Source organism: Dermochelys coriacea, chromosome 1, assembly GCF_009764565.3.
Source record: "Dermochelys coriacea isolate rDerCor1 chromosome 1, rDerCor1.pri.v4, whole genome shotgun sequence".
NCBI lineage: Eukaryota > Metazoa > Chordata > Testudines > Dermochelyidae > Dermochelys > Dermochelys coriacea.
The window spans coordinates 213,164,094-213,227,794 of record NC_050068.2 but is presented as its reverse complement, the minus strand read 5'-3'; the positions used below and the strand labels follow the sequence as shown (position 1 = coordinate 213,227,794).

At 46.8% G+C, this 63,701-nt stretch overlaps 1 protein-coding gene across 1 annotated transcript; it reads right to left on the bottom strand.

Annotated features, from left to right (window-relative positions):
- Positions 1 to 14,965: 14,965 nt before the first annotated feature.
- LOC119849838 (T-cell surface glycoprotein CD4-like) lies at positions 14,966 to 45,856 on the bottom strand. Its single transcript, XM_043506095.1, has 6 exons — positions 45,637 to 45,856; positions 25,730 to 25,854; positions 19,920 to 20,075; positions 19,656 to 19,814; positions 19,148 to 19,402; positions 14,966 to 15,084 (listed from the first exon to the last, which is right to left on the bottom strand). Exons 1-6 carry the CDS (start codon positions 45,849 to 45,851, stop codon positions 14,966 to 14,968), a joined length of 1,029 nt encoding a protein of 342 aa, XP_043362030.1. The 5' UTR covers positions 45,852 to 45,856.
- Between the last annotated feature and the right edge of the window lie 17,845 nt (positions 45,857 to 63,701).

The following is a 63,701-nucleotide window of genomic DNA, read 5'->3' as shown; positions in this document are numbered from 1 at the left end:
TTTCCTCTTTTGTTTCATCAAAGACTTTAAAGCATAATATCAGTGAGTAGCCATAATTCCAGTGTTAATGCATACATTTCACAAGGATATTATTTACCAATGTGTAGTCAGATTTCATAGAATACTTTACTCAATGTATTTTAATAGTACAAAAATATCACACACAATCAGTTGATTCAATTGCTTATTCTTTGTGGTTCAGACTCCTTTTCTGCCTCAGCATGTCTCTACACCAGTGGTTCTCAAACTTTTTTTTTTCACGGACCACTTGAAAATTGCTGAGGGTCTCGGTGGACTACTTAATGATCTTTCCAAATGTTGTTTGTGCCGTTAGCTAGCCATTGTAAAGCACTTTGGATAAAAGTGCTATATTAAAAATACCTTAATAATCATTAACATTTTTTTGTGTTACAAATAAAAGCACACAACTCATATTTTAATATCAGTAGTCTTACCTTTTCTAATGTGATGGATATGCCTTCTGTCCCCTGCTGTGGCAGCCACTGAGTTGGGGCTGGGAAGGAGGGCCATCTCTCCCCAGCAGCCACAGCCCTGGAGCTGGGTAAAGTCGCTTCTTTCTCTGGCCTCCACAGCCCTGCAAATCCCAAATTCCCTCCACCCCCTCTTCTCACCCCATTCCCACCTCCCACCTACCCCCTATTCCCCCCCAAGGCCACCACCTCACCTTAAATGTGCTTCTTCTCCAGGGTCCAGGCACCTAGTTAGTGGAGCCACGCCTGCATGGCTCCACTAATTAGCTGGGTGGCCCTTCATACTCTTGTGTGCGGCCGCCCAGGCACATACCTTAGAGGGAACTATCCACTGTGGTGGAAAATTAACCACATGTTGTGTTTGGATCAGAACAAGCCTGAGGCTCCTTTATTGACTGCAAGCGCAGGAGGGTAACAGCTCGAAGTAGCTGTTCCCCAATGCAAAGCACACACAGCCTTTTAAAGCTTAAAACCACAGACAAATTACACATACTTCCATATTAATTACCTTATTTGGAATACATTGCAAAATTAATACTGGTCAAAAGCAAAAACAAGCATCTCCCCCACTAGGCCCCTCTTGTTAGTCACTGTCTGTTCTTTTGCGGTCAGCGACCTTTCTAACACAATTGTTGTGTCTAACAGCTTTTCCTGTTATTGACAGGTTTGTTCTTTTGCAATTAATGATTTTTCCTAATTTTTAGCTGCTATGGTTACATTTCTTAAGTTGTGCTGTTGTAACTGCCCTACAATGGAATTTTCCTCACTCTCTTCTTCTGCTGCATATACACAGTTAGCTTGACCAAAGTTTTAGGCCTATAAGTTTAGGCCTCCTAGATATTTCCTCCACGTTCCCCCCCTTTGGTGCCTTTTTTTGGCACCACTAATAGGGCCTAAACTTCCATAGCCATGAGCCTGTTAATTTCCTCCTTTTTGTTCTCCTGTTCTTCTGCCCAAACTGTGTCATACATCTCATTTACAATCATTAGTGCCACCTGCTTTCTTGAATCGAGGTTGGCAGGTCTGGGGCTGGATAGGCAATAATAAATACATCTATTACAGCAACAATAACGTAATCCTATGCTAAACAGCAGTAAAAGCAACAACATTCCCATGGTGATAATATGATATGGGGGATTGTTGTATAGCTTTAGTCACAAAACACAGGTTTCAGAGTAGCAGCCGTGTTAGTCTGTATTCGCAAAAAGAAAAGGAGTACTGGTGGCACCTTAGAGACTAACAAATTTATTAGAGCATAAGCTTTCGCATCCGATGAAGTGAGCTGTAGCTCACGAAAGCTTATGCTCTAATAAATTTGTTAGTCTCTAAGGTGTCACAAAACACAATATATCAGTCTGGGTACACAAAGTAAACATTCTATAGGCAGTATAAAAGGCATTCTTTTTGGCTTGATATACATTTTGGAGCATGTGAATTTGTTCCTGTAATTCAGAAATTTTCTGAACCTCTAGTAGGCTTGAAAGCAAATTTTGGAATCAGTCAGGTACTTAAGTAGTCCAGTTAAAGGGTATTTGGAACCTAAGGGCTAATTGTAGATTTTTATCTGCAGGCCAATAAATGATATGATTGCCTGAGGCTGTGGTGAGATTAAAATGTACATAATTCAAGGTATTGGTCTCAACATGCACACAACTATTGTTAGCCTGGAAAAGTAGGCGTCCTGTCAGGGTAGTCCCATGTCCCATACCCTCCCAAAAAATGTTGTCATGGATAGTGACAGCCTCTCCTGGTTTTAGTTTATGTACACACTGAAGTTGAGGGGGTTCCAACAGCCAGAGTGTCCATTGGCTTCCAATCCCTACCAAAATGTTGGGCGTTACTCCAGGAGCACTAACTACAAATTGGTTGGACATACCAGGTAGTTTAAGTTCCCAAATGTCTCGGTGAATTATCCAATCCCACTTGCATCCTCCCCACAGACCTGTCAGGATTCGGTAGGTGGGAGTCCATACCCCTCCGACCGGCCTGTATGCTGCGAAGGAGCACTGTGAACATCTACATTTCCACTCAGAAAATTTCCAAGTATGTCTCCATTGCATATGCATTGATGCATCCGATGAAGTGAGCTGTAGCTCACGAAAGCTTATGCTCTAATAAATTTGTTAGTCTCTAAGGTGCCACAAGTACTCCTTTTCTTTTTGCGAATGCAGACTAACACGGCTGCTACTCTGAAACCTAAATACCAAGTAACACCACAGTCCCAAGCAAAGAGTCCACAACTTCCTCCTTGCCAGCGTACAACACTCTGTCTCTTCCGCCAGGGCCAGTTCTCTTTTGTGGTCAGAAATTCTTGTACCTTGGCTCCAGCGAAGCAGTTGTTCCTTTTTCTTTCTTGGAACATCCCTGGTTTAGCAACATACAAGGGAGAAGTTACTGGCGCTGCATAGGGTTCTTCAAAGGGGTCTTTCATTAGTGAACTGCTGGTGGCTTTGTGCATCCAAAAGAACATAACAGTATCATGAAAATTCAGCAATAGTAACAAGAACATAGTTACGCATACGAACCAAACAGAAGGCATCTGCCATTTTTGCATCATGGCTGATTCCTTTATTCTGACCGTGGGGTCGGTCATGGCAGTCAGGTACCAGTGGGCACTAGCTCTCCACTGGACTTCTAAAGGCTTTATTCTGGCCTTTGATCTCCGGAGTCCCCTTTACCAGCAGGCCTGAAGCCTTAGCTGGCTATACAGGCGAATCACTGGAGGTATCACTTTCTCTTCCTGAGGTTGTACCGAGGTTCCCTTTTGGGTCCTGAAGCAAGGTTGCCATCTCGACCACTCTGGTTGTTTTCGGGAATTGGATCTGGTGGCTGAAAATCCTCAGCGTCTGGGTCCAAGGGTGGTGTTATTTTTCTTGCAGTGGGAGGCGTTGATCTAGCTGATGAACCCCTTGCACTTGACTGCTGTATGGGTGATCAATAGGGTATGGTAGGGGCCCTTCCAGCGAGGTTCTAAAGAAGTCTTTCTTTGATATACCTTAATATAAACCCAGTCTCCAGGCTGAAGGGGGTGGCACGGTGTGTCAGCTGGTTCCACCAAGGCACTTTGGACCTGTGAGTGGATAGACCTAACGCAATGAATTAGCATCTGACAGTATGTTATAACAGTATCATCATTTAGTTGCAGGTCCATTTGGCAAGGGAGTGGGGGAGAGGATGCCGGCATACACATGGGTCTGGCCACAAGGATTTCATATGGGGATAGGCCATGTTTGCGTGTAGGTGTGCTCCTCATATACATGAGAGCAAGGGGTAGGGCATCAAGCCATTTAAGGCTGGTTTCAGCACAGATCTTAGAGACTTTGTTCTTTAGTTCCCCATTTTTGCGCTCAACCGCCCCCGCACACTGCGGGTGATGAGCACAATGCAAGTGTTGGGTGACGTTAAGAGCCTTGCAAATCTGTTGCATGAGTTGGCCTGTAAAATGGGTACCTTGGTCACTGTTAATAGAAAGAGGTAGACCAAACCAAGGAATAAAATCCCTTAACAATTTTTTTGCTACAGTGAGGGAATCGACCTTGGCGCAAGGTAGGCTTCTATCCATCCAGAATACATACAGACACAAACAAGAACATATTCATAAGAACAACATTTTGGCATATTGATAATACAAAGGAACACAATTCCACACAAACACAAAAAAGCAGCTTACAAGAAGTGGAAGATTGGACAAATGACCAGGGAAGAGTATAAAAATATTGCTCAGGCATGCAGGAGTGAAATCAGGAAGGCCAAATCACACCTGGAGTTGCACTAGCAAGAGATGTTAAGAGTAACAAGAAGGGTTTCTTCAGGTATGTTAGCAACAAGAAGAAAGTCAAGGAAAGTGTTGGCCCCTTATTGAATGAGGGAGGCAACCGAGTGACAGAGTATGTGGAAAATGCTAATGTACTCCATGCTTTTTTTGCCTCTGTCTTCACGAACAAGGTCAGCTCCCAGACTACTGCACTGGGCAGCACAGCATGGGGAGGAAGTGACCAGCCCTCTGTGGAGAAAAATGTGGTTTGGGACTATTTAGAAAAGCTGGACGAGCACAAGTCCAATGGGGCCGGATGCACTGCATCCGAGAGTGCTAAAGGAGTTGGCGGATGTGATTGCAGAGCCATTGGCCATTATCTTTGAAAACTCATGGCGATCGGGGAGGTCCCGGACAACTGGAAAAAGGCAAATGTAGTGCCCATCTTTAAAAAAGGGAAGAAGGAGGATCCTGGGAACTATAGCCCAGTCAGCCTCACCTCAGTCCCTGGAAAAATCATGGAGCACTCCTCAAGGAATCAATTTTGAAGCACTTAGAGGAGAGAAAAGTGATCAGGACCAGTCAGCATGGATTCACCAAGGGCAAGTCATGCCTGACTAATCTAATTGCCTTTTACAACGAGATAACTGGCTCTGTGGATGAGGGGAAAGCAGTGGATGTGTTGTTCTTGACTTTAGCAAAGCTTTTGACATGGTCTCCCACAGTATTCTTGCCAGCAAGTTAAAGAAGTATGGGGTGGATGAAAGCTGGCTAGATTGTCGGGCTCATCGGGTGGTGATCAATGGCTCCATGTCTAGTTGGCAGCCGGTATCAAACGGAGTGCCCCAAGGGTCGGTGCTCAGGCCGGTTTTGTTCAATATCTTCATTAATGATCTGGAGGATGGCGTGGATTGCACCCTCAGCAAGTTTGCAGATGATACTAAACTGGGAGGTGAGGTAGATATGCTGGAAGGTAGGGATAGGATACAGAGGAACCTAAGCAAATTGGAGGATTGGGCCAAAAGAAATCTGATGAGGTTCAACAAGGACAAGTGCAGAGTCCTGCACTTAGGACAGAAGAATCCCATGCACCGCTTACAGACTAAGGACCGAACAGCTAGGCAGCAGTTCTGCAGAAAAGGACCTAGGGGTTACAGTGGATGAGAAGCTGGATATGAGTCAACAGTGTGCCCTTGTTGCCAAGAAGGCCAATGGCATTTTGGGATGTATAAGTAGGGGCATTGACAGCAGATTGAGGGACGTGATCGTTCCCCTCTATTCAACAATTGGTGAGGCCTCATCTGGAGTACTGTGTCCAGTTTTGGGCCCCACACTACAAGAAGGATGTGGAAAAATTGGAAAATGTCCAGCAGAGGGCAACAAAAATGATTAGGGGACTGGAACACATGACTTATGAGGAGAGGCTGAGGGAACTGGGCTTGTTTAGTCTGCGGAAGAGAAGAATGAGGGGGGATTTGATAGCTGCTTTCAACTACCTGAAAGGGGGTTCCAAAGAGGATGGATCTAGACTGTTCTCAGTGGTAGCAGATGGCAGAACGAGGAGTAATGGTCTCAAGTTGCAGTGGGGGAGATTTAGGTTGGATATTAGGAAAAACTTTTTCACTAGGAGGGTGGTGAAACACTGGAATGGGTTACCTAGGGAAGTGGTGGAATCTCCTTCCTTTGAAGTTTTTAAGGTCAGGCTTGACAAAGCCCTGGCTGGGATGATTTAGTTGGGGATTGGTCCTACTATGAGCAGGGGTTGGGACTAGATGACCTCCTGAGGTCCATTCCAACCTTGATATTCTATGATTCTATGATTGGTGTATATGGTTGGGGTAGGGGTCCCTGGCTAGTGGAGTCAGCCTCCAGATGTAGTGTGGTGGAGGTGTGCAGGGTCTGCTGCCCTTTCCATTTGTTCCGCTCTGAGTAGACGGACCTGCACTCAATTGTCTAGGTGATGTAGGGGCAGCCAGCTGTCTACATATAAGATCTGCGGATGGGGCTGAGGGTTTTTCTGTTATTGACAGGTTTGTTCATTTGCTGCTAACGGGCTTTCCTAATTGCTAGCTGCTATGGTTACATTTCTTAAGCTGTGCTGTTGTAACTGCCCCACAATGGAATTTTCCTCACTCTCTTCTTCTCCTTTATATACACAGTTAACTTGACCAAAGTTTTAGGCCTATAAGTTTAGGACTACTAGATTTTTCCTCCACACTGCGGACCACCTGAAACGAGCTTGTGGACCAGTAGTTGGTCAACGGACCACAGTTTGAGAACCTCTGCTCTAACCTGATTGTCTCACACACCCTGGTTATCTGCCCAAATCTTGGTGTGGAGACTTGAACTCAGGAGTTTCTGGCAAGGGTGCTAACCACTGAGCAACATGTCCTTTATGGGCTGAAGCATTGGAGAAACAACTGGTATTCTGTGCCCTCTTCACTGGAGCTGGTTGGAACAATACCAACACAACATTTTTTCATCAAAATATGCTGTTTTTTCAAAGCCCAAAACATTGCAGAAACATATTGATTTCAACAATGTTTTGATGGGAAGGTTTCTGAGCTCTAGGGTGGACTGTCCAGACACTCCCCAAGAGAGACAGAGGGTATGTCTAGACTGTAATCACAGAATATGATTGCAGTTCATGCAGACATAGCCAAGCTAGCTTTAATCTTGCTAAATCAAGTACTGAACAGTGAAGCCTCAGTAGCAAAACCTTCAGCACAGGCTACCCATGTTATTACCCAGGGTTCCAGGCAGGCCTGGGCTCAGTTGCGTGCTACCATGGCTTCACTGTTCAGGAACCAGAGTTAACTAGTTTAAAGTTAGCTCAAGTATGTCAACTCGAGCTGCAATCACACCCCATGACTACAGTCGAGATGTACAGAGAGAGAGACCCACATCGAAAACTGCACCTTTTCAACCTGAAAATGGTTTCAGAGTAGCAGCCGTGTTAGTCTGTATTCGCAAAAAGAAAAGGAGTACTTGTGGCACCTTAGAGACTAACAAATTTATTAGAGCATAAGCTTTCGTGAGCTACAGCTCACTTCATCGGATGCATTTGGTGGAAAAAACAGAGGAGAGATTTATATACACACACACAGAGAACATGAAACAATGGGTTTATCATACACACTGTAAGGAGAGTGATCACTTAAGATAAGCCATCACCAACAGCACGGGGGGGAAAGGAGGAAAACCTTTCATGGTGACAAGCAGGTAGGCTAATTCCAGCAGTTAACAAGAATATCAGAGGAACAGTGGGGGGTGGGGTGGGGGGGAGAAATACCATGGGGAAATAGTTTTACTTTGTGTAATGACTCATCCATTCCCAGTCTCTATTCAAGCCTAAGTTAATTGTATCCAGTTTGCAAATTAATTCCAATTCAGCAGTCTCTCGTTGGAGTCTGTTTTTGAAGCTTTTTTGTTGAAGTATAGCCACTCTTAGGTCTGTGATCGAGTGACCAGAGAGATTGAAGTGTTCTCCAACTGGTTTTTGAATGTTATAATTCTTGACGTCTGATTTGTGTCCATTCATTCTTTTACGTAGAGACTGTCCAGTTTGGCCAATGTACATGGCAGAGGGGCATTGCTGGCACATGATGGCATATATCACATTGGTAGATGCGCAGGTGAACGAGCCTCTGATAGTGTGGCTGATGTGATTAGGCCCTATGATGGTATCCCCTGAATAGATATGTGGACAGAGTTGGCAACGGGCTTTGTTGCAAGGATAGGTTCCTGGGTTAGTGGTTCTGTTGTGTGGTGTGTGGTTGCTGGTGAGTATTTGCTTCAGATTGGGGGGCTGTCTGTAAGCAAGGACTGGTCTGTCTCCCAAGATCTGAGAGAGCGATGGCTCGTCCTTCAGGATAGGTTGTAGATCCTTGATGATGCGTTTGAGAGGTTTTAGTTGGGGTACAAGATCTCTATCATGCATTCCTACAACTACAATACCCACCTGCTGAAGTGAAGAAACAGATTGACAGAGCCAGAAGAGTACCCAGAAGTCACCTACTACAGGACAGGCCCAACAAAGAAAACAACAGAACGCCACTAGCCATCACCTTCAGCCCCCAACTAAAACCTCTCAAACGCATCATCAAGGAGCTACAACCTATCCTGAAGGACGAGCCATCGCTCTCTCAGATCTTGGGAGACAGACCAGTCCTTGCTTACAGACAGCCCCCCAATCTGAAGCAAATACTCACCAGCAACCACACACCACACAACAGAACCACTAACCCAGGAACCTATCCTTGCAACAAAGCCCGTTGCCAACTCTGTCCACATATCTATTCAGGGGATACCATCATAGGGCCTAATCACATCAGCCACACTATCAGAGGCTCGTTCACCTGCGCATCTACCAATGTGATATATGCCATCATGTGCCAGCAATGCCCCTCTGCCATGTACATTGGCCAAACTGGACAGTCTCTACGTAAAAGAATGAATGGACACAAATCAGACGTCAAGAATTATAACATTCAAAAACCAGTTGGAGAACACTTCAATCTCTCTGGTCACTCGATCACAGACCTAAGAGTGGCTATACTTCAACAAAAAAGCTTCAAAAACAGACTCCAACGAGAGACTGCTGAATTGGAATTAATTTGCAAACTGGATACAATTAACTTAGGCTTGAATAGAGACTGGGAATGGATGAGTCATTACACAAAGTAAAACTATTTCCCCATGGTATTTCTCCCTCCCACCCCACCCCCCACTGTTCCTCTGATATTCTTGTTAACTGCTGGAATTAGCCTACCTGCTTGTCACCATGAAAGGTTTTCCTCCTTCCCCCCCCTGCTGTTGGTGATGGCTTATCTTAAGTGATCACTCTCCTTACAGTGTGTATGATAAACCCATTGTTTCATGTTCTCTGTGTGTGTGTGTATATAAATCTCTCCTCTGTTTTTTCCACCAAATGCATCCGATGAAGTGAGCTGTAGCTCACGAAAGCTTATGCTCTAATAAATTTGTTAGTCTCTAAGGTGCCACAAGTATTCCATACCTTTCAAGCTATGACTTTTGCTAGTTGTGGCCCAGTCTAGGGCCATTTAGCACCTACAAATGCTTTTCTGACTAATTAAATTTTAAAAAGTAATAGTGTCCAACCCCTGTGCTGCTGTTTCTTGCTTTCCCTTGTTGCGATTTTATTTAATGCCAACTCAGCTGGGATCAAATGTGTGTAAGACACTAAAATCAACATGTCAGCCTCCGTAAGCTTACTAGCCAGCCCAATTTCGGGTAACAATCACTACCCATTGAGCCCGACAATCTAGCAGAGCTTTCTATCCACTTTATAGTCCATTCATCCAATCCATATTTTTTTAACTTGCTGGCAAGAATACTGTGGGAGACAGTATCAAAAGCTTTACTAAAGTCAAGATATATCATGTCCACCGCTTTCCCCATATCCACAGAGCCAGTTATCTCATCATAGAAGGCAATCAGGTTAGTCAGGCATGACTTGCCCTTGGTGAATCCATGTTGACTGTTCCTGATCACCTTCCTCTAGCTCTTTTTTCAATATCCAGCACATCCATCAGAGATATTATCCATATGTCTAATAAATCACACCAATAGGAAAAGTAGAGGTTCTGGTGGGAAAGGCAGGGGACTGGGAGTAGGGACTCCTGGGTTCTGTCCTCTAATTTTGTCACCAACTCACTGCATGACCTTGGGCAGTTTAACCTATCTTCATATGCTCTTTTCCTATCTCTGGGCATTGTGAAGTTTCTTTCATGATTCCCTAATATCAAGCTGAAATCTTCTCTCGATTCCATCTCTGGTCAAAAGGTCATAGAACCTGAGATAAATGAAAGGGCGGGGGAGCTCCCTTTTGTGTACACCCAGCCAGCCAGTAGCTATACCCACCCCTCATAGTAGCTGTTCTCTAATTGCTCTACCTGTAAAGGGTTAAAAAGTCTCACTGCTATGCATAGGTAAAAGGAAACGAGTGGGCACCTGGCAAAAAGAAGTGGGAAACATTCCCTGACAGTGAGGTGTGTGTTAGACAGACAATAGTCCCCACAGGGGGAGCAAAGTAACAGAAGGTTACTTACCGTAACTGGAAAAGGAGTACTTGTGGCACCTTAGAGACTCACAAATTTATTTGAGCATAAGCTTTCGTGAGCTACAGCTCACTTCAACGGATGCATTTGGTGGAAAATACAGTGGGGAGATTTTCCACCAAATGCATCCGATGAAGTGAGCTGTAGCTCACGAAAGCTTATGCTCAAATAAATTTGTTAGTCTCTAAGGTGCCACAAGTACTCCTTTTCTTTTTGCGAATACAGACTAACACGGCGGCTACTTTGATTACCGTAACTGGAGGTTCTTTGAGATGTGTGGTCCCTATCTGGATTCCAAACCTGGGTACACATGTGTGCCATGCGCCGGAGCTGGAACTGTTCACAATAGTGTCCGTTGACCCGCATGTGCGTCCTGCATTGACTGTGTGGCACGTCTGAGGCTTTAAGAGGTGGTGTGGGTTGATGCCACTCGAGTTCCTCTTACCAGGCAACAGAGGAGCCCGGAGCAGAGGGGATGAAGGGTGGAATTGGAATCCAGATAGGAACCACACGGTTCCAGTTACGGTAGGTAACCTTTTATTCTTCTTTGAGTGTGGTGGTCCCTATGTGGATTCCAAACACGGGAGAGTAGCGAGCCATGGTCATCATGGAAGCAGGCACGAGGTCTCACCAGAAGCCACTGTCCAAAGGGCAGCCTGACTGACAGCAGCATCTGAAGCCGAGGCGGGGCGATGAGGTAATGGGTGGAAAAGGTGTGAACAGAGGTCCAAGTGACTCCTTCCAAATGTCATTCCAGGGACCACCGATGTTACAGCATATGCCTGGTAGAGTAGGTCATGACTCCAGGAGGGGGGTGACATGGGAGAGTGTATAGCAGTCCACAATGCAATGGGAGATCCACTTGAAGAGTCACTTTGAAGAGAGGGCACGACCCCAGCAGTGCTCCACCATGGCGATGAAGAGAGGAGGAAACACTTGGAAGGTGCAGGTGTGTTGGAAATAAAAGGCCAACACCTGGCGAACACTGAGAGTGTGGAACGCAAGCTCACAGGGGGAGGTGTGCAGTTTAAAAGATCAGGAGGTGCACATAATGGCTGAGGTGAAACAGGGCAGCCACCTTGTAGAGGAACTTGGAGAAACAGGGAGAACTTGTCTTTGTGGAAGATGGTGAATGGGAGGAGGGGTTTCACCATCACGGCCACCAGTTCACTAACACTAACTGGTGGAGGTGATGGCCACCAAGAAGATCACTTTCATGGAGAGGTGGGCAAGGGAGCAGGTTGCCAGGGGTTCAGACTGGCTAAGTGAGGGTGGAGAGGACAAGGTCGAGGTCCCAGAAAGGGGTAAGTTTACGCGCAGTGGGGAAAGCATTCAGAAGGCGATGAAGGAAGCAGGAGGTGGTTGGGTGTATGAAGACAGAGAACCCATCCACTTGGGGGAAGAAAGGCACTAAGAGCTGCCAGGTGCACTCAGACGGAGGTGTGGGCCCGACTGGAGGAGGTGAAGGAGTAGTCTAGGAGAATAGGAATAGAGGCGGAGTCGATGGAGTGATGGTGACGGCATGCCCACAAAATGAAACGATGCCACTTGGCCTGTTAACAGGCCCAAGTGGATGAGTGTCAGCTATGTGTAAGGAGGTCGCAGATGCAGGCAGAGCAGGAGTCATCTACAAGCAAGCTCCATCCAAATACCAGGCTGTGAGATGGAGAAGGCCCAGGTTGAGATGACGCAGGCGGCTGTGCGCTTGCATGAGGAGATCCTGGAGCACCAGAAGATGGACCGTGGGGTGAGTGGAGAGGTGAAGTAGATCTGTGTACCAATACTCGTGAGGCCAGGAAGTGGCTGTGACATTCTGTACCTTGGGGGAGTGCCCTGTGTTAGAGGGCTTATTCCTTCACCCACTTACTTCCCTGGTTCTTCTCGCTTGAACAGAGAGCAACAATACCCGAAGTCCAAAGGTGCAAACAATTCAATGTTTATTGGGGTGAACTTCCAGCAAGCATGATTCCAGTTTCCTTCTTCAGTGTCTCCCTTCCCAGCTCTGACACCACAGAGCCTTACCTGTGTGCCTGTTCCCATTCCCCGCTTAGCAAAACACGATTCCAATTTCCCTACCCCCGTTCCCTGTTCCCATTCCCCCTGGCATTACTTCCTGACTGACTGTAGACTATATAGTAAAACTTGAATTCTGCTTAGTTGTACCTTAACCAATCATTTTACAGAAATTTAACTAACCAATCCTAACATATTGTAACATGATTATTTAACCAATTATATCCCACCACCTTAAATTAGTTTACACCCAGCAAAATTAATTATACAGCAGACAGAAACAATCACAGAACCAGACAGAGATTATACAGACAAACAATAGGGAAATGGGGACTGCAGTGATAGAACAACACAGAAATGTGGATTTCACATCGCAGCTATTGATAAGTGAGTTCTTGCCAGACAGGATGCGATCAAACTAAGTTTCCTTTTACATCTTCTAGGCACTTCCCTTTCTCTGGACATGATACGCATTATCAGGAGAGGATTGTATTCCTAACAGCCCAATGGCACCTTATTTCAATGTGACTAGTTTGGAATGTAAGGATGTGATCGTTTGCTTCCCAGCTTATGGCTGCCTCTGCTGCTTAGCCAAAGGCCTTAGCCTAAGAACAGGGCCTCAGACTGTCACAGTAAGAGAAGGCCTTTACATCAGCAGACAGTGATTTTGATTCTTTCTTTTATACCTCTATAACTAGCTAAGTAATAAGAATACATCTAAATTCTTAGAGTATAGGCCTTTAAAAACAGGCCTGAATATCTATATGCTAACACCTGTAATTCCCATATTCCTCATTTATATATGATTGTGATTCTGCAATATAAAGCATGCCTTGTAAGGTATCAGGGGAAAGGTTATGATCTGTTGAAAGTCATTTCTCTATCCATATATGTATATCATTAACACATATGAAGTTATGTGAATTATGTTGTAGGATTGTCATTAAAACAAACTATAAATTGGGGATTCAGCCAGATATTAGCTTCCCAGAGGCAACAGCAAGGAAACTAACCAATACCCAGGCTGGGTGTCAAACAACCCATCAACAGCCATTGTCCAGCAAAGGAGCTACAATTCAATGACTCACCGATGAAGCCATACTAGGAGAATTGCTCAACCTTGCCTGGAGACTCAGCAACGCCCCCAGACTTGCCTGGGCTTGTGTTTTCCAAGCACATGGACTGAGGGTATGGGCCTTTATCCTTCACCCACCTACGCTGAAAGCAACAAGGACACTCTGAAGACTCCAGCTGAGGGGATTGGCCCACATTTCAAAGGTGAAATCTGTTTATTAAGGACTGCACTATCCAATGGGATGAGAAAAATTGTTTAGTCTAGATGTTGACCAGTCTAATAGGGTTGAGAGTTCAGACTGCGCGCTTATATTTTATTTCTTTTGGTAACTAACTCTGACTTTTTGCCTATCACTTAATATCACTTAAAATCTATCTTTTGTAGTCAATACATTTGTTTTACTGTTTATATTTACCAGCGAATTTGTATGAAGTGTGTGGCAATTCTGCTCAGGTTTGGCAAAGGCTGGTGTATATCCACTTTCCATTGATGAAGTGGTGAACCAATTAATAAATCTGCTTTGCTCATCTTGAGCAGTGCAAGATGATATATTCCTGGGGTACAGTGCTGGGAGCTGGCTGGTGCCTTTTCCTGTGTGATTCATGAGTGGCTCTGGGAGCATTCATGCAATATAGCTGGGTGTGGGGCTCCACATGCTGTTGTGCTGAGTGATAACAGCACCTGGAGGGGTTTGCTGCTGGTCACTAGCAAGGCATTGTGAGAGACAGCCCAGGCTAGAGAGAGTTAAGGGGGCACAGTGGTCCCATGGTCCCAGGCTGCACCCTAGGTATCCCATCACAGGGGCAATTAGAATGAGCATTGTCCGGTCACAGCGGATCTTGCGCAGGACTTGGGGAAGCAAAGGAATGGGGGGAAAGGCATAATGGAGGTTGGTGGTCCATGGGAGAAAAGGGCATTGCCCTGGGAGCCTGGGCCGAGGGTGCCACTGAAGCAAAAGAGGGGAAGCTTGTGGTTCTCTGCAGTCGTGAAGAGGTCCCAGCACAGCATTCCCCAGAAGCAATAGGGAGCAGAGAGTGGGATCACAGAGTTCCCATTTGTGGTTGACATGGAACGAATGGCTGAGCATGTCGGCCAAGGAGTTGCTGGTGCCCAGGGGGTGAATGGCATGCAGGGTGATCCCATGCCGGAGGCACCAAGTCCAGAGGAGGATGGCCTCCTTGTGCAGGGATGGGGATATGGCTCTGCCCTGCTTGTTGATATAGACAACTGCTGTCATGTTGTCAGACAGTAACTGAACATGCTGGAGGAAGGGTAGGACGGCTCAGCAGCCAAGGCGGACAGCATGGAGCTCCAGGATATTGATGTTCATCTGTGCATGACGGAGGTATAGGCCGCCATATGGCCGAGGAGGGAGAGGCACTGACAGACTCAAGTGCATGGATGACAATGGAGCTGTGTGATGAGAGTGGGGAAACAGTCCGAGGGAAGAAAGGCTCAGGCCGCAACAGAGTCCAGGCAAGCCTCTATGAAAGCAAGCATATGGGTAGGGGCGAGGACTGATTTTTTTCGTTGATACAGATCCCTAAGACATCTAAGAGGGTGTATAGGGTCCATATGGTGGTGAGAAGCGGGGATCGGGATGGAGTCTTCTAGGTAGGGAAACACGGAGTGACGCAGGCGATGCATGTGGGCTGTCACAATGTTGAAAACCTTCGTAAATATGTAATGGGCAGTAGCAATCCTGAAGGGAAGGACCTGGAATTGGTAGTGGGAATGGCCCACCATGAAGCGGAGGAATTTGTGATAAGCAGCGTGGATATCTACGTAGAAATATGCATCCTTCATATCGAGAGCCATGAACCAGACTCCAGGGGGTAGTGACTGGATGATGATGGGGAGCATGACCATTTGGAAGCAGAATCTGTAGATAAATGTGTTCAGCAACCAAAGATCCAAAATACGATGGAGATCACCTCCTTTCTTCAGTACAAGGAAGTAAGGGGTTGTTGTGGAAAAATTAACCACGCATTATGTTTGGATCAGAACAAAGCCTGAAGTCCTTTTTATTTAACCATGTGCATAGAGAGAGAGTCAGCCGGAGCTGCTCTGCCGTAAATAGAAAATACAGGAGCTTATATAGCTGAAAACCACAATCTGTTAAGCACACTCTTTTAACAGCATTTTCCTTATTTGGCATACAGTGAAAGCTTCAACAGTAGCTTTGCCTTATTTGGAATATAGCAAAACAAGTTTTACCTATTATTGACAGGTACTTCCTTTGTGGTTAACTGTCTTTTCTAATGTCTAGTGGTTGTGGTTACATTTTTAAGCTGAGCTGTTGCTATTTGCCTCTTAATGGAATTTTCCTTACCCTCTTCTTATGCTTTTTATACACAGTTAGCTTGACCAAAGTTTTAGGCCTATTAGTTTAGGCCTACTAGATTTTCCTCCACAGGGAGTAGAAACCACGGCCATGGTAGTATTGTGGAACAGGTTCTATGGCACCCATGCAGAGGAGGGGGATCTGCTTCCTCTCGGAGAAGATGGTATTGGGAGAGATCTCTTGAAGGTTCCCAAGGAAGATGATAGGGCGGAAAGGAGAATAATTCTATGATGTAGCCCTGATGAACAATGTCCAGCACCCAGCAACCAGAGATAATCACACCCCAGTTGTTGGCAAAAAGGGTGAGGCAACCTGGGTGGTTGTCAGGGGGTTGGAGGGAGGTTCGTGAGTCTCAGAGAAGGAGTCAAAAGGGCTGTTTGGAGGAACATTACAGGACAGAAGAAGTGGCAGGGGCAGTGGGAGAGGAGTAGTGGGGTCACTGTGAGTGCTGACAACACCAAGATGGTTCTTGGGGACGCTGAGGATATGGCTTATAGGTGGCACAAGGGCGGGTTTGGAAGGATAACTCTGCTGCCTGCGGGTTGGGGACAGGGTATATATACCTAACGACGGGAGGGTGGCACAAGAGTCCTTAAGGTAAGGGAGTGTAGGGACGCATCAGTTTTGTTGCTGAACAGTTTATTATCATCAAAGGGGAGGTCCTTGAGCATAGTCTGGATCTTCTTTGGAAAGCCACTAGATTACAGCCAGGAATCATGGTGGAGGACAACTCCCGAGGCCAGAGAGCAGGACGCAGTATCCGCAGCATCAACTGCTGCCTGGAGAACCACTTTGGCGACCAACTTGCTTTCATCCAGAAAGTGCTGGAGGTCCTGCTTCTTCTTGAGAGGGAGGAAGGCTTTGAAATCTGTGAGCCTCGAGTACGAGAGGAAGTCATACTTGGCCAGGATGGCCTGATAGCTGGCAGTGTGGAATTGGAGGCCCACAGAGTAGACCTTGGAGCCCAGGATGTCTAGCTTCTTAGCGGCATGACTGGGGGGAGTATTTTTTAAATGCTGCTGCCAGGTGCATTGAGTTGCCACATGGACCACAAGAGAGTTAGGCGGTGGGTGAGAAAAGAGAAAGTTGGCCGTTTTGGAGGGAATAAAATACTGACATTCTGCCTGCTTGGGAGTAGAGGCACAAGAGGCCAGGGTGTGCCAGACCTTCTGGGCTAGTTATAAAATGGCCTTATGAATAGGCGGGGTGGTGTGGGAAGGCCCAGGGGATTGTACTGTGTCCAGGAACTGGTTCCAGGGGTCCTGTACATCTTCCACAGGTAGGTTGAGGTCTGGAATCATCCAGTGAAGCAGAACTTGGTATTGCAGGTGGTCATCAGAGCGGGGGGGAAGGAGAGGGCATCCTGGTGTATGCTGGACCAGATGTGCAAGTCTGGATGGTCCTGGTGAAGTCGATGGAGCTGGAGGTGACGGCGGTGGACCAATCACTGTAGTTCGTGGTGGGACCAATGGAGCATGGTGCTTTGACTTATGGTCCCCAAATAGGGTTTCTTCGGTGCTGAAGCGTCCAGATCGCCGCGTGACTTTTCTCCCATGGCTTGGGGAAGGAACACTGCATTTGGAGGCTGTCCCCATCAGGGAGTCACCTTTATGCCCATGACCATGATTCTTCTGAGCATGATGGGTCTTCGGCGGTTGTGGCAGTGCCAGTTGGGAAGGACCTGGAAAGGTGTTCACTGCTGGTGCATAGCCGCAGTCCATTGGATCCATTGTCCTCGGATCTGGTTGCACGTCTGGATGCATTGCCTCCTCCATAAGGAACTTGCAGAGGTGAAGTTCTCTGGCCTCTCAAGTCCAAGTTGGAAAGGAGCAGCAACTGCAGCAGCAGGTGGCAATATGAGCTTCGCCCTAGCAGTAGAGCCAACGTTGGTGCTTGTCACTCACAGAGAAGGACTGTGGGCATGAAGCAGTGTTTGAACCTGGTTTGCTTTGGCAGAGTCCCTGGGCTGGAGGAGGAATCCTCACAAGGGGAAAAGTCCAGTGAAGGAGACCTATCTATGAACTAATGGGACAACTATATACAACTACAAAAAACTATGTACAGACAACAAGCAAAGAACAGTTCTCTTAGTGAGCTAAGAGCACCGAGGAACAGAAATTCCGACTCTGGCCATGTGGCGTAAGAAGGAACTAGAGCTGCGTCGAGCCACACAGCCTCTTAAAACCTCAGACATGCCATGCAGTTGATGCATGACGCATGTGCAGGTCAATGGACACTGCTATGAACAGTTCCAGCTCTGGCGCATGGTGTGCATGCACACCCATATTTGGAATCCACATAGCAACCATCACTTGAAGAAGAAATTCCATTTATACCTAGGCTGGTGAGTACATCTCAGGGAATAATCCTGCAGCATCTGGAAAGGGGTTGCATCATTTGAATTATGAAACATGACACAGATGTTCCTCCTTCAAGGAACGAAGGGAGAAGCTGGGGCTGTGACTCACGGTGTCTGTGGGAGGGGACAGGGCAGGGGACTGAGCTAGTGCATGAAACCTGATCTCAGCTCAGCTCCTCACAGCAGTGGGGGGAGGAGGAGTTTTTGTCCAGGGGCTGCACCTGCTTGGCTCAGTATGCGGCTCCAAGTGCAGTAATACAGCCCCGTGTCGTTGGGGAAAAGGCAGTCTTTGCTCAGTGAGAAGTTCTGCTGGGTCGGTCGGGCAGCCCGAAAGTGTCTCTCCGAACTGTCGTCAATCTTATCCTTGCCTCTGGAGAGAAAGAGCATGTGCAGGACTCCACCCTGGGGAGGCTGCCGATACCAGTACATCCAGGGGGTTGAACTGTATCCCTGCAGGTAGCAGTGCAGCTGGACAGAGGAGCCGGGGGGCAGAGAAATGAATTGGGGGGTCTGGTGGAGAGTCTGAGAGCGCCCGTCTGTGAATGAGACACTGAGATGAATGGAGAAAGAAAGAGGAAAGGAGTCCAAAAGAAAGAAGGCAAGTAAATGGCAATGAGAAATATCGCTCAGTGCGGGAGGGTCAGGAGGGTGAGAAGCAGCCACAGCTGCTCCGGCGTCTTCCTGCCCTGCAAACTCAGTGATCGCAGAGCCGGACGCATCGTCTCTCTAAGGCCGGATAGTCTGGCCAGAACATATAAAGTGCTCCCAGCCTGCCTCCAATAAGGAGTTCTTATACTGGCAGGATGCACAAAGTGGCAGCCTTTCTGATCAGGAATCCTGTATAAACCCTTCAAGTGTTGTTGCTTGTGGAAAGGGAGCTTTGTTCCCAGTGTCCTGAGCAATGCAGCACCAGCACCTTTCCCTGAGCATGTGTGTGAGGAGGAGATGGGATCTGTTTAGATTTATCCACCATCTTCTACATTTTCTAGATATCTGCAAAGTTCTGAGACTCAGATCCATGCTTCTCTTACCTATCACCAGCACCGTATAGGGTATGTCCAGCTTAGCGGACAGGGATGTGATGTGGCACCTCCAGGTTCCACTGCCCTCAGCCCGGAGGTTGTGTATCTGCAGACTGTGTCCACCATTCTTCAGTTCTCTTGACTGAGTGGCTGTCACTTTGTCCTTGCGGTTGTCATACCAGGTGATGCTGGCACTTGAGGAACCTTGTATGGTCAGCATGAGATTTTCACCTTGCAGGAGGTAGCCACTCGGAGAACCTGTAACTGTGAAGAGAGAAATCCAGTCCAGTGAGTCATGTCCTCCACCATCTTCCTCAAGGGGAGAGGCTGGGAATTGGTGGGACTGAAGGTGAGCATGGGGACCTCAGCAGAAAGGCAATCTGAGGAGGTAGGGCTCAGCTGGAGGAAAGGGATCTGCGATAGCTCAGGCCAGAGGAGATGGACAAAGGACAGGGACCTCAGCAAAGTGTGTCTCAAAGCTCCTTGCACTCTCATCTCGCTGTTCCAGATCACTCACCTTCAAACACCTGCAGCTGGACCATGAAAGTTCTGGAACCGACTCCACAGATGTATTTGCCAGCATCAGAGTGCCTCAGCTGTGACAGTATCAGGGAGAAGTCTCCCTTGGACATCTCCTGCTTATTTAATTCAGATCGATTGAACAACAGAGTTTTGCCTTTGGGGAGAGTAAAAAGGCAGTGGGTGAAAGTTGCTCCCTTGGAGAGAGGGGATTCCATAGCCCTGTCTGAGGGACAAGGGAGTGGTGAATTTGGAGTTCTACCTCTCAAGAGCTGCTTCTGATACTGGATCACAACTAGGTCATTGTATTTCCAGGTCACCCCATCATTTTGGAATTTGTCAATACAGGGCAGGATCACCTGTTCCCCAACAGTACCAAACACTGTTGTCTCTCCCTCAGCCATAGTGGGGATCAGACCTGAAAGAGACCCCCCAAAATAATGCGGAGAAGGAACAGTCATTACAGTGGCAAAATTAATACCCCCTCTCCATCAAAACAGACCCCAAATCTCCTACTTCCCCACACTCTTCCCTGGAAGTCTCCCCCATTTTTACTTGCTCATTTTTTTCTTGCAGTCTTCCCGAAATCTCTAGTCTCCTCATTCCAACCACCTCAACTCTTTCCATAAAATCTATCTATCTAACAAATGGTGACAGATGTGGTATTTTCCTGCAATATCCATGAAAAACCTTACTGAATTAAGTGTACATATATCTGGATTAAGTTTAAATACATTGAATTAAATGCAAAGGTTATGTATTATTGTGGGCCGGGATTGTATGTAATTGTTCTAGGGGGGAGCTGTGATGTGAACCCTGGGAACTGTTATGAACTTCAGAGGACTGTATTGAACAATCTGCCGGACAAGAATGGACTTTTGGGGACAAACAGTGTCAAGTGGTTTGTCTGGGGACTCTCCAGGGAGAGGTGAATTTGAAAACCCAGCCTTATGAAGCTATGTCCTGAGGAGGGGACCATTTTCTGCTGATCATCTGCCCCTGGAATCTCAAGATAAAAGGCCCAAGGTGTATAAAGAAGAGACTGACCTATTCATGGTTGTTCTGGGTTTGATTCTGGGACAGTTATGAACTTGTAACCACAGGGAAAACCCTGTGTGAGGTTTGAAGGATAAACTCCTACTAGAGCCCTTGTTAGAGGTGGGATGATCACTGCTAAATATTTTTTTTGTTTTTAGCATGCTTTCTCTGTATTGCTTTTGCCTTAGGAATAAATGTATTGGCTTAGAAAGACCTGTGTGGTAACTTCTAACTGCTGGCAATTACCCTGTTCATAACCTCTGGAGAGAAAGCATAGTGCAGACATTAGCCTTGTCGGCAGTCCTTACTAGGGAATTCACAGTGTAGGTAGGGAACTGTGCAGCCTGGAAATACCCTAGTCAGGAGGGAGAGAGACGTGGGTCTTCGTCCAAGAGAGGTGATGGCTGGGGAGCTGGATGCCTAAGTGGGTGTTGCCTAAATCTTAGTATGCTTGTGTTTGTCTCTATTTCTGTGTCTGACACTTTGTGTCCCACCCTGGAGTTACAGCTATCTCTGTCTTTGTCTTTCTCTCTTACCTTTCTTCCCACTCCTGCTGACCTTACTTTCCATTCTCCCATCCCTTGGATTTCCTCCCTTCATTTCTCTCTCCTGTGGCTCTCTCTTCTTTCAGCCCCATTCTTTCCCATTCCTGCACACCCTCCCTACATTGCCTTCTCTCTCTTTCCCTAGCTGACAGAGATTCTGTTCTGTTTTACACATATACACAAACTTCTCCCTGGGCCCGTGTCTCCAGAAGGCTGTAGCATAGCCTTCAAAAATCATGAGTCAGGCCACCAAAAAAATCATGAGAATAAAAATCATGAGATTTTTTAAAAAAAAAAAATCAGTGTTTTCTGTTTTGGCGTTTTCAGGCCACACTCGGGTCAGGTTTTTAAGCTTTTCTCTGTAAACTGGAGAGGCAAAATCTTCTTTTTTCTAATTGAAAGCGGAGAGTCTTGTGCAATCATTTTCCATTCCTGAGCTGGGGCTTTAAGAAAAACATCACATATGGCAAGAACTCCAATCAAATCACAACAATTGGCAAAACTGAGTCTGTCACAGCAAATCCCTTTGTAGGAAACATTGAACTGGCAGCAAGTATCCACCACCACCACAGGGACTGGGGTGGGGTGGTGCAGGGGACAGTATTTTCCCTCCTGCACTTTGTGGTGAGTGGTTGGGATTGGTGCTGTATTTGATGTGATAGTGCCCAAAGGCCAGGTCCCTTACAAACAGTTCCACAAATTTGCAGGTTATTGGGAGCCCTGACCCACAGGACCAGGACTAGTCTTGGCACTCCTGCCCCAGTATCATGACATCTTATCACTTCAGTCAGTGCAAAGTCTCCCTGTTGCAGCACTGCCAACACCATGCATTCCAAACTCCCAACTCAGATCCCCCTCTCCCGCAAATCATGAGATTGGCTTAAAAATTATGATTATTTTTAAATAATAAACCACACTGATTTGCACCTGCATTTTGATTTTTATAGGGAAGTTGCCTAGCCCCAATTTGTATGTTGTCATTTCAGGTTCAATATTCAAACTGAAACATACACACAAAAGTGCAGGAGCTCTCCTGTTTGGCTCCTTGTGGGCAGAGCCCCCTTGCGTCTCCTACTCTTGATGGCAGAGAGCTGATCACTGAATATGTAGGTTTCCACTCATCTAAAATTTTGCAGGACGCTCCTATATTTAGGAATCCGTCCTACTTCCTTGAGCCAGTCCACAGCCTGTACCCTGAGCAGACAGACCCTTCGTACAAAAATACTCTGCAGTCTAGGGGACACCAAGGCTTCATACCTCTACACTATGGGAGTGGCAACTATTATCCCACCCACTTTATAGATAAGGTAATTTCTAGCAGAACTGAGAATAGAACCCAGGCCTCTAACATAGGAGACCCAAATCTCAACCATCCTGCAAAACTGCCTTTCTTTAAATAATAATAATAAAAAAATCTGTCATACCTATGTGTCCGGCCAGCCTGTCAGTAAACACTAGACCACACTCCCCTCCCAGAGCTAGCCACAGATTATCTGGGTAGTTCACTGGCAAAGTGAGTGTCACACCACCCTCTAGTAGTTGGTCCACATAAAGAATCATAAAATCACAGAAGATTAGGGTTGGAAGAGACCTCAGGAGATCATCTAGTCCAACCCCCTACTGAAACAGGACCAATCCCAACTATATCATCCCAGCCAGGGCTTTGTCAAGCTTGGCCTTAAAAACCTCTAAGGATGGAGATTCTATCACCTCCCTAGGTAACCCATTCCAGTGCTTCACCACCCTCAATAATGTTTCCTAATATCCAACCTAGACCTCCCACATTGCAACTTGAGACCATTGCTCCCTGTTCTGTCATCTGCCACTACTGAGAACAGCCTAGCTCCATCCTCTTTGGAACCCCCTTCAGGTAATTGAAGGCTACTATTAAATCCCCCCTCACTCTTCTCTTCTTCAGACTAAATAAGTCCAGTTCCCTCAGTCTCTCCTCATAAGCCATGTGTCCCAGCCCCCTAATCATTTTAAAGTATCAGGGGGTAGCCGTGTTAGTCTGTATCCACAAAAACAACAAGGAGTCCGGTGGCACCTTAAAGACTAACAGATTTATTTGGGCATAAGCTTTCGTGGATGAAAAACAGATCTGAAGAAGTGGGTTTTTTACCCATGAAAGCTTATGCCCAAATAAATCTGTTAGTCTTTAATGGGCCACCGGACTCCTCTAATCATTTTAGTTGCCCTCCGCTGGACTCTCTCCAATTTGTCCACAATCTTTCTGTAGCGGGGGGCCCAAAACTGGATGCAATACACCAGATATGGCCTCACCAGTGCCGAACAAAGGGGAATAATCACTTCCCTCAACCTGTTGGCAATGCTCCTACTAATGCAGCCCAATATGCTATTAGCCTTCTTGGCAACAAGGACACGCTGTTGACTCATATCCTGCTTCTTGTCCACTGTAATCCCAAGGTCCTTTTCTGCAGAGCTGCTGATTAGCATGTCAGTCTCCAGCCTATAGCAGTGCATGGGATTTTTCCGTCCTAAGTGCAGGACTCTGCACTTGTCCTTGTTGAAACTCATCAGATTTCTTTTGGCCCAATCCTCCAATTTGTCTGGGTCACTCTGGACCCTATCCCTATCCTCCAGCATATCTACCTCTCCCCACAGCTTAGTGTCATCCGCGAATTTGTTAAGGGTGCAATGCATCCCATCATCCAGATCATTAATGAAGATGTTGAACAAAACTGGCCCCAGGACAGACCCCTGGGGCACTCCGCTTGACACTGGCTGCCAACTAGACATTGAGCTGTTGATCACTACCCATTGAGCCTTATGATCTAGCCAGCTTTCTATCCACCTTATAGTCCATTCATCCAATCCATACTTCTTTAACTTGCTGGCAAGAATACTGTGGGAGACTGTATCAAAAGCTTTTCTTAAGTCAAGATATATCATGTCCACCACTTTCCCCATATCCACAGTTATCTCAACATAGAAGGCAATCAGCTTGGTCAGGCATGACTTGCCCTTAGTGAATCCATTTTGACTGTTCCTGATCACCTTTCTCTCCTCCAAGTGCTTCAAAAAGGATTCCTTGAGGACCTGCTTCATGATTTTTCCGGGACTGAAGTGAGGCTGACTGGTCTGTAGTTCCCTGGATTTTCCTTCTTCCCGTTTTTAAAGATGGGCACTATATTTGCCTTTTTCCAGTTGTCCGGGACTTCCGCCAGTCGCCACAAGTTTTCAAAGATAATGGCCAATGGCTCTGCAATCACATCAGCCAACTCCCTCAGTACCCTCGGATGCATTAGATTTGGACCCATGGACTTGTGTATGTCCAGCTTACTTCTATTACCAGGTATTCCTTTAGCACAAGGAGATCTGTGTTGTGACTCTGAAAAGCCAAAGGTTCCAGTCCTGCTAAAAAATCCATGTGGAAAAAATACTGTGTGATCATTTTATGAAAGACTGTCTCATAACACACAAGGGCTAGGTACCATAACTAGCATTAGTTCCAGCATCTCCTACTGTTTGACATTAAAACCTCCACATTCTTGTATGTAATATTTACCCTCCTATGGGACCCCCTCTAAGCTAGCATTAATTGAGGGATTGATGCCTCAGGGCATTGCCAATGGGTTACAGAGATGGTCACCATTCTGACTCCAGCACAGCTCAGTTGAGACTGAAGGTTGTTTCCATCTAATGGATCTTCAGTGGTGAATTAAGTCTTCACTGCAGAGTTAACCCAGGCTTTCACCCAGGTGCTGCCTCTTACCCCCTCCTGTCCACTCACAAAACCTTATCACCTGAGTTTAGTGGTGCTTTCAGCGTGGGCTAATTGGCCTGGCTAGGGGTACTGGCTAGTGCCCAAGTAAACCACCCACTTTGCAGGGAGGACACAAGCTAAATCACTCAAGTATTTATAGTCCTCCAGTGCCTTTCCACAATCCTTCCTTACCCCCCACCCCGTGTCCTCCCACAATTCACTGGGAAAGAATTATGAAACAGCTCATCTTACTACAGCATAAAGAACCCGGGATGTGCCCCCAGGAGTCCTAGAGACACCCACGGGTGAATGCAGTGGCAGTGAGGTCACAGTCATACAGGTTATGGTTTTTTAGTATGGCTGCTCACACCCAGGCTACACTAACCCAGGTGCTCAAACATGGGTGCTGTGCAGGGAAGACACACCCTAAGAGGGGCCATCTTCCCTGGTGTGGTGATCCAGCCAGTGTGTTCTTCCTGGAGTTTGATATCGAATTCAGTGTATTTTATGCTGTCCCTAGATTTCCAGTTCTCCTGGGGCTGCAGTTTTTTGTATTATCACATGTAGCTGCATAGTGATCACTTCACTTTTACCTAATAAGGCCATTTTAGGCTTGTGGATTCAGTCCCGTTGTCAGTAATCGGAGATGGCAGCCATTTAAAAAATCGGTAAAACTTGTTTAGTTTGAAGCAGGAAGTCAGGAGATCGTAAATAGCCTAAAAATACCCAAGCTGCTGCACCACGCCCTGCCCAGGGACTCACCGAGCTGCATCACAGAGAAGACAGCAAGGATGGTGTTTGCCCTGATGCTGGATGGGTCCATCCTCTTGGATTGTTCCTTCCCTCCGTGAACTGTGAGCTGGAAATAACGTCCAGGTAAAGGGATCCTAAAGTGGAAAAACCCAAATGAACTATTAATAATGGTTTATTTTCCAAGTCTTGTGGCTCCATGGCTGGGCCTACATACTTGGTCAATGCCCCGGTGTCTGCTGTGCTCCAGCACAGCTAGGTGGAAATTCTATCACAGTCAGGTGAATTCAGTATGACAGCTGCAGCGGCACAGGAGCCAGCAAACAGAGCTGTAAACGGGGGAGTTTGCAAGGGGAGTTTGGGGGGAAAGACCAGGAGAGCCCGGCAAAGGAGCTGACAGGCTAGTGAAGGGAGTGTGTGGTGGTTTGGCAGTGTTGTGGTGCTCGTTGGGGGTTTGTTTTGCTGTGGGGGGTGGTGTTTTGGTGTGGTTTGTGTTTCCCAGACTAACAGGACGTAGGTGGGAAGGTGATGACAGACACAGAGGCAGCAGTGAAAGTGAACCAAGCAGTGGAAGACACAATGAAGATGACGGGATGTGGAAGCTGTGGCATGTATATGATCCGGGAGGGGGGACCTGAAAAGAGTCTCGTCTGCATGAAGTGCCGCCTGATAGAGCTGATGGAAGAAAAGATCCTAGGATTGGAGATGCAGGTGGAGACTCTGGTTGAGTTTAGAAGGGGGTTTGAGCAGACGATGGAGCAAAGACAAGAGGAGGCTGAAGGGAAAAGCTCAGACTTGCAGATGGAAGCAGGACCGAAGAATTCTGAGGGGAGACTGCTGGGTGAGGAAAGTGAACAGTGGAAGCATGTGACTAAGAGAACCAGGCAGAGGAAAAGACGGGCTAGTGAAGGAGAAACAGAGCTCAGGAACAGGTTTGCAGAGTTGGAAAATTAAGAAGGGGCACAGCAGGTGGTCACTGAAGGTAGAAGGGCAAGAAAGAAGAGCAGCTAGTCCTAAAGGAAAAGGGGAAGAGTCAATGGAGATAACAGCAAATATGAGCTCCAGGAGGATACAGGATGGGTTGCAGAGGACTGCAAGGGACAATAGGAATGGAGAGGACTTGCAGCCAGAGGGAACTGGGGATAGACCAGAGAATCGCACCATCGTCAGGAAAAGGCAGATCTACATGACCTGAGGCTGAAGAGGATCCTAATGGGAGGGGGAAAGAATCCACTGATTGTCCTTCATGTGGGAACAAATGATACGGCTAGATTCTCGCTGGAACGTATCAAGGGAGACTATGCCAGGCTGGGGAAGACATTAATGAAATCAAGGCTCAGGTGATCTGCCTGTTCCTAGAGAAGGGCAACAAAGGTGTGACAAGATTATGATGATCAGTAGATGGCTCAGGCAGCGGTGGTATAAGGAGGGCTTTGGGATGTATGGCCACTGGGAGGCATTCATGGACAGAGGACTGTTCTCTCGGGATGGACTTCACCTGAGTAGGGAGGGAAATAGACTTCTAGGATGGAGGCTGGCACAACTGATTAAGAGAGCTTTAAACTAGGAATTTGCTGGAGATGGTTGGGAGATGTCCAGGTAATCTCCATGCTGGACCTACCCTGAGTATAAGAGCTAGAAAAATATGTAGGGTCCTATTCTCCCCCATGCTTGAACATAGTGCAGAGAAGTGGACATTGGAACCGGTTGTGGCTCCCTGATCCTTGGCTGCCTTGTAGCAGTTACTCTAACTTCTACTGCTGGCTCTACCATTTCCGCTCCCACTCTCAACATGCATCAGTCTGTCACCAAAATGGCCCCTCCCCATCTTCAGTGCCTCCATCAGCTTTCCATTGCCAGAGATTCTCTGGGTGTAGGGAAAATTGCCCTGTGGGACTCTGTAAGTTCACCATGCACTGCTTTACACAGTGCAAAATGAACTTTGTGGGCCAGAGAATCTGGCCCTTATTTATATAAATGAACATTCAAGTTCTGGAGCAAGGGGTGGACTCTATGTAAGGCACACTCCATGGCTGCAGAATCACAAAATACAGAAAAGGCCACAGGTGATATAGATGGATCCCGAGAAAGAGGAAGAATGATACAGGGCAGCAGAGCTAGGAAGAGGGAAAGGTTCAGTTATACACTGCAGGGGGGGCTCCCCTCTTCCTGGCCCTGCTTCCTCCACTACCATCCTTCCTCATTCTCTGGATCTGTCTTTCTCACCTGCAGCCCTTGTGTTTTGTAATTCTACAGCCATGGAATGTGGGGGTTGCAAGTCACGGGAGAAAGGAGGGACAGACATGGCTAGGAGAGCCAAGTCCCTCTTGGGTATTCCTGGGATGGTGCAGGTTTGCAGGAAACAGGAGGGATGGGGCTGGAGAATAAAGTCACCCATGTAACCACAGGACAATGGGAGGAAGCAGGACTTGGGGAGAACAGATGGGGCCAGAGAGCAAAGCCCCCTGTGTTTCCCTAACACAAACCCCATACCTCAGGTTGCTTCAGAGATGGTGTTGGAGCCACCATGCTCTGGTATCAGACCGCTCCCTACCCTCCCTCTGGCTCCTTTCATGCCCCCTCACCATTTCCTTGTCTTCTAGCTTCCTCAGTTCCACGGAGCAGGATATCTGTAACCCCTTTAGCGTACTGCAGTGGTCATGGTTAGGGCCAGATACAGAGCAGGAAGAGGAGCTCTGGGGACAGAATGTAAGGGGGTGGCAGGTAATTTGAGTTATTTCTGTTTCTAAATTTAAGCTCTGCTGAATTTCCTCCTCAGGGCAGAAAGCTTGGCTGCCTGGGGTTGGGGTGGGGAAGGGGCATTACAGTCCCACTATTGCCAATCCCAAGCATTGCAAAAATCATGAGATTGGATTAAAGATCATGAGATTTTAAAAAATACTAAATGTTGGTTTCTTTTTATTTGTTTTCTGGTTCGTGGGCCTTTATGGCTCCCATTGTCAAGCATTTCTCTTCAGCCATGAGGGCTAGAAACTTACTCCAGGAGCTGGAGCTTTAAGACAAACACCGACTATCATGAGACTCATGATAAAGTCATGAAAATTGGCGACACTGTTAAGTCCCAGGAGCTCTCCTGTCTCGGATAGAGATCAGGCCTCCTTATGCAGCTAGTATGTTTTCTGCTTCTTTATATCTGTAGCAGGAGGGGTGGGGAAGGTCCTAGGCAGAAGCCCTGCAGACAGGGTCATTCCTAGCTATTCTGGGGCCCTACACAGCCCCCCTGTGGGGGGGGGACTGGCCCCAGGCCTCCGAGGGGGCCGGGGCTGGCTTGCAAGGCAGGGGAGAACCACCCACCAGCACTCACCAGTGGTGCAGCTGAGGCTGGGTCGCTGCACTTCCCGCAGCCTGTGAGTGCAGGCCCAGCCCTGCTGCAGAGCTCAGGGGAGTGGGGGCAGAGCAGGGGTGGGGGCCCTGAGGAAGAGCCGGAGCAGGGGCTGGAGCAGCACGCAGCTGCGCAGGGCACCAGGAAATATGGTGCCCCAAATTTCCTGGTGCCCTACGCAGCTGCGTACTTTGCATATGGGTAAGGACAGCCCTGCCTGCAGTGCAGGTAGGAGAGAAACAGACACAGGAGGACAGTTTAGCTTTAGGGTGTCTCTGCACTTAAAAAACTACAGTGGCGAGGGCCGGATTAACCTTTTGTGGGCCCGGCGCCAAATGTATTTATGGGCTCCCATGGAGGTAATGGAGCATGACGCGGGGTGAGAGGAGGTCGGTCTCTGGAGCGAGGGGCCAGCCAGGGGCATGACATGGCAGGGCGGCCTCGCTTCGCCCAGCCCAGTGCAAGGGCACTATTTACAAACCATCAGTTGCCAGACACACAGTGGCCCACCCAACACTATGCACCCCTCAGGGGTGGTCACACATCCTCCTCCCCTCCCCACCAACACCCCCCGACACCTCACCCAACACCCCCCGGACCCGCTATGCTCAGTGCCCCTCCCAACCCTGCCACAAATGCACAACACCACCCTTGCCCTGTGCCCCCCTGCCCACAGCCCAACCACAACTGCCCAGCACCCCACACAGAACCCCCACTCCCTAGTGCCCCAACACAGAAAAGATCTTTCTCGCCCCCTCACAGCCCAGCACTCCCCCCCCCCAGCACCCCAGAGACCCACTCCCCCACGCCCTGCCTCCCATCCACACTTACCAGCCCTCTGGGAGGCAACTGTGTCTGCCAGCCACTCCCCCAGCCAAGCCGCCCACACTCTCCCCCTCCACCACCTGGCTGAGACTGGCCCAGGCGGCTAACCTCTGGGGATACTGGCGGGGCCCCACAGGTGGTGAGAAACAGAGACTGACTGGAGCCGGAGGTGCACTGGGGTCCAGCCAGGAGGCAGAGAGAAGCTGGCAAGGGGGTAGGGGTCGCTGGCAGGGTCTCAGGGTACAGTGCAAGCAGAGCAGGCCTGGGCCCCTTCTGAGCATGGCGCCATTGTAAACCCAGCACTGACAGCGGCACAGCTGCACCACTTTAGTACTTCAGTGTTGACACTGCATACCTCAATGGGAGGTGTTCTCCTGTCAGCATAGGTAATTCTTTTGTTGATCTAGCACTGTCTACTCAAGGACTTAGGTCAGCTTAACTATGCCACTCAGGGGTGTGGATTTTTTATACCCCTGAGTGATGTAGTTATGCCAACTTAATTTTCTAGTACAGACTGGGCCTTAGAGGTAATACTACTTTCTTTACTCAGATAAAGTTCCTTGTTCAGTGTTAGATGAAAGCAACTTTTTCTGTGATTCTTTACCATTGGCACATGCAGTGGCATCAAAAGCAGTCTGGTTTTGAATCAACACAAATAAGAGGAAAAATAAATGCCAAAGTTCAGCCTGCCTCAAAGACTTTTAGTTTGCTAAGTGCATGAAGTAGCCCAAGTAGAAGGCAAGAGTAGAGGGGAGGGATAGCTCAGTGGTTTGAGCATTGGCCTGCTAAACCCAGGGTTGTGAGTTCAATTCTTGAGGGGGCCATTTAGGGATCTGGGGCAAAAATTGGGGATTGGTCCTGCTTTGAGTATGAGGTTGGACTAAATGACCTCCTGAGGTCCCTTCCAACCCTCATATTCTATGAGAGTGGGGCACCAGAGGTCAGCTCATTAACAGATGCACAGCAGCGTGAAGCTGAAAATACTTTGAAATCATTTGCTTCCACAGAGGAAGAGTGTGAGAATAGCAATTTACATTATTCAAAGAAAATGAGCTGAGCATTAATTCCAAAAGGGGTGTCATACACAAATAGGCATTCTTATACCAGAAGGTGTGGAGGCCTGGTGAAAGTGTGGACTTTTTTTTTATAAGGGCCCCATCTGAAATAGCAGAGCATTGTGACTTTGGTATCAATAAGGCAGACCATACAAGAGATCATCTAATAGCTGGAACTCAAAAGAAAGGGACTTTCCAGAAAATAACAATTGACGTCTGGAACAGGAGATGCAACAATCACACCAGCAGTCTGTGCTAGTGAAAATGAAAGACGCTTTGCAAGAAAGCAATCAGAGCTAGATACAGGAAATAAACAAGGGGAAATTCCCATGGTGAAAAGGGAAGCATCATAAAAATATGCCTCCAAAGAGTATAGTTGCAGGAAATAAAAATGGCAGGTGTGGCAAGAGAGATTAAGTCTGTCCAACCAGCAGAAACGTGCAGAAAACATAAGAAAAAACTGCACTGGGAGTATGTTTTCTGAAACAAAGGAATCTGGCAAGGGTGAGTGCTACTTATTTCCTCAGATCTGCCTCCAAAGACAGCATTTGTGAATTGGATGAATGGACTATAAGGTCGATAGAAAGCTGGCTAGATCGTCGGGATCAACGAGTAGTGATCAATGGCTCCATGTCTAGTTGGCAGCTGGTATCAAGTGGAGTGCCCCAAGGGTTGGTCCTCGGGCCGCTTTTGTTCAATATCTTCATTAATGATCTGGAGAATGGCAAGGATTGCATCCTCAGCAAGTTTGCAGATGACACTAAACTGGGAGGAATAGTAGATACGCTGCAGGGTAGGGATAGGATATAGAGGGACCTAGACAAATTAGAGGATAGAGCCAAAAGAAATCTGATGAGTTTCAACAAGGACAAGTGCAGAGTCCTGCACTTATGATGGAAGAACCCCATGCTACAGACTAGGGACTGAATGGCTAGGCAGCAGTTCTGCAGAAAAGGACCTAGGGGTTACAGTTGGATATGAGTCAACAGTGTGCCCTTGTTGCCAAGAAGGCTAACAGCATTTTGGGCTGTATAAGTAGGAGCATTGCCAGCAGATCAAGGGACATGATCATTCACCTGTATTCGGCATTGGTGAGGCCTCATCTGGAGTACTGTGTTCAGTTTGGGGCCCCACACTACAAAAAGGATGTGGAAAAATTGGAAAGAGTCCAGTGGAGGGCAACAAAAATTATTAGGGGGCTGGAGCACATGATTTATGAGGAGAGGCTGAGGGAACTGGGATTATTTAGTCTGCAGAAGAGAAGAATGAGGGGGGATTTGATAGCTGCTTTCAACTACCTGAAAGGGGGTTCCAAAGAGGATGGATCTAGACTGTTCTCAGTGGTACCTGATGACAGAACAAGGAGTAATGGTCCCAAGTTGCAGTGGCAGAGGTTTAGGTTGGATATTAGGAAAAAAATTTTCACTAGGAGGGTGGTGAAGCACTAGAATGGGTTACCTAGGGAAGTGGTGGAATCTCCTTCCTTAGAAGTTTTTAAGGACAGGCTTGATAAAGCCCTGTCTGGGATGATTTAGTTGGGGATTGGTCCTGCTTTGAGCAGGGGGTTGGACTAGATGACCTCCTGAGGTTCCTTCCAACCCTGATATTCTATGATTCTAAGGGCAGGTCTACATTACCCACCAGATCAGCGGGTAGCCATTGATCTATCAGGGGTCGATTTATCACATCTAGACTAGACGTGATAAATCGATCCCCGAGTGCTCTCCCGTCGACTCCAGTACTCCAGCACTGCAGGAGAGTCAACGGGGGAGTGGCAGCGGTCGACTCACAGCCATGAAGACGCTGAGGTAAGTCGACCTAAGATACGTCGTCTTCAGCTACGCTATTCCAGTAGCTGAAGTTGCGTATCTTAGATCAATCCCCCCGCAGTGTAGACCTGGGCTAACAGACATGGACTGTTAGTTTCAAGATTTGCAAGTCTATGGTTTAATCTAAATTGACTCAGGGTTAAAGGTGACTTTTAAGAAGAGCCCTTGCCCTAAACTGGAGACACCCATAGTGGTGCTCAATAGCCCATGGGATGAAACATTGTCTGGGTGAGTTCAATGCCCATACTAGCTACAGAAGCAAAGAGTATGTGTTTGACATGCCTCTCATTAATGGGGACACCCCAAGTAACTTTCTTGACCAAGCAGAGCCATTAAAATGAACCTTATAAAGAGCATACAGGAAGATGAGACAGTTGTTGGCAAAAGAGGCCCTTTAGAGGGGAACCAGTGGCTATTCTACTGAGAGTGTACTCTGTGCTGGACGGGGACAACCTTGCTGCTTCTGAAAGCGAAGGCAGAACTGAACAGGGTGGTGAATGGCATAACAGAACGTATTACTGAACTGACATGTATGGCACGCTGCTGTGATTCCAGTGATCAGTAAAACCTGTGTCTGTGTAGACCTGTGGAGGCTCCATGAGGCACTAAGGAGGAAAAGGTTGGGGTTTTTTTACAATGGAAGATATAGTACGTGCCAAGAGCTGCTCAGTGCGGAAGCAGAGGAGGTGGGAACAAAAAGAGCTCTTTTTTCACAGATTTTTAAACCCAGAAGGGATCATTAGATCATCTAGTCCGACCTCCTGTACATCATAGGTCTTTACATTTCACCATTATCCCTGCTTTGGACCCAGTAACTTGTGGCTGGCTAAAGTCTATCTTCTAGAAAAGCATCCAACCTTGATTTGAAAACATCAAGAGATGGAGAATCCACCACTGCCTTGGTAGTTTGTTCCAATCTATGCCTTATTTCTAATTTGAATGTGCTTAGATGTACATTGCAAGCATCGGTTCTTGTTCTGTTGTCTCTGCTAGATTAAAAAGCTATTTAGTATCTGGTATTTTCTCCTTGTGAAGGTAATTATACACTATAGTCAAGTCTCCTCTCATGGCTGGTCTACACTAGAAAAGCAGATTGACCCAGTTACATCATTCAGAGGGGTGAAAATTCAACACCCCTGAGCAACTTATAGTTAAGCCAAACTAAGGGCATGTCTACACTTGCCATTTAAAGCGGAAAAAGTCCCTTTTTTGTGCAAAAACTATGGGACTGTTTACACTTGCCAATGACTTTTTGTGGTGAAACTCAGAAGTTTCACCACAAAAAGAAAACCACTTCCACAAGAGGCATACAGCTTTTACTGATGATGCTTTTGTGGTGATGTGCAAGTGAAGACACATTCTTCCTGTTTACAGAGCTTTTAGCCTCCTAAGGATATCCCACAGTGCCTAGGTGACCACTCTGGCCAGCAGCTTTGCTGCTTTGATGCCAGGTAAACAGACATCCACCCTTCCCCCTGTAAAGCCCCGGGAACTTTGAAACTCCCCTTCCTCTTTTCTTGGCAAGTTCTCATTTATCATCTGGCCGGGTGACAATGGCTGCTCCATGGAGCAAACAATTCCCTGCTTGCAGGGCTGGCCTTACCATGAGGCGAACTGAGGCGGCCGCCTCAGGTGCCAGACTGTGGGGGGGCACCACTAGGACCCAGAGTGTAGAAAATTGTGTCTGCTGCTGTTGCATATGTATTCTCTCTGCTCTAGATGCACAGAGATGGTGGAGTGCTGTGCTGGAGGAAGGAGAGCACAAGAGACATAACAGGCAGGCAGGAGAAAAGGTGAGAGAGAATAACAGAAAGCAGCAAGAGCTGCAGGGAGAGAGAAGAGGAGGAGCCTCTTATGTACCTCTCTAGCACCCCCAGGAGCCTGGACTGATTAACACCAGCTTCTCAGGGAGCTTCCTGTTTCCTGCTGCTTCCCTGAACCCACTTGAGGAGAATAGGCTGTCAAATGAAGTAGTAGGAGCCAGTTAGGCCCTTAAGACGCTGATATCTTCCCTCACTCAGGCCCTGCTACCAGCCTGCTTATTTGTCCCCTCCAACTTAGTGTTGAGAGCCACCATAGCTGGCACAGAACAGTGAGTCTGCTGGCACAGAACAGCAGTCGTGAGTGAAAGAAGAAAACATCCCTCTGGGGCAGCATTCAGAAAAAGAAAGAAAGCAAAAGAAGCTTTTCTAGCTAAGCAGGAAGGAGCTCTCCTGAGATACATAGACACAAATGTTCACGGTGAGCCTTCCGACCCCACTGAGGATGTGAGTGGTGAGGAGATGCCTGATCTTCCATTTAGTCAGATGACCTGGCAGCTACTGCAGCATCCATATCTCCATCTCAAATGGATGTAACCATGCACATTCCTGAAGAAAAGCGTAGATCAGAGAAGAATGTGGTAGAGGTGCAAGAAACAGTTACTGCTGAGTTTAGTTCCTTAAGTCTAGATGATCCAGGACCGTGGACCCACTTGAGCAGTAGCCTCAGGGACTTCTTTGTACTGCATGGGCCACAGCAAGTGAAAAACATCATGTTCCCCAAAGACAATGAAAATAGAAGTTTCCATCCAACACATTACTGGCGTGAAATCCCCAATGGTGACAAAGTGGAGAGTCCATGGCTTATGTACTTAAAAACCCAGAATGCTGCATACTGTTTTTGCTGCAAACTCTTCCAGTCTAATGTTCCAGCCACAGGAACAAAGGACTGGAAAAATCTGGCTAGAAATCTGGCATGCTATGAGAAGGCAGCAAATCACCAGAGAGCATTCCATAGGTGGAAAGAGCTTGAGATGAGACTAAGGTTAAAGGCCACCATAGATGATCAGCATTAAGAGAAAATTGCATCAGAGTCTCTTTACTGGCAAAATGTTCCGAAAAGGCTCATTGCCATTGTGAGAATGCTTGCTACCTAAAACCTAGCACTGTGTGGCACTTCAGATCAGCTATATGTGCCAAACAATGGAAACTTCCTTAAAATTTTGGAGCTGATGGCTGAGTTTGATGCTGTACTCCAGGAGCATCTAAGAAGAGTCACCACCCAAGAAATGTACACACACCACTACCTTGGAAAAACAGTGGATTCACCTTGGTAAACTGTTTCAATAGTTAGTAGCCCTCACTGATACAATTTAGGCCTTATTTCCGGTCTGAATTTGTCTAGCTTCAACTTCCAACCCCTGAATCATGTCATATTTTTGTCTGCTAGACTGAAAAGCCTATTATTAAATATTTTCCTATGCACATACTTATAGACTGACATCAGATCACCCCTTAACTTTCTCTTTGTTAAATTAAACAGATTGGGCTCTTTGAATCTATCACTACAAGGCATGATTGCTAATTCATAAATCATTCTCATGCCTTTTCTCTGAACCTTCTCCAATTTATCAACATCCTTTTTGAATTGTAGGCACCAGAACTGGACAAAATATTCCAACAGTGGTCCCATAAGTGCCCAATGTAGAGATAAAATTACCTCTCTGATCATGCTTGAGAGTCCCCTGTTTACGCATCCCAGGATGGCATTTGCTCTTTTGGTCACAGAGTCACACTGAGAGTTTGTGTTCAGCTGATTATCCACCAAATCTTTTTCAGAGACACTGATTCCCGGATAGGGTAAGTGAGGCCTATATTCTTTGCTCCAAGATGTATACATTTACCATAGTAAAATGCCTAGTGTTAGCTTGCACCCAGTTTACCACTATGAATCAGTGACCTGTCCTCTTCATTATTTACCATTCCCCCCATTTTTATGTCATCTGCAACCTTTATCAGTGATGATTTTTTGTTTTCTTCCAGGTAATTGATAAAAATGTTAAATAGCATCAGGCGAAGAACCAATCCATGTAGAACCCCCCTGGTAACACACTTACTCAGTGATGATTCCCCATTTAAAATTACATTTTGAGACCTATCAGTAAGCCAGCTTTAAATCCATTTCATTCGTGCCATGTAATTTTATATCATTCTAGTTTTTTAATCAAAATGTTATGTGGTACCAAGTCAAACACCTTACAAAAGTCTAAGAATATTATGCTTGCACTATTACCTTCATCACCCAAACTTGTAATCTCATAAAAATATAGCAAATTAGTTTGATAGTATCTATTTTCCATAAACATATGTTGATGTGCATTAATTACATTTCCTCTTTTAATTCTTAATTATTTGAGTCCCATATTAGCCATGTCTGGCTGACAGGCCTATTATTATCTGGGTCATCCTGTTTACCCTTTTTAAAAATTGGCACACCATTAATTTTCTTCCAGTCTTCTGGAACTTCCCCAGTGCGCCAAGATTTATGGAAAAATCTACATTAACAGTCCAGCAAGCTCCTAATCAGCTCTTTTAAAACCTTTGGATGCAAATTATCTGGACCTGCTGAGCTAAAAATGTCTATCTTTAGTAGTTTCTATTTAACATTGTCCAGAGATACTAATGGAAAAGTATTATCATTACCATAGGATGAGACTATATTATCTGTTTTTCCTCAAATACAGAACAAAAATATTTATTGAACATGTATGCCTTTTCTGCATAATTATTGATAATTCTGCCATTTCCATCCAATAATGGACCAGTATGATTGTCACAATTCTTTTTGTCCTAATATATTTGAAAATCTCCTTCTTATTATCCTTAACTCTGCCAGCCATAGATTTCGCCTTGTGCCCCTTTGCTTCCCTTATCAATTTTTTACAATTCCTAACTGCTACTTTATATTTAAAGTATTTATAATATAATATAATATATTTATATTATATTGCCACTGAATGACAGAGATGATTCACTCTAAAGTTCACCAGGAAATAAAGTCAAAGTCTAGTTGCGGTGTATCCGGTACTGAAGAGGTGGATCAGCAGTCCCAACCCACACAATTAAGGTTGAATTTCCAGCCGCCTTCCTCTGGAATCTCCCTCTGGTGAGCAGTAGGGAGTTCAGTCTCTGTGGCCCATTCAGTCCTTTGCCTCTGTGCCAGCTGGAAACCATTCAGTGCCAATTCCTCGGACGACTTTTCAGATGACAGCACTTGTCCCACTGGGAATTAAAGAGAGAGAACCTCACCCCCAAAACTCATTTCAAATGTGCCCATTGAAGAGGCTTAACAATCAAGGGAATAACTTTCATTCACTGTCATCCTAGGTAGGACTAGAACCAGTATTGAGAGGTATAAAGAACCATGTACCAGGTCTGATCCTCCTGAGCCGGCCAGTCACCCTCAGCTGGGGGCAGGATTGGAATGGGTGACATTTATTAAATGAATTGTGTGTAACAGGCCCATTCCTATAGGACAGATGCCCTCATTACTCTATCATGGGGGGAAGCAGTAGATGTGGTATATCTTGACTTTAGTAAAACTTTTGATATGGTCTTGCATGGCCTTCTCATAAACAAACTAGGGAAATACAGCCTAGATGGAGCTACTATAAGGTGGGGGCATAACTGGTTGGAAACCATTCCCAGCTGCATATCAAGTGGGGTCCTGCAGGTATTGGTCTTGGATCTGATTCTGTTCAATATCTTCATCAATGATTTAGATAATGGCAGAGAGAGTATACTTATAAAGTTTGCGGACAATACCAAGCTGAGAGCGATTGCAAGTGCTTTGGAGGATAGGATTAAAATTCAAAATGATCTTGACAAACTGGAGTAAAGGTCTGAAGTAAATAGGATGAAATTCAATAAGGACAAATGCAAAGTACTCCACTTAGGAAGGAACAATCAGTTGCACACATACAAAATGGGAAATGACTGCCTAGTAAGGACTACTGAGGAAAGGGATCTGTGGGTTACAGTGGATCACAAGCTAAATATGAGTCAACAGTGTAACACTGTTGCACAAAAAGCAAACATTATTCTGTGATGTATTAGCAGGAGTGTTGTAAGCAAGATACGAGAAGTAATTCTTCCACTCTACTCTGCACTGATTAGGCCTCAGTTGGAGTATTATGTCCAGTTCTGGGCACCATATTTCAGGAAACGTGAACAAACTGGAGAAAGTCCAAAGAAGAGCAACAAAATGATTAAAGGTCTAGAAAACATGACCTATGAGGGAAGATTGAAAAAACTGGGTTTGTTTAGTGTGGAGAAGAGAAGACTGAGGGGGGGCATGATAAGAGTTTTCAAGTACATAAAATGTTGTTACAAGGAGGGGGGAAGTAAGTTGTCCTTAGGATAGGACAAGAAGCAATGGGCTTAAATTGCAGCAAGAGTGGTTAAGCGCTAGAATAAATTGCCTAGGGAGATTGTGGAAGCTCCATCATTGGGGATTTTTAAGAGCAGGTTAGACAAACACCTGTCAGGGACGGTCTAGATAATACTGAGTCCTGCCATGAGTTCGGGGGCTGGAGTAGATGACCTCTCGAGACCCCTTCCAATCCTATGATTCTATGAGCACTGTTGGCTCTAACTGGCCACTTGATGGCAGCCTCAGCAGGGAAACCATGGATTGAATGGGCCAGGAGACTGGAATCCCCTCAGGCGCTCATCAGGGCAGGGTGACGCACAGTAGGCAGGTGCTGTGTTTGTGTCAGAGGGAGTTTGATCTGCTCCTGCCTGGGCTATACACCCTCTGGAGATACAGGAGTTAGTCTCTAGGGGCTGCCAAGCTGCTTCCTCCCCTAGCACTGAGTTCCCTTTTCCTCCCCTCCCCCACAATATCTGGCTGTAGCTTCCATAGCTCACAGAGCAGGTCAAATGCTGCCGAGAAACAATCAGTGGAGAAAAGAGGCCATAGGAAGTGGCAACAGATGCCAAACCATGTCTGCCACCAGCTCTGGTCTGGGACCTTTTCTCACTCTCTCCAGCCTTGGCTGGGGTAGTAACCTTAGCTGCCCCACTGTAGACAGTCTCTGCTCCAGCAGCTGTTGATTAGATCAGCACCAAGTCCTTTAAAGGTTTGATGACATGGCACTGCAAATGGTAATGGCAGATGGTGGCCCATCATGCTAGGGTTCCCAGCACAGCTAGCACTGGAGTTAGTAACAGTGGGAAATCATTAGAAAAGGTCCCTAGTGCAAACAAGACATCTGTGTGTGTGTGTGTGTGTGTGTGTGTTCCTCTTTCTCTCTTTCAGGCTGTGCGGTTTCCTTCTTTTGTTCTCGCTCTTGCTTGTGGCTGTGTTTTTGATCTGGAAGCAACTTGCTTCTTAAGAGATGGCGCAGGCCATCAGTCCTCTGCAGAAAGATTTCCAGCCCCTCCCCAAGCACTGGGTTTCCCCCACGCCTGGCTATTTTGTCCCAGGACAGGATCTGAAGCATCCTACAACTTCTCATTTCTAAACTTCACTTCAGTTTGATTTGAATTTGGGGCTCAGAATGTTTAGCTCCTTCATCAGACTAATCTCTTGTTATCTCTCTCAAATGATCTAGAAAGCTAAAGTAAGGGCTTGTTTACACTTAAAACATTGCAGCAGCACAGCTGCAGCTGCACCACTGTAGTGCTACAGTGAAAACACGACCCATGCCAATAGGAGGGCTTCTCCTACCTGCGTAGAAAATCCACCTTCCTGAGAGGTGGTAGCTAGGTCAACAGGAGAATTCTCCCATCGATTTAGCGCTGTCTACACTGGGGGTTAGGTCAGATTAACTGTGTTACTCAGGGGTGTGGATTTTTCTGATATTGACTTAATTTCCTTGTGTAGACCAGGCCTTAAGCTGAGCTGGCCAGGAAGAAGCTGTTTTATTAATGATAATTGCTTTGAAACTGTCTTTCCATCATAAAAGCAACAAATGTGTACGAATGTAACAATGGGTAAGGGCAGTGTAAGAGGAAGAGACCGAGCAAGACAAAGGAGTCTGACAGAGCCAGAGAGCAAAGAGAGACAGGATTCAGACACATTCAGCATGCCCCTATTATCAGTGGGCCTCAGAGGGCCCAGTTCTTACACCGACACAAGCTACAGGTGCTGACCCTGCTTTGATCTCCCACCATGATGCCTCTGATTGCAACTCCACCACTGAGATGAGTTGTTACCCCACAGAGCTGCTCTGACTTGAATGTCCTCATGGCCAGGATTGAATGGGCCATGGAGACGGAAGCTCCCACTCAGCCACAGATGGGATCCCACAGGAGAGAGTCAGGTATACTGCTGAGGGGTGCTGTGCATTATGTGTGGCAGGGGGAACTCTCTCTGCCTTTGGCAGGCTGGGGTGACACAGAAGGGATGCCAAATAAGTCCCTCAGGTCAGTGCCAAATTCCCTCCAAACAATTTAAAAATATACTTCAAATTGCAGCTATAAAAAGTCCATGAAATCTGAGCTGTAGAAGCCCCTCCAGATCCCATCTCTTTGCCCGACTTGGGGCAGGAGCCTGTCCCACCTCTGCTCCCCCCATCATTTCTGTAGGGCTTCTAACCCCCAGTGTCCTGAGTATTGCAGTCTAGGCCCTTCCCTTGGGGACATGGCTCCCCAAGTTCACAGACACTTCAGCCTGGGGACGGCTCCTGTGTGACTTTCTCTTGGCTCAGACTCAGTCTTTTCTCCTGAATTTTATCCTCCTTGGCTCCCTAAACAATTACCCCTCCCTCCCAGTTTACATTCCTGCCCATTTGCAAACTATGAATACTGAGCTGAAGATATTTGAAGCCAGAGCAAGTAATCGGATATTGCCCTTGTGAAGTACCCTCCAACAACAGACCCGGCCATCCATTCCCACAGTGATGAGTGCATGGTAAAGACAGATGGGTTATTAGACAGACAGCTATGATACCTACAGTAATAAAAAGACTGATGTTCACAAAAAGATCTAAGAAACATACTAGCTGTGGCCAATGCACGAGGTGGTTTCCATTTGACATTTTCTGGGGTTTCAGTATTTATGAACATGAGCTCCCAGTGTGATGCTGTTGCAAAAAGGGCTAATGGGATTTTTGGATGCATAAAGAAGGGAACAGTAAGCTGTCAGGAACAGTATCCCCGATACTGTCACGGCTAACCTGGTGGCTGAACTTTGTGACTTTGTCCTGACACATAACTATTTCACATTTGGTGACAATGTATACCTTCAAATCAGCGGCACTGCGATGGGTACCCGCATGGCCCCACAGTATGCCAACATTTTTATGGCTGACTTAGAACAACGCTTCCTCAGCTCTCGTCCCCTAATGCCCCTACTCTATTTGCGCTACATTGATGACATCTTCATAATCTGGACTCATGGAAAAGAAGCTCTTGAGGAATTCCACCATGATTTCAACAATTTCCATCCCACCATCAACCTCAGCCTGGACCAGTCCACACAAGAGATCCACTTCCTGGACACTACGGTGCTAATAAGCGATGGTCACATAAACACCACCCTATATCGGAAACCTACTGACCGCTATTCCTACCTACATGCCTCTAGCTTTCATCCAGATCATACCACTCGATCCATTGTCTACAGCCAAGCGCTACGATATAACCGCATTTGCTCCAACCCCTCAGACAGAGACAAACACCTACAAGATCTCTATCATGCGTTCCTACAACTACAATACCCACCTGCTGAAGTGAAGAAACAGATTGACAGAGCCAGAAGAGTACCCAGAAGTCACCTACTACAGGACAGGCCCAAAAAAGAAAACAACAGAACGCCACTAGCCATCACCTTCAGCCCCCAGCTAAAACCTCTCCAACGCATCATCAAGGATCTACAACCTATCCTGAAGGACGACCCATCACTCTCACAGATCTTGGGAGACAGACCAGTCCTTGCTTACAGACAGCCCCCCAATCTAAAGCAAATACTCACCAGCAACCACACACCACACAACAGAACCACTAACCCAGGAACCTATCCTTGCAACAAAGCCCGTTGCCAACTCTGTCCACATATCTATTCAGGGGATACCATCATAGGGCCTAATCACATCAGCCACACTATCAGAGGCTCGTTCACCTGCGCATCTACCAATGTGATATATGCCATCATGTGCCAGCAATGCCCCTCTGCCATGTACATTGGCCAAACTGGACAGTCTCTACATAAAAGAATGAATGGACACAAATCAGACATCAAGAATTATAACATTCAAAAACCAGTTGGAGAACACTTCAATCTCTCTGGTCACTCGATCACAGACCTGAGAGTGGCTATACTTCAACAAAAAAGCTTCAGAAACAGACTCCAACGACAGACTGCTGAATTGGAATTAATTTGCAAACTGGATACAATTAACTTAGGCTTGAATAGAGACTGGGAATGGATGAGTCATTACACAAAGTAAAACTATTTCCCCATGGTATTTCTCCCCCCCCCCACTGTTCCTCTGATATTCTTGTTAACTGCTGGAATTAGCCTACCTTGCTTGTCACCATGAAAGGTTTTCCTCCTTTCCCCCCCCCTGCTGCTGGTGATGGCTTATCTTAAGTGATCACTCTCCTTACAGTGTGTATGATAAACCCATTGTTTCATGTTCTCTGTGTGTGTGTATATAAATCTCTCCTCTGCTTTTTCCACCAAATGCATCCGATGAAGTGAGCTGTAGCTCACGAAAGCTTATGCTCTAATAAATTTGTTAGTCTCTAAGGTGCCACGGGTACTCCTTTTCTTTTTATAAAGAAGGGAGTAATGCGTAGAAGCAGGGAGATGATTCTACCTCTGTGTACGGCAATGGTGAGACTGGTACTGGAATACGGTATCCAGTGCTCATGTCAATATTTCTAAAAGGATGTTGAAAAATTGGAGAGGGTTCAGAGAAGGGCTACATAAAATTATTCAAGGTCTGAAAAACCTGCCTTACAGTGAGAGACATAAGGAGCTCAATCTATTTAGGTTATCAAATAGGCAACTTGAACTCAATCTATAACTACCTTATTTGTAGCAGACAAAGACTTAACAAGACCCAGTCGCTGGAAGTTCAAGTGAGAAAAATTCAAACTGGACATAAAATGCAATTTTTTAACAGTGGAACAATTTATCAAAGGATGTGGTAAATTTCCTGTCACTTAGGCATTTTAAAGGAAGACTGGGTGTCTTTCCAAAAGACCTGTACTAGCTCAACCACAAGTTTTGGACTTGTTGTAGAATCACTGAGACCCTCTATGGCATATGTAATACAGGAGGTTAGACTAGATGATCACAATGGTGCCTTCTGGCCTTAAAATTTATGAAACAGACATACAGCACACACACACACACACACATCTGGCTGGGAGCTGCCAACTCATTGTCCTGCACTTTGGTCTGATGATAAAATTCCCGTCCTAGGACCGTGTTTGGGGATGATGACAACAGGTGGCTGGTAACAGGGAGAACCACTGCTCCCCCTCCCCCGACAACTACACATATGCTGCCCTTACTGCCCACTGTAGTATGGAAAAGAGTTCAGGTGTACTATCAAGAGTGAGGGGGAAGTCAATGTCAGGGTCTTGTAGAGGGCTCATCTTGGGACCTCTCAGTGTATCTGGGTTTTACTAGACTTCTTGGTCAATATGGGCTGAGTGTGTATCTCTCCCTCCCTCTCTCATCTTTTGCTTTCTTTCTTTCTTTCTTTACCCCCATGCCCCCGGGTGTCCCTAACTCTTGATAGCTATATAAGAAGAAAGTTCTGTAAACATTCATGGAGAAAAGAGAGATGGATCCAGTGAAAAAACAGGGTGAAAACCAAAGCAAAGACATGTACAAATAGAGAGGGTAAAGAACAGAAAGGGAAAGAGAAAACTTCTAATGAACGAATGCCTCCATTATCGACACTGGCTGCAGTAACACCCTGCTTTGTGACAGCCAAGCTCTGGGGCAGTTCCTGTGCCACTACCCCAGAGCCTGAGCAGTTTTTCTGGGGAGAAAATATTTTTGCTAAAAATAAATGTCTCACCTTTGGTGAGCAGGGCAAAGATGCTTGTTAGCAACAGTTCAGTTCTAAACGCTTTTGCCAGCTTAGAAAATAGCCCATAAGAGCGGCGAAAGCAGCACTTGTCCCTGGCCAGTACCGCATGCTCTTTGGGACAGTAGAATGTTGTCAAGGTTCCTTCCCCACTCTGAACTCTAGGATACAGATGTGGGGACCTGTATGAAAACCTCCTAAGCTTACTTTTACCAGCTTAGGTTAAAACTTCCCCAAGGTACAAACTATTTTACCTTTTGCCCTTGGACTTCCACTGCCACCACCAAACGTCTCACCGGGTTTATTTTTGATAAAGTGTTGTTTGGAAACATCTTTCCCCCCAAAATGCTCACCAAATCCTTGCACCCCCACCCCCCGCCTAGGGAAGTCTTGATAAAAATCCTCACCAATTTGCATAGGTGACCACAGACCCAAATCCTTGGATCTTAAGAACAATGGAAAAGCATTCAATTTCTTACAAGAAGAATTTTAATATAAGAAAAGGTAAAAAGAATCACCTCTGTAAAATCAGGATGGTAAATACCTTACAGGGTAATTAGATTCAAAACATAGAGAATCCCTCTAGGCAAAACCTTAAGTTACAAAAAGACACAAAGACAGGAATATCCATTCTATTCAGCTCAGCTTAATTTTCTCAGCCATTTAAAGAAATCATAATCTAACGCATATCTAGCTAGATTACTTACTAAATTCTAAGACTCCATTCCTGTTCTGTCCCCGACAAAAGTATCACACAGGCAGACACAGACCCTTTGTTTCTCCCTCCCTCCAGATTTGAAAGTATCTTGTCTCCTCATTGGTCATTGTGGTCAGGTGCCAGCGAGGTTATCCTAGCTTCTTAACCCTTTACAGGTGAAAGGGTTTTTCCTCTGGCCAGGAGGGATTTTAAAGGTGTTTACCCTTCCCTTTATTTTTATAACAAATGTCATCAATAAAATGGGCCAAAAAATAAGAAAAGTATAAAAAATAGATGTCCTTGTTCTGGTCAAATGGAAAAAAAGAAAGATCAATATTTAGTAAAATATTTTCCTTACCACTTTTTTTCTCTCTCTCTCTCTCTCTGTCTGCTTCTCTTGTGCGCTGTGTTTGTCACCAGGTGTACATGATCTAAGAGAAACAACAACTGACACAGCAGAGAAAAATGATGATTTTCAGAAAGCTGCTCAGATGTTGGCCTTTCTGTCTCCTCCTTCCATACAACAGTCCCAACAAGGGCTTGATGACAGTTCATGTTCTGCTCAGGGTCCATGCACCGCCTTCTTATATGATTTCCCATAAGCATTTGAACACAATTCTTGGTATCGAGGAAAATGCTGACCATAGAAGAGGGTTATTTAATACGGTGCTTGTCTTAGGGGAAGCGCCTATGCAAAGCTGCGAGGGCCTACTGGCTGTATGTGCATTTATAGGATGCCATGACTGGGCAGGGGCTTGGAAAGGTCAGTGAGTGGAAACCTGCATGGTTTCAGGGTGCGTGTGCATTTATCGGGTTGTGTGGCAGCAAGCCCAGGGGATTCTCTGTGGGTTTGTATATTTGAAATATATCAAGGTTAAGTCGGGGTTAATAATCACAACCTCTGTTCCTGACCTCTACGAACCTTGTGTCCTCCCCCCTCCCTGTCCCAAGAGTGAGTACAGCCTGGGCAGTGGCAGGGCAAGCTTTCTGCAGCAATTCCCCCATGAACTGTCCCCTGCCGATGTGCCCCGACCCAGACACAGGAAACCCTACGGGCTGCGGACACTCCATGGCCCATTCATAAGGCTACAAGTTGGTCACAGAAGTCACAGATTCTGTGACTTACGAGGCCTCTGTGATGTCAGCTCCATGTAGCGGGGATCGAGCTGTCAGTCCTATGCGGCAGGGATTGAGCTGTCAGCCCTGGACGGCGGGGCTCGGGCTTCAGCCCTGGGCAGCGAGGATTGGGCTTCCATGATTTATTGTTTATTGCCCATGTCCTGCCCATGACTTTTACTAAAAATACCTCTGACAAAATCTTAGCCTTCTTGGCTTCACTTATGATGCTGCTAAAGAGGAAGCCAATTATTGCCCATTCTGCTGGTAGGCACAGTTCCTGTCCTACCAGCTAGGAACTGGGCTGAGAAACCACAAACTCATTTCACATAGGTACTGAACAGCTGTCAGATGGAAATGATTTTTGGTCACTAGGCCTAAAGGTTTGGGATAGGGGTGAGCAGGCAGAAGAGGTTCCTGAGCAGGAGGGGATGTAAATCTCTAGGGGGACATGGCAGGGATTGGGGTGAGCAGGGAGAAGAGGGGTACACTTCATGTATTAATGCCCTCAGGATGCTAGGTCGATAAGAGTCTCTGCTGCTGCTGCTGAATTTCGGCAATTTACCCTTGGTTTTTTGTTATTTCCTGTGGTGGTATGAAGCCACCGTAGCGCAGCATGGTCGGTTTGCAGGTGGAAACACCGTCCCCAAACATATGGGCTTAGCTTTTCCATAGTGTAGACAATGGCATAACATTCTTTTCCAATGACTGACCAGTTACTTTCCCTCTCAGACAGTTTTTTCTGAGAAACACTACAGGGTGGAATTCTTGATCCGGTCCTTCCTGCATTAAAACTGCTCCCACACCATGCTCGGATGCATCTGTGGTTACTAGGAATGGTTTGTCAAAGTCTGGGGCCCTTAATACAGGGTCAGACATGACTGTCTCTTTAAGTTGGTTAAAGGCCTTCTGACACTCTTCGGTCCACTGAACGGCATTTGGCTGTTTCTTTTTGGTTAGGTCTATCAGTGGGGTGGCAATTTAGCTGTATTGCGGTACAAATCGTCTGTAATAACCGACCAAGCCTAAGAAGGATTGAAGCTGTTTCTTTGACTTTGGGACATGCCACTTTTGGATAGCATCCACTTTGGCCTGTAGGGGGTTGATAGTTCCTTGACCCACCTGTTGTCCAAGGTAAATCACTCTGTTTAGGCCTATTTGACACTTCTTAGCCTTAACAGTTAGTCCTGCCTCCCTTATTCGCTCAAAGACTTTTTGTAGATGTCCCAGGTGTTCTGCCCAGGAATCCGAAAATATGGCCCCATCGACATGTGTGGTGAAGGCTGACCTTTCCTTGGCGGATTCATCTAGCGGTACCTGCCAGTACCCCTTGGTTAAGTCCAAGGTAGAGATGAACTGGGCCCGTCCCAGTTTCTCTAATAGTTTATCTGTGCGTGGCATTGGATAGTTGTCTGGGCGAGTTACAGCATTTAGCTTATGGGTAGTCCACGCAAAAATGTATCTCCCCATCTGGTTTGGAAACTAGAACCACTGGAGATGCCCATGCCCAGGTGGATTACACCCATCTGTAACATATTCTGGATCTCCCGTTCTATAGCAGTTTTAGCTTGAGGAGATACCCAGTAAGGTTGGACTTTAATTGGGTGAGCATTATCTGTGTCAATGGAGTGGTATGCCCGTTCAGTCAGTCCTGGGGTGGCTGAGAACGTCGGCACGTAGCAAGTGCACAGCTCCTGGATCTCCTGTCGCTGCATATGCCCGAGGGTCATGGAGAGGTTCACCTCTTCCACGCCACCAGCACTTTTCCCTTCGTAGTAGACACCTTCAGGCCACTCAGCATCATCTCATCCCTGGGCTGTAAACTGACAGATTTTTAATTCTCTGGAATAAAAGGGCTTTTAAGAATTAATATGGTATACCTTAGGCTTTTGGTTGGAGGTGGGGAATGCTATGAGGTAATTAACAGCTCCCAGGCGCTCCTGGACCGTGAATGGCCCTTCCCACGACGCTTCCATTTTATGGGCCTAGAGCACCTTTAAGACCATAACCTGGTCTCCTACTTTGAAGGAACGCTTTCTGGCATGTTTATCACACCAGGCTTTTTGCTCTTTTTGAGCATCCTGTAGGTTTTCTTTAGCAAGGGCTAGAGAGGTTCGGAGGGTGTTTTGTAGGTTGGTTACAAAGTCCAGAATGTTAGTTCCTGGAGAAGGTGTAAATCCCTCCCATTGCTGCTTCACCAACTGTAATGGCCCCTTAAACTCACGGCCATATACAAGTTCAAATGGTGAAAACCCTAAACTGGGATGTGATACAGCTCTGTAGGCAAAGAGCAACTGCTGTAACACTAGGTCCCAATCATTGGAGTGCTCAATTACGAATTTACGTATCATGGCTCCCAAAGTTCCATTAAACTTCTCCACCATGCCATTTGTTTGATGGTGGTAAGGAGTGGAACCAAGTGATTTACCCCATGAGCTTCCCAAAGGTTTTCCGTAGTTCCTGCCAGGAAATTAGTTCCTGCATCTGTGAGGATGTCGGAGGGCCAACCTACCCTAGCAAAAATGTCTGCTAGTGCCTGGCACACACTTTTAGTCCTGGTGTTGCTTAGAGCTATTGCTTCCAGCCATCAGATGGCAAAATCCATGAAAGTCAGTATGTACTGCTTTCCTCTGAGTGTCTTTTTCAGAAAAGGAAGCAGAATATCCACGGCTACTCGCTGAAATGGAACTTCAGTAATGGGGAGTGGGAGCTGGAGAGGGGCTTTGACCTGGTCTTGGGGTTTCCCCACTCTTTGGCATACTTCACAAGACCAGACATAGGTAGAAACATCCTTGCCCATTCCCTCCCAGTGGAATGACCCACCCAAACGGTCTTTGGTCCTGTTCACCCCAGCATGGCCACTAGGATGATTGTGGGCTAGACCCAGTATTTAGGTGGAACTACCAACTGTCTCTGAGGATGCCAGGTGTCCACCAGAAAGAGTTTCCTTGTATAAAAGTCCTCTTTCTACAACAAACCTGTATCGATTAGAAGAGCTGAGAGGTGGTGGGTTGCTCCGTGACGCCATCCAAGCTCTCTGCAGGCTTTCATCTACTTCCTGTTCGATCTGGAACTGTTCCCTTGATGCTGGAGACATCAGTTCCTCATTGGAGTGCGGACCTAGGCTTGGTCCCTCTGGAAGCGATGTAGGGGATGGGGCTGTTTCCATTGACTGTGAACCACTCTCCGCTGGTGCACTATGATGAGGTTCAGGCTCCGGCTGAGCCTCTTGTGTAGGGTTATCAGCTGCTGCCGGTTCAGGTTTGGTGGGGCCCTCTGATGTTGGGGTTGGAAGTACTGGATTCAGTGCTGGCAATGGGTCTGGTGCTGGTTGTTCCACCGGTTCTGGTTCTGGGACTGGCTCTGTCTGGGTCTCTGGGACTGGATCCACTACTGCTGTTGCAGACATTGGCTGGGGTCCGGGTCCATCACCTCTGACCGGGTCCTGGTAGAAGTTTCCAGAACAGCGCTAGGCATGACGGCTGGTTTAGTCTGGCTGCGGGTGACCATTCCCACCCTCTTGGCTAACTTCACGTGATTGGCCAAGTCTTCCCCCAACAGCATGGGGATGGGATAATTATCATAGACTGCAAAAGTCCACGTTCCTGACCAGCCCTTGTACTGGACAGGCAACTTGGCTGTAGGCAAATTGAAAGAGTTGGACTTGAAGGGTTGAATTGTCACCTGGATCTCTGGGTTGATTAAATTGGGGTCCACTAAGGAAGCATGGATAGCCGACACTTGTGCTCCGGTGTCTCTCCACACGGTGACCTTCTTCCCACCCAAACTCACAGTTTCCCTCCACTCCAAGGGTATCTGGGAGGTATCTGGGCCTGAGGGCCTCTGGGTTGATTCCGGTGCAATGAACTGTAATCTGTTGGGGTTCTTGAGGCAGTTGGCCTTTATATGCCCTGGCTCGTTACATTTAAAACATCGTCCAGCTGATGGGTAACTAGGGCGAGGTGGGTTGCTGGAGAACAGTATGGCGGGACGATAAGGTGGCTGGAGGGTTCCTTGGGGGGTAGGTGGGGCCTTGGGTGGCCCCCAGTAGTAGGGTGTGGTCTGAGATTGTCCCTTCTGGTATCCGCTCCAACTGCAACCAGTTTTTTTCTTTTCTGCCACCTCCACCCATTTGGCTTCAATCTCCCCTGCCTTGATTTCAGTTTTGGGCTTCCCATTTAGGATGTATCTTTCTATTTCCTCAGGAACACCCTCTAAAAACTGTTCCATTTGCATTAGGAAGGCAAATCTGCTGGAGATTTAATAGTTGCTCCTGATATCCAGGCATCCCAATGTTTCACAATGTGGTAGGCATGTCGGGTAAATGACACGTCTGGTTTCTACCTTAGGGCTCTGAACAGCCGACAGGAATGCTCACGGGTTAGCCCCATTCTGACTCTCGCCTTGGTTTTAAACAGTTCATACTGGTTCATGCATTCCTTAGGCATTTCAGCCGCCACCTCAGCTAAGGGTCCACTGAGCTGCGGCCTCAGCTCTACTATGTATTGGTCTGTAGAGATGCTGTACCCAAGGCAGGCCCTTTCAAAGTTTTCTAAGAAGGCCTCAGTATCATCGCCTGCCTGCTTGGCCCTACAATATTTAACATTTGTATCAATGACATGAAAGAAAACAAAAATAATCATCTGCTCTGGAAATTATTTTGGGGCAGTTCTATGGCCTGTGTTCTACAGGAGATCAGACTAGATGATCACCATGGTCCTTTCTGGCTTTGGAGTCTATGACATGAAGCCTCTGGGACTGAATAGCCCAGGCTTAAGTTCAGTGTCCCAGGTGGGGTGCTGAAGCTGTCTCCACAAGTTGGCTCAACTTCATGGCCAGGATATCCTGCCCCCTGGTGGGGTTAGCTAGAAATTACATGTATACTGTACATCCTTCATTACAGCACTTTCATTTTCATGCCCAGAGAAGTGTGCCCTGTCCATGCTTTCTGCTAGACTCAGCTGCTTTCCTCATTGATCTAGTGGTCAGTGGGTACTGGGACCAAATTGCTATTGGCATTCTGAGGAGATGGAGTGCGAGGAATCTGCAGTGTTTGCCTTTGAATTGATGTTTCCAGAGCAAAAAACAAAATCCGGGGCAAGCAGTTCATGACTCACACAACCTCCACCAAAGGGGCTGTTGCTATGTGTGTATCTTCTTGTTCTACTCCCTCTTTTCTTGACTGGCTTTTGCTCAGTCCTTTATCTCTCTCTCTACACATCTTTTTTTCTGTTTCCCTATGTATTCTGTGAGTGCTGACACTAGGTGGCAATATAACCTCAGATCCAGAGGAGCAGAACCTGAAAACAACTAGGAAATCAAATTGGGGTATAGCCAGGATTCCCCTTGCCTGTTCCCACGGAGTTAATGTGGGGAATTCCTAGAAGTGTTACGGCAAATCACTCCTTGTCTGACATGATACTGCAAGAATGTGTCAGACTGTCCCTTTCTTTGGACAGATTCATGAACCCCAAAATATGTTATTCACGCTGTACAGTAATGGAATGCTAAACTGTATTATACTGCTCAGCCACTAGGTGGCACGATGTATAAAGTATCAGAGGGGTAGCAGTGTTAGTCTGTATCCACAAAAACGAGGAGTCCGGTGGCACCTTAAAGTCTAACAGATTTATTTATGTTTTTTTACCCATGAAAGCTTATGCCCAATTAAATCTGTTAGTCTTTAAGGTGCCACCGGACTCCTCATACCATTTTAAAACCCACAATGGTCATTCCATGCAGTGGATTAAAGGATTTTGTATTAAACATATGTCTGGTGTATCTCTCTGGGTGGACAGTCTGTAACCAATCCATATCCTGTACAAGAGCCCGACATGCTAGTAGCAGTCCTGCAATCTACTGTGTACAAGAAGTCTCTGACAGGCATACTCCACTGTACAGCATGTGGGCTCCATCTCTGAACCTCTGAAGGTATGAATACTTCATTAAGACCTCCAACTCCTCATCTCCCATTATGACACTGCTGGATTTGGTAAGCTCTTCTTTACATGGCGTCATGCATGTCTGTACAGAAATTAGCAAAATGGAGTGATGAGTCGAGGGAGAGACTGTGTGTGTCAAAGGAAGGAGAAAGACAAAGACATGAGGGGGGGGAAGAGAAAACATCTCAATAATAATAAACAGTAGGCACTAATAAACCTTCCACTAATTTAGCACTTTCTATCATCTGCAATTTTCATGTGCAAATGGGATGCCTTACTTTCTCTTCTCCCATCCAGAGCCACTATTCTGGTGGGGTGTCTCAACTGTCTCATAGGCGCACAATGCAAAAGGTTTGGAGAAGTGAAATGTGACTTCTTCTGAAACACCAGGAGCAATGTCAGTTCAGCAGAATATACATAGGCAACAACAGAATTTCCCTATCACACCAGGGTCAATTACCCTGCAAGGACTACACCTGTTGTTTTGGATTTTAATACCTGGAACAAAACAGATGGAGCATTTAAGGCAACAACCTGAGGGCTATTTCAGAACCATTATCCATACCCTTTATGCAGCCCCTTTGCTGCAGAAATCTGCATTGCATCCCCTTTCTAGTACTAGGAACATCAGTTACACAGATTCCATAGGCATGGCTAAAAGGAAGTTTCCATCTGAAACCTGATTTTGACACCCTCTAACTTTATCTAAAAAAAAGTTTATTTTTGCCTTAAATTTTGCATGTGGAGCCTAAGCCCTAAGGAGGATTATGGGGGAAGTTTAAGGATAATCAGGTGAGCCATTTGCAAGCCAGAAGGTTTGCAAAAGTGCTGGATCTCCACTTTTTGAAGATAATAGTTTTGGGCCAAGCTCTGATGAGTGGCTTAAAGCACTCAATCCAGCTGGTGCAGCCTAGCAATGACCGTGGGGTAGGGGGTACCTGAAACCTGTCAGCACGTATCTGAGGGCTGGAAGCCCAATGAAGGTAATGGGATCATTTAGTGCAATACACTTCAGTCTTGCTCTCTGCCTTAGTCCGCAACATGAACTATAGCACATGGTGCTCTTTTGAACAGGCTGAAGTACATACATTCTTAGTTATTGAGAATCAAATTTTAGAGCATCTGTGAATGAGGTGACTGACTCCAAAGACATTATCACTTCTTGAGAGGCCTTGCTGATTCTTTGTGTGTGGAAAGGGATTGTGCCCTTTGTGATAGAAGGAGCAATGGTGTCCGGTGACTGTGCTCTATTTAGGTTATGGTAACATAACTTACAAATGCTGCAAAGCCTCTGAGTTGTGCTTGTGCTGAATACAAATTCTGCCAGTGCTGGGGACCTGAGAACCACATTTGAAGCATCGCAGATGTTCTGAACTCTACCTTTGTAGAGGTAGAGCATGCAGCTCTGATAAGCCTTACTGATACAGGTTCCACAAAAGTTACACACACAATCCATCTAGCTGTTTTGTTATGCAAGCATGGGAAAATTACTAAAAAAACCTCCTCCTTTCATACTTATAAAATTAGCCATGTAAATCACAGACAGAAAACTTTCACTTTGTTTCATAAAACGCTATAGTTTAAAAAGTAAATATATATGTCACTAAAGAGAGAAGAAAGCCTCTGAACACAAAGGGACCCAGGAAGGCAAGTAGCAAACCTCTATGACTGAATGGTAAGGGTCAAGAGGCTATTCAACCAGGAGAGCCTACAACATTTGGAAATTTAACCAAAATGAAGTGAATAGAAAGGAGCATAAAATACAGAGGCAATATGTAAGAGACAAATAAAGAGGGCTAGATGGATTTGGAAGAGGAAATATCTGAAGGATTTAAAACAAACAACAAGAAATTCTTTAAGTCTGTCAGAAGCGGGAAGCCTGCAAAAGAATCAGTGGGTCTAGTGGATCACTAGCGATTTAAGGGGTCAATTAAGGGTGATAAGGACATTGTTGAGAAGTTAAATGATTTTTTTGCATCAGACTTCACCACAGGGGATGTTAGAGAGATATCTAGCCCATACCTGACCTCTTCTGGTAAGAAAGATGAGGTACTATCAGAGATTGAGGTGTAAGAAAAAGAGCTGCTGGAAAAAAAACGATAAACTAAAGCAGGCCCAGATGATTACACCCAAGAATACTGAAGGCTCAAGTATCAATTTGCAGAGCTTCTAGGAAGAATATGTAATAATTAAAAACTGCTACTATGCTGGAGGACAGCAAATATTGCTTGTATATATTTTGTAAAAAAGGCTATCAGGTGATCTGGGGAATTACAGCCCAGTGAACCTTACATCTGTGCCTGGCAAATTGGCAGAAATGATAATTAACAATAGAATAATAAATTGCCTCGAAGCTCATAATCTGATAGGGTCTAACCAGCATGGATTCTGCAAAGGAAAATCATGTCTCTCTGACCTCTTACAATTTTTGGACATGTCAGTAAAGTAGGCGCTAAAGGAGAACCAGTTGACATAATTTATTTAGACTTTCAAATGGCCTTGACAAGGTCCCGCACAAGAGGCTACTGAAGAAGCTAAGTCATCTCGGGGGTGAGAGGCAAAGTGTTGTCATAGAGTAAAAACTGAGCAAAGAGTAGGAATAACTGATCTGTTTTCAGCCTGTTTAAAGGTTAACCATGGGGGTCTTAAGGTCTGTACTAGGTTCTGTGATATTTATTAATGATCAGGAAAGGGCCCTGGGTGAAAAATGAGGAAGCAAAATGTGCAGATGACACAGTATTATTTGGGATAGTCAGGACCAGAGAGGATTGAGAGGAACATCAGAGAGACCTAAACAAACTAGGGGAATGAGCAACATGATGGCAAATTAAATTCATTGTCAATGAATGCAAAGTAACGCATGCTGAAGAGAGAAATTTAACGGCTTGTACATCATGCTGGGTTCTCAATTAACTGTATCAACTCAGGAAAAGGGACCTGGATGTCATAGACAGCTCAGTGATGACCTCTGCTCAATGTTCACCTGTGGTCAAAAAAGCAAACAAGATGCTAGGATGCATAAGGAATTGGATGGGTAATGATATGGAGAATATTATAATGCCTTTATATACATCAGTGGTGCTGCCTCACCTGGATACTGTGTGCAGCACTGATGACCCCACCTCCAAAGGATATTGCAGAACTAGAGGGAGTTTAGAGAAGAATGACAAGAATGATCAAGAGCCTGGAAAAACTCGCTATAGCTCACGAAAGCTTATGCTCAAATAAATTTGTTAGTCTCTCAGGTGCCACAAGTACTCCTTTTCCTTCTTGCAGGAGGAGGAGAGATTGAAAAGATTGGTCTCATTGGGATTGTTACTGATGTAAGCAGGGTCCTAATGAACTCTACCCTGACAGCTAGCTGGGAGGGGGAGAGACTTCAGGAGCAAATTGTATTTACATGAACAGTAGGTATCCAGCAGACAGGAGCTGTGTAGCGCCAAGTGATCAACTTTGGCTGGTGTTGGTTTACAAATCACTTTAGAACTGAATGCAGGCGTAATGAAATGTTATCAGTGTTGTTGTCTTTATTTCTTTATTGTCTGAGTAAAGGAGAACAGAACTGTGCTTAAACCTATCCCAAATGAAGGGGTCATCCTCAGCTGAAAGGACCTGGTTAAGCTCGGGGCTCAAATTCCAGACCCCTGTGAAAACAGAGAGGGGTGGGGACAGGTGTCTTAGGCAGAAAATGTGGATGCCCTTTCTCTGAAAGGGTCCCTGGTCTGGTTTAATCTGTTTTTCCCCACTATTCAATAATAGAGCTAAATGGGCTTAATTAGGAGCCTTTTGTTATTTTAAATGCTTAAAACAGCTAACAATCACTTGTGTGGGGATAGTGTCACTGCCCAGTCTCAGAGCTGAAAATCACTAAGAAGTGGGTGGAAGATGAAGGGAGAGATAGCTCAGGGGTTTGAGCATTGGCCTGTTAAACCCAGGGTTGTGAGTTCAATCCTTGAGGGGGCCATTTAGGGATCTGGGGCACAAATTGGGGATTGGTCCTGTTTTGAGCAGGAGGTTGGACTAGATGACCTCCTGAGGTCCCTTCCAACCCTGATATTCTATGATTCTGACCTGCAGAGGTCACAGCAGGTGGCAGAGGATGACCAGTGAGTGAAATGGGGGCTGGTGAGGTGGCAAGCGGAACAATGGCTGGCAGGGTGGCCAGTGGAGAGAAACTGTAGCTGACAGGATGGCCAAGTGGAAAAGAACCGTGGCTGGCAGGGCTGCCAGGCAGCAAGGAGCAGCAGTGGCTGGCAGGGTGGACAGGCAGAGAGGAACCACGGCTGGCGGAGTGGCCAGCCAGAGCATGTTCTCAAATGGCAGAGCAAACACGATGCCTTCTTCCCTGGGTGGGAGATGAACAGTGTTGCAAGTAAGCTGGTACAGTCAGGTACACCTTACTACACCTTACCATTATAGACGTTTATTGCCAGTACGCCATACTGGAAAACACATTTTCAAGAATGAATCGTAGAGCCCTGCGCAGATACAAATTTATACCCACAGACGCGGATATCCATAGATAGAAATTGGTATCTGCTGCGGGGCTCTCCTGGGAACCACAGTGGCAAAAAGAGCAGAAAGTGAGGCTGCCATGCCCAGGAACCTGCGCCCTGCACTGGCATCTCCTCCGACACAGCTGTACCACCCCCAGCCGCACCCCCAGCCCTCCCATGCAGCTGCGTCTCCTGTCTGGGGTCTATACAGCCCTGCCAGAGGAGCTGCCACCATGGGGCGCAGGCTCCTGGGAGCGGCAGCCCTTTGTTTTGCTCCTTTCGCCACTGCAGTTCCCTGGAGAACCCTGAGGTTCAGCGGATACCAATTTCTGTCTGCTGATATCCGCATCCGTGGGTATACATTTGTATCCGGGCAGGGCTCTAGTCATGAAAAAAATTTGGGGGGGGGGCAGGGTTGGGGGGTTGGTACTGTACCTGTAAGAGTTACAATATACTTGCAACACTAGAGGTGAACTCACACAGATGCACCTCTGAACCCTGGGTCTTCACTGATCAAGGACAACCACTGTGAGTGGGGTGTGGCGAGGGAGCTGAGAGGGGCACAGAAAAGGAACTTTTGGCTGTAGAACTCAAGAACACGAGGCAGAAGGCACTGCCCCACGCACTCTGGGGCATACATGGCGACTTCCCCTCTACCCAGGGGGTGCTCAACCCCCTGCCTCCTCCGCTCCAAGCCCCACCCCCATTCCATCCCTGTCCCCAAGCCCCACCCTACCTCTACACCCCGCTCCACCTCCGCCCTGCCTTTTTCCGCCCCTTCCCTTGAGTGCGTCCCATCCCCGCTCCTCCCCTGCCCTCCCAGAGCCAACCTGCACACTGCAAAACAGCTGTTCGTGGCAGGTGGGAGGTGCTGGGAGGGAGGGAGAGGAGTGATCAGCGGGGATGGGTCACACTCAAGGAAAGGGGCGGAAAGAGGGAGACGGCTGGGGGAAGAGGGCGGGAGAGAGGCGCTGGGGAGAGAATGAGGAGCTTGGCTGCCGGTGGGTGCTGAGCACCCGCTAACTTTTTGCCCTGGAGCACCCATGGAGTTGGCACCTATGCTCTGGGATGGTTATTCTGCTCACAGTCAAGCATGCCGATGGGGGGGGGGCAAAGGGAGCAATTGCCCAGGGGCCCAGGTGATTTAAAAGGGCCCGGGGGCGCTGGGCCATTTTAAATTCGCAGGGCTCAAAGGCATAGGCGCCCAGTGGGTGCTGAGCACCCACCAGCAGGCTCCTCCTCCCCCACAGTGCCTCTCACCAGCAGCAGGCCCTGCCAATCAGCTCAACCTCCTCCCCCGCAGTGCCTCCCACCTGCCGCCATCAGCTGTTTGGCAGCAGGCGGGAGGCGCTGTGGGAGGGGGAGGAGCGGGAGGTGGGAAGAGGTGGGCTGGGCCTGAGTGACATATGGCCCAGATGCCAGGAGTGGAAGGGCGGCATGAGCCCCTTCCAGCCGCTGAGATGCTACTTTGCAGCCCTGTGCAGTGACTGCCTGAGAGAGCCTGGCTGGGGAGGTGATTTCCGCTCCCTGGCCGGGCTTTGGGTCCCCGGCAGCCGAGCTGGGTGGGGAGCGGAAGCTGCCTCCTCCCTAGTCAGGCTTTCTCAGGCAACTGCTGGACCGGGAGGGGCTGGCATTAAAAGCAGCTCCCTCCTGCTCCCTGCCGGGGCTCCTGCCCACTAGGGAGAGCGGCAGAACATGCCGGGGGTGGGGCAGGCACAGTGGGAGGACAAAGCGCCCCCCGCCCCTCAGGTAAGATAAGGGGGAGAGCGCAGTGGCCCTGGGCTTGGGGGGGACATGTGACCTGCCCTTTAGATCGTGCCCCCCCCACTATGGGAAGGCACCAGCTGTATATGGGGTGCCCTTGGTGGAGAGAACGGAACAGGGATGGGAAGCGGTGGGATGGGGTGGGGCATTGGGGGAAGGGGCCTAGTATCATGAGTGGCGAGTATCACAGGCAGGGGGAGGCCTTGCCACGCTCCACCAGGCCCCCTTCTGCCTGCTGCTCCCTTCTGTGGCTGAGAGGCTGGAGCAGGCAGGCTGGGGCCATGATATTCAAGACCATGCCATGCCATCCGTCCTCCCGGTGCTGGGACCGCACTAGAGCCGGGGGCGCTCTGACCCTGCCAGCCGCCTGCCCAGTGCTGTGGCCAGGGTGCTCCCCGCCCACCCATCCAGCGCTGGAGTTGGAGGTGCTCCAGCTGTGCTGCCTGCCGGCACTGGGGCTGGGGGGGGGTGCGCAGGGCAGCCAGTGAGGGGCAGGGGGCAGTGTGCTCTGGGCTCCAGCGAGGGAGCAGAAGGGATGGGCCCTCGGTCAGAGGGAGAGGGGCTGGGGGCTAGCCTCCCCCAAGGGTGCGTTCACCCACCACCCATGAGCCTAGGACAGAGCGGGAGGTCAAGCACCTCCCAGGAAATCTGGAGCCTATGCGACTAGGTACGCTTGGAGTGGTACTGGTGGTGGTGAAGGCTACCGGGCGGGCATGTGGAAGCCCTGGCCGTTCCGGAAGAGCATGCCCAGCAGCACAGCCGGCAGCTCGCTGGGCACCAGCGGGGGCCCATTGACTGTTCTGCCCTGGGGCCTGGAATTGCTGTTGGCGGGCCTGCTCACAGGTTTATGATTATGAATCCCGCTTGTGGCATTTTCCTTAATTAATGTCATGTGACTTCCCTCCTTTCATTAAAAGCTTCTTTTCTCACTCAGACTCTGCTTGTGAGTGAGGAAGTATTACCTCTTAGAGGCGCCCAGGGGTGGTGTGTAATTGTACCAGGTCACTGGATGGGGCTCAAGCCAGTTCTGTGTTGTATTGTTGAAAAGGAAACCCTAGATATTGAACCCGGCCCTGGTTGCTGCTGGCTTAGCCTCCACCTAGCAGAAGGGTTACACTTAGAAAGGAGAAGAATAAGAGGGGACATAAAGAAAGTCATCATAGTTATGATTAGTATAGAGAAGGGAGATTGGGAACCTCTGTTTTCCCTCGCTCCTAAAACAAGAACAAAGGGACTGTCAGTGACATTGAAAGGTGGGAAATTTGAGATCAATAAAAGGAAATATTTTAGGGTAATCAGATCATAGGAACTCTTTGCTACAGGATGCTGTTGCGGTCAAGAACATATCAAGATTCATGGAGGGATCATACCTATAACAACAACAACCAGAGTTGTAGCTAATGCTAAAAAAGCTTATTGGAAGGGATATGAAACCATATGCTTCAGGGTTTAAGCAAATCTTTAATTATTGGGGACTAGGATGAGACCTTCATGAGTGTCAGATTATCCTACAACTTCCTATTCTGGCATGGCCTACCCCTTCCTCTAAAGTATCTGGTGCTGACGAGTGTCAGAGACAGGACACTGGGTCAGATGGACCACTGGGCAAACCCAATTTGGTAATTCCTATGTTCCTATAAAATTCTCAGGTAAACTCCTAGCACTAAAATGGACTCAGATTCTTCACATCACCTTCCCCTTGCCTCAAGTCCAATCTAAAGAAAATCAGTGTCTGTTTGAAAGTGACTTGCAAAACTGTATGGGACACTTTACATGGACAGCTCAACCTGGTGCCTTTAACAAATCTCTACAAACTGGGATAACCACTTAGTGGTGAAACAATCACATTTTTGGTAAAGCTGAGGACAATTGAACCAAAAATGACTGATTTGCCCACGTTTATGCTGCATTGTGCTGACTATGGTCTTTGCGATATGTCATTTGGGAGCTTTGGGGCAACTGCTGGTGACTCATTAAAACCCTAATATACCTTGTCCCTTCACTAATATCTTCCATCTGAGGATCTCAACGAGGTTTACAGGTATGAAGCTTCCAAACTTCCGAGGAGGGAGAAAGGAATACACAGGGAGGGATCAGGGATGTCTTCTTTTCTTCACTGAAATAATAAAATAATTTACTGAGCAAAGCAAGGCCCTACCCTCAACTTGATGGCATTCCTTTGACTTTCTGTGACATAACTTCTGTAATTGTCTATATATTAAAGAACCACTTGATGGCAATCATTAACACCTTCCAGCATAACAACACCCCCATCTCAGCTCTGCCTATTCTCCCAATGAAGTTTCATATGTTGATACTCTGAATGATTCGTCCCACAAACAGAAAGAAAAGAAAGAGGAATCATAGAATCACAGAAACATAGGGCTGGAGGGTACCTCGAGAAGTCATCACATTCAGCTAGTTGCACTGAGGCACGACCTAGAGCATCCCTGACAGGTGTTTGTCCAAACCCTTCTTAAAAACTCCAGTGATGGGGATTCCACAACCTCCATTGCAATCCTATTCCACATCTAAACTACTTTTATAGTTAGAAAGTTTTTCCTAATAGCTAACCTAAATCTCCCTTGCTGCAGATTAGGCCCATTACTTTGTGTCCTACCTTCAGTGTACATGGAGAACAACTGATCACCATCCTCTTTATAACAGACTTTAACATATTTGAAGGCTCTTATCAGGACCCCCCTCCCTCGCCCATCTTCTTTTCTCAAGATTAAACATACCCAGTTTTTGAATCTTTCAACATAGGTCAATTTTTCTAAACCTTTTATCATTTTATCATGACACACCCTCTGTGTCTCACACACCCTGTGTCACACGGAGTCTCTGTGTCTTTCTCACACACACACACACATACACACACTCAGTCTCTGTGTCACACAGAGTCTCTCTCTCTCTCTCACACACACACACACACACACAGAGTCTCTGTGTCACACACACATCCCCTCTGCATCACAGAGTCTCTGTGTCACTCACACTCATGCACACACACAGTCTTTGTGTCACTCACATGCACACACTGTCTCTGTGTGTGTGTGTCTCTTTCTCTCTCACACACACACACTCACCTCCCAACAGATACTTGTATTATTGTTGTTGTTACTTCTTGGTACTTCCTGCAATGCACATATATTCTCTGTAATTTTATTCTTTCAAAGTGTGTTATTTTAGTGTTTTGACTGGTCTGTGCATTTCATAATTTTTATTTCTCTCTTACACTTAAATTTAATTCTTTGAGTAGTGAGTTCTCAAATGCCTAATCTGTCTTGGCTGGAGTAATTATCCCTATGATAACTTTAAAAAATATATATATTATATCTAGGTTTTTTGTTTCTACTGGTGGTGCACAGGCATACATTACCTTGGTGCACATAACAAAATTTATTCCGCACATGGATGGAAAAAATTAGAGGGAACATTGGTGCTGGAATCAGGACTGACTTCTCTGGGACCTCTGGGACCCAATTAGATGTGCCCTCCCAGTTTGACAGTGAACCACTGATAACTACTCTTTGAGTATGTTCTTTCAACCAGTTGTGCACCCACATTATAGTAACTCCATCTAGACCCCCTAGTTTGCTTATAAGAATGTCATGTGGGACTGTGTCAAAAGCCTTACTTTTGTGTAACAGGCAAGGGAGGGGACAAGGGAGGCACGCAAAGCTCCTGGCATGATAGGGAGAATGGGAGACAATGGTAAGGGGTAAGAAGGACAGAGGAGACAAAGATGCCCTGGCATGGGAGAAAATGGATGATCCTAGTAATGGAGGGGGGGGGGCAAACAGAACCCCTGGCATGAAGCCAGGGGGGTGATGTTATAGAGAGTTCCTGAAATAGAGGGGAAAGGGACAGGGGCACACAGGGAACTGGGGATGGGGAATGGGGGATGTAAAGAGCGCCTAGTGTGTGCAATGCATTTGACCTACACAAGCTACAAAATGTGCAAGCCTGCAGTAATATTTAATGCAGCTACCTCTGGGGTAGGACACAGCAGCTGTTTAACAGCCACACAGCAGCACTACACAATAATTTGGGACAGGAAGCAAAGGGGAGTTCTGTATACAGCGAGATCACGGTGGGATTTAGGGTGGTGAAATGGATGCACTCAGTAGGGATTTGGCCAGCACACTTCCTGGATCCTGGTGTGGAGCATTTGACAGGTTAATGCCTCAAACTGGGGGGAAATGATAGGGATGTTTAATGACCATGAGTGGTCAGGATCTCTTGTGTGGCTGTCTCATCTGAAAGACAGAGTGGGGAGAGAGAGAAAATGAAAGAAAGAGAGTGAATGGCACAGAGAGAGACAGGCAGAAAAAAGAGAGAGACACTGAAACTGGGAGAAAGGGACACACAAAGCGTGTAACTTTTCCTTCTCTGGTTCCATTTCATTTTCCCTCCTGAAAGTCCAGAAACTAATGATCTACAGCAGGAAAACAAAAATAAAAGTGAAATCCACAGAAGAGGGGCAGATTTCAGAGAAGCTGCTTCACACAGACAACCAGATGCAAACAATGTGCTAGACAGGCCCATTTCACCCCAAATGCACACAGAGACCAAAGGTTTCCAGTGTGTGTGGAGGGGGTTATTGCAGGATATTTTCTTCTGAGTACTAATAAACTATAACAAACTCAACTATGCAATATCTCTGGCTGCAGGATCTGCTGTGCCAGTGAATGAGTGCCGGAGCAAGGTGCTTATGGGATACAGAGAGGTAAGTCAGCAGCGGGGAGTTAAATTTCCTGTGGGCAAAGGGGAGCCAGGTCTCTGCCAATCTCCCCATCTGCTAAAGGCCATTCACACCCCTCCAAGGAAGGAGAAAGGCTGAGAGAGGGAGACAGAGGGCAGAGGGTGTGAGAGAGAAAGAACAAGGGAGTGAGAGAGAAACAAGTGGAAGTGAAGCAGGTTATGAACACTGGAGTCCTTCATCTCCAAAAAGGAAGCTCAGAAACCAGTACAACCCCCACTCCCAACCTTCCTGCACCCAGGTGACACCCATCTCCTTTTTATCATATGACTCCCACCCCCACCGCCGTGGCACAGTCCCCATGCTGTGTCCATGTGACCTCCATGCCCTCTGGACAAGT

What these genes read in the sequence shown, in the direction of transcription:
- LOC119849838 (XM_043506095.1), bottom strand. Translation starts at nt 45,851, where the DNA reads ATGGACCCTGAGCAGAACATGAACTGTCATCAAGCCCTTGTTGGGACT. An exon ending in AGAGAGAGAGAAAAAAAGTG is followed by an intron (nt 25,855 to 45,636) that starts GTAAGGAAAATA and finishes TTTCCACTTTAG; the next exon opens with GATCCCTTTACCTGGACGTT. An exon ending in TCAGAAGCAGCTCTTGAGAG is followed by an intron (nt 19,815 to 19,919) that starts GTAGAACTCCAA and finishes CTCTCCCCAAAG; the next exon opens with GCAAAACTCTGTTGTTCAAT.